This window comes from Centropristis striata, chromosome 1 (assembly GCF_030273125.1).
Source record: "Centropristis striata isolate RG_2023a ecotype Rhode Island chromosome 1, C.striata_1.0, whole genome shotgun sequence".
NCBI classification, from domain to species: domain Eukaryota; kingdom Metazoa; phylum Chordata; class Actinopteri; order Perciformes; family Serranidae; genus Centropristis; species Centropristis striata.
In genome coordinates, this window is record NC_081517.1 from 6,680,908 (window position 1) to 6,752,996 (window position 72,089).

Consider the following 72,089-nt stretch of genomic DNA (forward strand, 5'->3'; position numbering starts at 1 on the left):
CATATATAAATAAAGTTATTACTGCAAATAAAACGTGTATTTTCAATAAATAGATTGACTCCAGAGGGTTAATATTGGATGGAAGCAAGAACCAAATGGGAGAAACCAGGCTCAGGCTGGGATTTGAAGAACTTGTTTACAAGTCCTGCAATAACTTGATTAGTGTAAACCCTGGATCACTTTCTGTTGGTGGATTATCAGATTTCTTCACGATGCTCACTGCATTTTTGAAACCAAAATTAAACAATAATAAGTACTATCTGACTCTGCAGCTTGGAGACATTCTTGTTGGTGGGACTGTGACAGGTTTTGTCATTAGAGAGCACAGTTTTCCCTCACTCTAATAATCTGTTATACTCAACATATCAACATGTTTAGATATCTTCCTTGTAGGTTCAGATGACATGAGATTACTTCTGCACCCATGCAGATAAAATATTTTGCCTTTGATCCCACCGCAATGATGCAACAGAGCTATGTTCTCTGTCCTGGCTGCACATGCTCACATTTAAAATCACATACTAGAAAACTTGTCAAGGATATACACGTGGAATACATCATATTTTTCCAGCAGAAATGTAGCTGGTTTCTTTTCAGGACACAAGGTTTCTCATTGACATTATGCAAAAGAAATCACTTTCCTGTAGATATCAGACAATATCCGGGACACTTAAACACACTGAATGGGTTTATGAAGTTGGCTCAGCAACTGACAGACCTCTCAATAAACCAATGACAGCTCCAGGAAATTCAATGCTAAATTCTAGTCGTGTGAATTTACTGCTTCTAACAATTCCTGGAAGAGATAAAGTATGCTGGAAAACTATTGAATTCCAATAATTTCTGCTTGCCTCTGCCTCGAAAAAAGACATCCTCACAAGTCTCAACAGTACAAACGATCTCCAGTTTTTCAGTTGAAGAAATGTCGAGGAAAGGATTATGCAGTGACGACTTAAGAGATTCCGCCTGGAACGCCAGTGAAACCACAACAATACCTCGGTGTCTCCCTCTCCGTCTTGGGGGAGCTGAGTTGAGCTAATTAGCCATAATATCAGCAAGCAAACTCTCCCCGCTTCGTTGACACACACAACGGCTCCTAATTGACTGCCAGGAGTTTTGAGGCTTTAATACAGCAAAGAAGCAAGCTGTACCTTGGTGATTATGAGGTTTGGGGATATACTGCATTACATACTGCACATTCTTGCAGAACCAATCCAATGTCACGAACTTGGAATGCAACACTCCTTGAATAAACAAAGACGTGCTCAAACATTCAAAAAGGCCCAAAGGAAAGTGAAAACATTCAGCATAGCAGTTTGAAAGCTAAAGGCATTTGTTTTTCGGAGGATGCTCTGAATACGAAAAACACACACAAAACCCACTGCTAGCTTTAATGCCCTATCACTGCTGTAGTTTGCACATCCATTAGACCATGAATCCTTCAATTATCACAGCGGCGAGAGTATCAGGTTATATTTATTGTTCTATCTTCTTGTCTTCCAGCAAAGATGGAGTGCTTAGCAGATATTATATGGACAGCCTAGAGACATAGGCCTCATAGCCGCACACACACACTCACTGGAGATCGATCATAACTTATTATGCCAACCACATAACAAAACAATTTCAGAATTGAATGAGGCTGGGGTAGGGGGATGAAAAAAAAGCAAGGATATTGAACATAAACGTCTATTTTTTTTGTTGGGGGGGTTTGGGATGGTGCAGATGGCCTCTTGAGTCATTTAGACGAATCATCCATTTTTTAAAAGGGATTTGATAGAGACCAATCCCCTGTCTGAATCGTTCAAGAATCTCCCCTGACTCTAACAATGAGGGGGACCTCCCTGTCTCACTGTCAATCAATCCCAAGCAGCAGCAGCCACGGGTCACTTTGAGCCCGCGGTTGCAGCACGTTAACGCACAGTACCTGCACGTATATCGACCACTATATTTGTTTATGAGCCCGCAGTTTCAGCACGTTAACGCACAGTACCTGCACGTATATCGACCACTATATTTGTTTAAGTGTCTGCGCCGCCTTCACTGGATTAAATCTTTCATTTTCTCCGAGAGTGAGAAGGAGAGAGACACAGAGAGAGATAGAGAGAGAGAGAGTGGGAGGAATATGATGGGGGCCTCACCTAACCTCCGGGGAAAGGCCAGTGCATTAGACAGAGAACAGATCAGTTCCAGCTAAGATGAATATGAGCACATAGATTGGTCTACTGTCTGGGGAGACTCAGAAATGCAGTTTTGTGTACGCCGAAGCTGCGAGGCTTGGAGGCAGCGAGTGAGGAGGGCAGGGAAGGAGGCAATCACTGCATAACCAAACAGACCCCGAGCAGAGCACATCAGAGCCAAGGGCCAAGCTGAGACAGATACAGATTGCTTATTGAGCTGTTTTTAGAGTGACGGTATTAACAGCATATGGCTGGGAAGAAGTGTTTTTCTCAGAATATCTCATGCCTTTATGGCTTTGGCACTCTATGGAATGTATGGAGGATATGCCATGGGGAGATGGTGATTGTATACTCATTTGCCTGGAGTTATATAAATCCAATGCTATTCTAATTGTATTTTTCTCGTTAATTATATTCATGATGATCTCTCCTGTTCTCCTACATCTTCTGGGTTGTCGTTATTATTACCATGTGGCAAATGAGGTGACGTGTCCGTTAATCCGTGTTACCTAATGCTAATTTATTGTCATCTTCATCATCATCATCTGCAGGATAACAATCACTTGGTGTTTTATTGCTTTGTGGTTAGCCATCAGCTGCTCTGTCTATTTTCTTTTATGTGTCATAAATAAAAGGCAAAATTGCTGCACCATTTGATCCTGAAATTAACTTTTACACACATTTAATTGCTTTAAGGATTTACACAACGTGTGACCATGAAGAACAAAGGAAACAGATCAGATGCACCATGAAATGTGGACAAAAAATGCACATGAATGCTGCACAGATGCACTATCTTGCAATGTAACAAAAGTGACAAATAATGTGTGTGTCTGACCCATAATTCAAATCCGCTCCAAAATGTAAAAGAGTCCTTCCTTAGCCCATGCTATACCCTTTCATCTATAGCTTCAAGAGGATTTGAAACTGTAGTTTTTCTGATATTCTGCTGACAGAGAGAAAAACAACAGAAAGCCAGAAATGCATAAGTCATTCTTATATTGCTCAGTCCAGAGTGCTAATATCTGAATATTGGGGTTTTATGGGCTTTACCAGAGAACAATATTGAGATGTACATAATATATATATATATATATATATCGGGTCGTAGGGGCAGCAGGCTAAGCAGGGCAATCCATTTTAACTTACATAAGTTAAATGACATAATGTACTCAAGTTAACCTACATTACTCATAAGTTACATAACAAACGTATCTATTTTTACCCAACCACAATCTTTTCCAAAACCTAACCAAGTAATTTTTTTACTTAAACCTAAAAAAATGCCACTACTTCACAACACAAGTTTAAAACTGTGACTGTTATACTTTGTATGAGGAAATGTTCATTTCCTGCCACTGGCAAGGTGCTTATTTAGGAATCTTTACTGTGGGTCATATTAGATGGTAGGAACAAACAACCTTTGTGGCTTTGTGGGTGGAAAGACATCTTGGTAGTGTTTCATTCAGAAATATGCTTGTTTTTACCAACATAACCTCATTGTCCTAAAAATTGCAACTTGAACTTGTTCTATTTTGAACATCATCTGCACTAATTGGCTCTATTTTATTTTTGCTTTAGTTTAAGTTATCTGCATTGCTTTAACCCTCTGAAATCTTCGGCTTTTATGTCCTTTAAAAAATCTTTACCATGCCATGCTGGTATCAGTTTTTTCAGCATAACCTCACCTTTATGTCCTGATAATTAATTTTTAACTTTTTAACTTACTGGATCAAATTTTTGAACCCAAAATAAACAAAGGAAAACATCAAATCTGACCTTGAAAATTATGATTCACACACAGAAATGTACATGTTTCAAATATGAACACAGGTTGCAAATATAACATAACAGTTAAAATGAGGATAATAACTAGTTCTATATTTTTATGCTAAATATATTTGACATTATCTCTGCTTTTACTATGCCGGATATCATCAAAAAAAATCTGGCATGGAGTTTCAATCCAGAACTTAAGAGGGAAGCTGATGGCAAGACTCAATGTTGCTTCATTTTTATGTTTTCACGTCATGAAGAAGTAATGTGCCGGTGATTTTATGGACTCTATGGGGTTAAACGACACCGTCTTTTATAATGGACTGTCTTTTTTTTTTTTTTTTTTTTTAATATGTCATAGCATCGTGCCAAAATGCAAGAGTTGAAAATTATCTCACTGACAGTTACTGATGTATTTACAGAAATGGTGATGGATTTTCCCTCTGAAAATAAACCAATTACCTAAAGTAGCATCAGCTTCATCTTCTTCTCTTCTGCCCCTTCCTCCTCTTCCATTTCTTATCAGCGCCATTCACTGCTGTCAAGCTCAGATCCCAGATCGCCATCTCTCCTACTCTCTTTTTCTCCACCTCCTCCCCTCATCTCACTTTAACACCTCAACCTCCCGAGGCCCCTGTTCCTCCATCCATACCAGCGTTCTCTCACGCTCTCTCGCTCATCCTGCCCTAATCTACTGTCCACTCCTTCCTGTGAGCCCTGTATCTCCCTCCTTCCTTCCTACCACCCCTTGCTTTTTTCTCCCCTGCACTCCCTCCACTATCCCTCCATCCATCAGACTGAGTAATGGCCATCAGGGCAGGGAGTCACCCTGCAGCTGTCTGGGACAGACACTGATCACACACACAGTCACTTTGGGCTGAGGGCACAGCCATCCATTTTGAACATGGTCTCAACCGGCTCACAGCTCACTGTACTTTCTAAGCTCAAGCAATTACAGGAGCCCAAATGGTACGGATGAGGCTGATCACACTCATTTGGGGTTAAAGGGTGAATATACTGTGCTTTTTATGGAACCTGGTCTCACAGGAATCCGTGAAATAGCCACGGATTTGCTTAACTCAAAAATCCGTGGAATAGCCACGGAATCACTCAAATTTCTGTGAAACTGACACGGATTTCGCTACAATTTTTCACTTCCATGGATATTTTTTCCTATTGTGATGTGACTTTCAAGGTTCCGGCGGTCAGAACAAAAAACATGGCAGACAGTTCTCTCATTTTTAGTGAAAAAAAATCAATATTTTGACTTAGTTTCTGCATAAAAATGGATTTTGATTACATTTCTAGCGAGAAATATATGTTTTATTTTCTAAATATTCACTCAGTGAATGTACATAATCACTTTGTATGTTGGAATAGCCATGGGATATGACTGTCATTAACTTGCATTGTAGCGGAATCCGTGTCAGTTTCACGGAAATTTGAGTGATTCCGTGGCTATTGCATGGATTTTGAGTTCAGTGAATCCGTGGCTATTTCATGGATTTCTGTGAGATTAGGTTGTTTTTAGGGCATGACTGTATCCCCACTGTTTGTATATTCCACCTTACAACATAAATGACACACTATGAAAGCTCCTATGATGCACTTTCAACTGGCTTTCTCAGCTTGTCTACATATCATATAAATAAAGTTATTACCGTAAATAAAACAGGTGTATTTTCAATAAATACATGGACTCCAGAGGGTTAAACAGCAGATTGTATTTGCTGTGTAATGATCAGTTTTCTTCTAAACCTTGATTATTGCAACAATAAGAGGGACTGACTCTAGTGTCCGCATTTACATTGTTTGTTTATTGACCTGTTTTGTTTTCTTTTACAGTTTCCCCAGCATTTACGACCCTGGGGCTTCAGTGAGCCGATGAGCTAACATCGCAGAAATTAACAAGCTTGTTTTCTCTCTATACTGATCACCAAGAGTACATTTAAACCAGGTTTGGGCTAATTTTCCTGAGCAGTGATTGTGTGTTTAAATCCAAACAACAGACTCCAGTTGACATATTGAGAGGGCCTATACCTCCCATTTACTAGTTTGTCATTGGGCCACAACTCAGTTCTATTGCGGTCTCTGAAGTGCAGTTTCTAAGCTGCGGCTGGGTACAAGCCTATCGAAGGGCACTGTAATAGGCTTGAGGTATATCCTTTGGGTGCTAACCCTCTTAATGATATCTTAATTGCCTTTTTGTTCATATTATGAAATTTTAATGGCCTTCTGAGCTTTTACCTACAGACTGGCCTTAGTCTGTTAGCCCCTCACATCAAGGCCGGTTATGACATCATTTGTCAAAAATGATGTCCCATTTGTCATTTAGAAGCCACTAAATTATAAATGTGGTAACTAGATAAAGGAGAATGACCACTGATGTTTGTCTTGTTCGCTAGGAAACAACCAGGGATGAAGTGGAGCAAATGCAACTTACCAATCGTATATATTATTTATGCTAGAATTGATTTATATGTCACTAACATAAAGGCCAATTAAAGGAATAGCACAGCATTTTTTTAATTAGTTATGTTTTTGCTTAGATAGGAGTATCAATTCCACTCTGATATCTGTCTATTAAATGTGAAGCTAGAGCTACGAGGCAGTTAGCTTAAATTAGCATCAATATAGGCGACGGGGGGGAAACAGCTAGCCTTGCTGTCTAAAGGGAAAACACTGCCTACCAGCAGAAGCTTGCTAATAAACCTTTTCACAGCAGACATTTTGGCTTGCTGTAGCAGCAAAAGCACAGGTATAGACAGCTTGAAAAACAACTCCATATCATTTAGGTAAGCTAGTGCTAGAGTCACTGCCAAGATTTACTCAGACAGTTGATGGAACAAATGACTCATTGTTGATTAAATTGGTTTCAGGGATGCTTTTCTGCTATGACAATGTTTGCGCTCACATTTTAATGTATTAATTTATTTTTTGCCATAGCTGTTTACTAAGGTGACCAAACGTCCCCGATTTCCAGGGACAGTCCCCTTTAGTTTGACCTGTTTCTCACCTATGGTCATGAGCATAACCTGCTGCCCCCGCGACCCGGCCCCGGATAAGCGGAGGAAAATGGATGGAATAGTAGATGTTCCCAGCTAAAGCTCTCCCCGAAAATGTCCCAGATTTTAGTCTTTCGGAAATGAGAAAAAATGTTTTGTCTAGACTGAAACAACAGTTATTACCTTTGCCAGTCGCCTTCTGGACCTTGACTCAAGGCTTGAGCATTGATTTGTTTAGTGGGCTGGACTGATCCTCGCCGTGATCAAGGTTTGGTCTGCAGTAGATGACGTTACTACTGTTGAGTCACTAAATTGCAATATCAGGACCACTGCTTTAGACTCTGCTCTTCAGATAAGTGCAAGTTTACAGTTAAAGTTCCCGTGATAGATGATTGAGTGATTAAATGATGTTGTGCAGTGTAATCCTGCTGTTACACTACTTGATTATTATTTTTTAAATATGAATAAATATGCCAAATAAATGAAACCCTTTATTTGGCATATTTGGTTTCTTCATTTCATCTTGATAACATTTCATTCTTTTTTATCCCTGAGCTGGAAATGTCCCTCCGGATTTCATTTCAGAAATCTGGTTATCTTACTGTTAATGTTAATTAAGCCAGGTTATCTCTTATTCTAACATAAACTAGTAAAGTATACATTCAACAGTAGTGTTTCACTAATGTAAAGGCCCTCTAAAGGGTTTTCCTTAAACTGAAGCTACAGCTCGGGAACAGTTGTCTTTGATTAGCATAAAGACTGGAAATGGGAGGAAAGCGATAACCTTGCTCTGTCTAATGGGAAAACAATGCCTACTAGCAAAATAAGTATTTCACTAATGTAAAGGCCCTCTAAAGGAATACCTCAAAATGATGGGAAATACATATGTGCTATTTCTCGAAAATGTTAAATATTAACCTCCAGCCAGAAGACTGTTAGCTTAGATTAGCATAAGGACTGGAAACGAGGGAAACAGGTAGCCTTGCTCAGTCTAAAGGGAAACCTATGCCCAACAGCAGCTGTAAAGCTCACTAATAGACCTCTTTCACAGCAGACATTCCGGCTTGTTATAGCAGCAGAAGCACAGGTGTACTTATTGGCTTTGACAAGGACTGCATTTAGGCAAGCTAATTAGAGGGTCACTGTCAAGGCGTGTTATCGTTAATTACATTAGTTTCAGGTGTGCCTTTTCTGCTATGACAAGTCAAATGAGTGCTGTAAAAAAGGTCTGCTATAGGCAGATTCTTATTTTTTTATTCAACCCTACGACAGAGCCAGGCTAGCTGTTTCCCTGCTTCCTTTAGGCTAATTAAGCTAGGCTAACCGACACCTGGCTGTAGCTTAACTTTAACAGACAGCTATGAGATTGGGGAGCGTGTCTATGTTCTCATCTTTGTATAAGACTGGGGAACATAGGACCCTTTTCCCCCACTTTTCCCAGAAAGGGTCCTTTGTTCCCTGGACTGTTACTTTTCCACCATTACTGCCAAATTCCATGGCGAGCAGGTCTATTTAGGCCTACGTGCTGTTTGACGTGCATATGCAAATAGACAAGGAAAGATTAGGTCAGGGGTGGCAAACCTGCAGGTCTCGAGCTAACCCTAACCCATATTTCTTTGATTTCTTATTTTTATTTTATTGATTAAGTTTTATCACATGAGGGAGACTAATATAATATATTACCTAATATATACCCAATAAATAGCTTGTGCCTGTGTATGTGGCAAATCAGTTTTTCTGTTTTGCCATCCCATTCTCCAAAAACCTAACCCCGCCTGTGCCTAGCTATCTTTTATACTCCCTATCAGAAACTGAAAATTCCTTATCATAAAGAAACCCTTTCCTTTTTTAAAAAAAAAAAAAAGACACCTTCTTGCATTAAAAATAAATATATTTTTTATTTCTGTATTTTTTATTTGTTATGCCATTTTTACTTATTTTTCATTTATCTTACCCATTTTATTTACACATTTTACATTATTTACATTTCTTTGATTTCTTATTTTTATTTTATTGGTGAAGTTTAATCACATGAGGGAGACTCAAATATATACCCAAGAAATAGCTTGTGCCTGTGTATGTGGCAAATCAGTTTTTTCTGGTTTGCCATCCCTTTTTCCAAAAACCTAACCCTAACCCTAACCCTAACCCTATCCCTAACCCCGCAACAGTGGGGAACATAGGACCCTTTTTCAGAAAAAGGGTCCTATGCTCCCCGGTATGTATTGCTACAGGGGAACACAGGACCCTTTTTGGGAAAAACAGGGATCTTAGGACCTTTTTTCTGAAAAAGATAGGACCCAGAGAACATAGGGATGACCCCTGAGATTGCTATCAATTTAGCTTTTCTAACTCTCAGCTACTGGTTGAATGGGTGTATTTTCTCCTGAAGACTCATCTCTTCAGAGAGCATCTTCTCTCCTAGACCACACGATAATTCTACACCTCAAAGAATTGTCACTAGCACTTATTGATGCACTAATAGCTCTTATTGCAGTATACCTTGATTGTTTGCTTTTACTCTTCCTGTAAGTCGCTTTGGATAAAAGCGTCTGCTCAATGACTAAATGTAAATGAAAATGTAAATTTTCCAACATTGTGTGGTTAAAGTATAAATGAATAAAGTGACAACAGTTGGTTATTTGCTATCATCAACGTATGCTTCACTGACAATCATATTTTTTTATTTATTTTACATGTCAACTAATGAAGTGTACATACCGTTGTTGATTAACATGTCTTTCACTCTACTTAATGCAATATGACACCTATATTCTCATTCTCACGCCTCTTTCACAGAAGCCATTTTGCCATGTCAAAGTAGGAAAAACACAGGTGTAGGTAGTCAAATCAACAATGGCTGAATTCCATTTAGCTGCTTCGTATTTCACAGTGCTTACTCGCTGTCACGCTGTCACCGAGACATTGTTAATGTTATTAGTAACACCTGTGCTTTTCCTGCTATTCCAACTCTGCTGTCTGCTGTTAAAACTGACTGCTCGTATCAGACTGTGTTGTTGAATTCCCAGCGCAGCTCCACCAAAGATCAATCTGAGCTGAGGTCTAATCAGCCACAGTGATTGAGAACACCTGTGGGCATGTGCAGTGCTTTTAAAACCACACTGTATACTGCAAAAAAATAATAATTTTCCAAAAACAAGCATGTCTAGCCACTAAACACAACTATTTTATTCTGCACAGTGGCTCAGTTTTTGCAACCCCTGATGTCAATTATAATGGAAGTAAAGTCAATTATTAACCCTTAATAGGACGCTCATTGAAATACTTGAAAATTCCAAATTTAAACCCTAGAGAATATTGGAGGATATTACTACAGCCAGAATGTGTAAAAAAAAGTCTAAAAGAAAATAATGTACAGATTTATGAGACTTAAAGTGGTGAATCTGGGAGAAAAAAGTTGCTTTTTTCCCCACTTTTTTCGCGGAAATCTGCGACTTTTTTCACACATTTGCCACTTTAAATCTCTTAAATCTGCTACTTTTTCTTGTAGATTAGCCACTTTAATCTAGTAAATTTGCAACTTTTTTCTCGAAATATTACCTGAAGTTACCGACTATAGTTCTTTGCCCGATAAAGGCTTAAAGTAATTCATGTGTGAGTTTGTGAAGACAACAAAAATATGAAATGCTGTCATAGGTAATGCTGTTATCGAGGACATATATACGTTATATTATCTGTATTTTATCTGACAATTTGGAATATTTAATGACCTGACAAAAGATTTACCTGTACAAACAAATAAGGCTTTAAATTCAACTGTTTCTAGGCAAAACAATCTTAAAATTCAAATTGAAAGGAAATGAAGAGATTCAGTGTTTCCTCCCAAAAACTAAAATTAAAATGTATGACATTATGGTGTCTAGTCACATATTTGTGAGGCTGGTTGGATGGAAGCAGGGGGATTTGGATCATGACTTTTGCATTTCTAAAATCCTGGCTATGGAAGAAGAAAGATGGAGGGGACAAAGGGGAGTTTTAAGCAACAGTACATCGACACTTATGGAATTTAAATGCACATCTATGCATTGAATATCATTTTAATGTACTTTATTTTACTTTCATGCTATTGCACATTTCACTTCATGCATTTGGAGGTGTGTGTGGGTGGAGGGTATGCTGAAGTGTACATTTATCTGCTAATGCCTTTAAATTTAAAGTATTATTATTATTATTATTATTAATAATAATAATAATAATATTAATATTAATACATTTTATTTATGGGCACCTTTCACGTCACTCAAGGCCACCTTACAAACAGCAAAAAAACATTAGATGAAAACAAGAACATAATCAGCTACATAAAAACAAACAACTACATAAAAACAACAAACAGATTAATTGCTGTAATTGAATGCAGGTCTTTGTATTTTACATTGTTATTGCTATTTTAAGAGAATCTGAATACTACTTCTCACATAATAGAAATATTACGCTATAATATTGTCACAACAGAAATAAAATGATAAAGATTTATTTACATTAAAATGTTAATGTTTTGAATATTATGTTTTTATTTGCATATTGTTTTGAATTTTTCAAAATTATATTTTAATTTTCTATGTTTAATTAGTGTTTCTCTCTTGACTTCACGTGGATTTGTTCATGTACAGTGCAGTGGAGGAAGAAGAAGCAGTTAAATGGACCAAAACAAATTCAAAATAAAGTTTAGATATTTAATAATCTGTATTTTTAAGCCTTTTTTTACCAGTTAAATAAACTTTTGTATATATATACACAAGTACAAATCAGTGTCCAAGTTCCTGTAGGTCTTCTGCATCTACATTTAAATTACTGTAAGGTAATTAGTATTTCTACATTATATATTATATTGTTTTACATTTAATTATATTGTAATTATCTATTTTTTCAAGGTCTTTATTAACAAAGAGAGAAATACAGACATTCAGGATATAAACAAGACATACAAAGAAAAATGTCAGTTACAGTAGATTAATATATATATATATATATTTTTATTATCTATGTTTAATTACTGTTTCTCTCTTGACGTCATGTGGGTTTGCTTATGTACAGTGCTTAGAAGCATTTCAGTGTATAAATGAACCATAAGCACAAAACGAATACAAAATAAAGTTTACATATTTAATATTCTGTATTTTTTAAGCCTTTTCTACCAGTTAAATACACTTTTGCATGTATAAGTACAAATTAGTGTCCAAGTTCTTGTGCATCTCCAGGAATTTTGGAAAAAAAAAAAAAAAGACAGAAAGCGGGCAGACGCGAGGGGGCGACGTTGGTCTCTGCAACACACCCAGCCCGAGCCGGAGAGAGAGAGAGAGAGAGAGAGAGAGAGAGAGAGAGAGAGAGAGAGAGAGAGAGAGAGAGAGAGAGAGAGAGAGAGAGAGAGAGAGAGAGAGAGCTCTGTGCGCTCTGCTCTGAGATCCGACTTCAGTGTCAGCTCGATTCAGTCACACAGCTCCGGCTCAGACATGGGTGGAAATTCATCTAACGTCTCCTCTTTGTTTCTTCTGACTTGTATGGCGAGATGCAGAATCGAGAATCGCTCGCTGTTTAATCCAGCGCACAATGGCCACGTCGCTTTGCATTACGGCCGATATTGTTGCGCTCCGTCTATTACATTTGGAATTAGAGACTTATGCTAATTAGCTTCAATTACGCTCTTTTTCATCTTTTTGTCATCATCCTCCAAATGGTGTGCAAGTAGTTAGACCCCCACTATTTATGTCTCCCTCACAACTATTCCATTTGCATATTTAATTTATGCTTTATGAATTAAATTAGCGCATGATGCAACTGCACTACAGTTAAGGCCAGCATGTGAGGGGGTTAATGGTAAGAATGGGAAGATAGGGGAACTAATAGACTCCAGGCTATTAGCAACACGGTAGGACTGGAGTATGACGCTTCATTACACTGAATTAAAGGAACTCATGTGTGCTCCTGCTCTGATGGAACCTTGTATCATACTGATGCTCACTGCCAAACAACACTGGAGATATTACTTTATTTAAAATGCCTTCCTCTGCCTCCTATTGTGACTATGTGTGTTCATCAGAGAGAGAGAGATGGAATGAGAGACAGAGGGAGGATGGCCATGGCACGGTGGGGTGTTGCGTCACTAGCTGCCTTTACTTGCGCAGGCTCTTTACATGGTGGTCTTTGGCTGTGGGCACCCTTACTAAATTCTGACTCATGCATTGATATCAGAGCAGAGATTTGAATACCAAACTGTTGCAATAACTGCGTCAAGGGCAACCTTATAAGGGTCACGCTTCTTCTTTTTTGCAAATTGAGAGCCATTTGTCACACTGAGTGGAAAAAAAGAAAGAGAAAAACCATGATCGTAATGTATAAAGGCGGTTTTTCCAATAAAATATTTCAGAAATACCAGCACTCCCATAGCAGCTGCAATCTTATCTGCACAGAAGCCCGCCGATGCCAACTGTCACCCACTATTATTCGACTTTCTTAATTCACTGGATGTGTAAAACATTTAATTTCCCTGCTACAACTGAGGCTGGGGCCTGGAGGAGAGAAGGGAGAAGAAGAAGAGGAGGAGGAGGAGGAGGAGGAGGAGGAGAGAGAGGAGAGCGCAGCGGCACTTAACTGGTTTTGTTATGAGGGGCCCGATGTGTGCTCTGGCTGGCGTCGCGGAGCCCCAATCAGGTGCCATTACACCCGGTGTTTGAGAATACCATTGGCTGGTGGGGAAAGGAGCTGTGCGCAAAACCAACCCCGCTGCTCACACTCGCCTTACAGAAGCCGAGCTGAAAACATCATCCGCTTTGAGCGCTTAGGCGCAGTGATTACATCCTCTCAGAGAGAGATAGAGAGAAAGTCCTGTTATTCGCCTCTCTTTATTCACAAGTTGCATTTGTTGTAGATTCCGGCGGTGCGTAAAAAGGACTCTTTTTTTTTTTTTTTTTTTGCTTCTTTCTTTTCCTACTCGAGTGGAATTTCCTCTTGTTTTTGTGACTTTGTGCGAAGAAGGAGCTGTCTGTTCTGTGCACAGGGAGTGTTGGCTATGCGTCCTGGCTCCAGCCTGCAATGTTTGCGCTGACGCCAAAACTCACAGACCGGTGCAGAATTGATTAAAACAGAGAAGCTCGGATCAAATGGCTGTGCTTCTCACAGCTGAAACGACACAATGTTCCACTGACCCGAGGCAGAGGAGAGGAATTTCACAATCGGACAGCCCTGTTGCTGTTTATTTCACTGCCTTTTTACGGACAAAGCAAACGGGAAATGATCATTTCTTGTAAGAAGAAGGAATAACACTTTGTTTCTCGTCTTGAAGTGCACTTTTGCGACACGGAGAGGAGATGATTTGGTTAATTTTCCTGCTCTCCATCCTGGATGGAGCTGTCTCTCAGCTGCACTACTCCGTGCCAGAGGAGCAGGAGCCTGGCTCTGTGGTTGGGAATATTGCAGAGGATTTGGGGCTGGACATTACCAAACTTTCCGCTCGCCGCTTTCAGACGGTGCCTAGTTCACGGACACCTTATCTGGAGGTGAACTTGGAGAACGGAGCGCTCGTAGTGAAGGAGAAAATCGACCGAGAAGAAATCTGCAAGCAGACCATCCCGTGCCTATTGCACCTGGAGGTGTTTCTGGAGAACCCGCTGGAGCTCTTTCGCGTGGAGATCGAGGTGATGGATATCAACGACAACCCACCCAGCTTTCCCGAGACGGACATTTCCGTGGAGATATCCGAGAGCGCCATCCCCGGGACCCGGTTCCCGGTGGAGAACGCCTTCGACCCTGACGTGGGCACAAACGCGCTCAGCACATATGCCATCACGAATAATAACTATTTTTACCTTGACGTGCAGACGCAGAGCGACGGGAACAAGTTCGCGGAGCTGGTGCTGGAGAAGCCGCTGGACAGAGAGCAGCAGGCGGTGCACCGCTACGTGCTGACGGCTGTGGATGGGGGCATCCCGCAGCGGACCGGGACGGCTCTCCTGGTCGTTAAAGTTCTGGACTCTAACGATAACGCGCCCACCTTTGACCAGTCTGTGTACTCCGTTAACCTGCGGGAGAACTCTCCTGTGGGCACGCTGGTCATCCAGCTCAACGCCACGGATGTTGACGAGGGACAGAACGGGGAAATAGTTTATTCTTTCAGCAGCCACAACGCCCCGCGGATAAAGGACTTATTCAATATTGATGCCAGAACAGGTAGGATAGAGGTGGCGGGCGAGGTGGACTACGAGGAGAGCAACACGCACCAGATTTACGTCCAGGCGAAAGATCTGGGGGCTAATGCGGTCCCCGCGCACTGCAAAGTGCTGGTCAAACTCGTGGACGTGAACGACAACACACCGGAGATCGGTTTTAGCACTGTGACCGAGTCCGTGAGCGAGCAGGACGCCCCGGGCACCGTGATCGCACTTTTTAGCGTCTCAGACCGGGACTCTGGTGAGAATGGGCACATGAGCTGCGAGATATTAGGAGACGTTCCTTTCAAGCTCAAATCCTCTTTTAAAAACTACTACACCATCGTGACGGACGGACCGCTGGACAGGGAGAACACTGACTCTTACACCATCACTGTGGTGGCCAAAGATAAGGGTCAGCCTTCGCTCGCCACCAGCAAGTCCATCAAAGTGCACGTCTCCGACGAGAACGACAATGCGCCGCGTTTTACGCAGGCTGTTTATGATGTGTATGTGACTGAGAATAATGTCCCCGGTGCTTTCATTCACGCCGTGAGCGCCCTGGACCCCGATATAGGACAAAACGCTCTTATTACTTACTCCATATTGGAGTGTGACATACAGGGCATGTCTGTGGACACGTATGTGTCCATAAACCAGGACACCGGCTACCTTTACGCGCTGCGCTCTTTTGATTATGAGCAGCTGAAGGAGTTTAGCTTCATGGTCCAGGCGAAAGACTCTGGTGCTGCTGAGCTTTTCTCCAACGCCACTGTTAATGTGATAATAGTTGACCAAAATGACAACGCTCCCACTGTTATAGCCCCCATCGGCAAGAACGGCACAGCCAAAGAGCACCTGCCGCGCTCTGCGGAGCCCGGGTACCTGGTGACGCGCATTGTGGCGATGGATGCGGATGATGGCGAGAACGCACGGCTGTCGTACAGCATCCTGAGGGGCAACGAGATGGGGATGTTCCGCATGGACTGGAGGACCGGGGAGCTGAGGACAGCCCGGAGGATCTCTCCAAAGCGGGACCCGCAGGGGTACTACGACCTGCTGATCGAAGTGAGGGACCACGGGCAGCCCCCGCTCTCCTCCTCCGCCAGTGTGAATGTAATGTTAGTGGACAGCGTGGTCGAAGGCCGCAGTGGGGACCGAGGTTCGGCCTCCAAGGCGAAGGAGACCTCCCTTGACCTCACCCTCATTCTCATCATCGCCCTGGGCTCCGTGTCCTTCATCTTCCTCCTGGCGATGATCGTGCTGGCAGTGCGCTGCCAAAAGGACAAGAAGCTCAACCTGTACACGTGCCTGCTGGCCGGTGAGTGCTGCCTGTGCTGCAGCTCCTGCTGTAGCAGGCAGGCTCGCGGCCGGAAACAGAAGAAGCTGAGCAAATCCGACATCATGCTAGTTCAGAGCACCAACGTGACGTCAGGGGTCGGCCCCGTGGGGCAGGTGCCCGTGGAAGAGTCTGGTGTGGGCAGCGTGGGAGGGGGCTTCGGCTCCCACCACCACCAGAACCAGAACTCCTACTGCTACCAGGTGTGTCTGACACCGGAGTCCGCCAAAACGGATCTGATGTTCCTGAAACCTTGCAGCCCCTCGCGCAGCACTGACACGGATCACACCAACCCCTGCGGCGCCATAGTCACGGGTTACAGTGACCAACAACCGGACATCATATCCAATGGCAGTATCCTCTCTAACGAGGTAAGGTCAGCCTGAATCAGCTGTTGTCGCCAGAGGCTCCACTTCATACTTTAAGTGCACAAAAGCGTGAGTCAAAGGGTTAACCCAATTTTAAAGATCCTCAAGAAACCAACGGCTGTGTCTGCTTCGTGTCAGAGTGTGTTACCCACTCAGGTCACGCGCAACCAAAGTCCCCGAGAGGATGGAAGTGGTATCTGCTATTGACTTGGCTGTTCTGCTCAGTGGCTTTTAATCATTGTCAGGCGTAAGGCTGATTGGACATGTCAATTGTTAAATCTCACGTGGCCTTTTAGGCGCAATAGAGTGCCATCACATCTGCATTTGGATCGTGCGTAAAAGCGACAGAGTGACTTTGGGCACAGAGTGCGTATGACAGCCAAACCAAGAAGTTGGAAGATGTTATATTTTGTTTTCAGTGAGATTAAATGTCAACAAGAAGCTTTAATGTGACCCATATTAAATTAGTCATGCGCACACATGGAGACATTTGGGAAATGAAGTGACTTATCATATTAGTTCAAATAAAGGGATCACAATGAAGAGGAAACGTGAAAAATGCATGATTTTGCCCGAAACTATGCATAAAAATGAAGCCAATTGGGCATTTCTGTACGTGCAAAATAGCTTATTTACATCAGCAGCCTTCATTAAGCACAGGAAGTGTTAATTGATATGTCCAAATTAGGTTATAAAGTTTGGGTGGTGTGCAGGAGACGGCCTGTGCGTTCTGCTCGCGGAGCTGTGGAGTTTAGGCATACCCATTGCTCTTGTCTTTACATGCATATGTGAGACTTCTTTTATATGAGGCTGAGAGCGGTATTTGTTGGCTCATGTGGGTTGCACACCATGTCTATGTGCGTTACTGTCTGTAAGAGTTTAATGCTGCGTGCATGTTCTTCACGTTTGCATAATTAAGTAATCACAATGAAGAGGAAACGTGAAAAATGCATACTTTTATCTGAAACTTTGCATAAAAATGCAGCAAATCGAGCATTCCTTTACGTGCAAAACAGTTTATTTCCATCAGCAGCCTCCATTAAGCACAGGAAGTGTTAATTGGTATGTCCAAATTAGGGTATAAAGTTTGGTTGGTGTGCAGGAGACGGCCTGTGCGTTCTGCCCGCGGAGCTGTGGAGTTTTTTGGAGAGGGGGGAGGTCTTTTTTTTTCTTGGTTGCGGTGTGGCTGGAGTGGAGCCAGACAGCCAGTCACAGCCTTGCCTTTTGCTGTGCGTTAAGTATTCCGTTCACGACCCAGCACGGCAGCACCGTGAACAAAGGTTGTTCAGTTTCAGCATCGGGCGGCTCAATCATTTACGCATTCAATCGCCTCCCTAACCCACTCTCCCCTGCTCTCGTCTCCTCTCGCCCACTCACAAGTGGATGCGCGCACTGTCGGTACCCCGCCTCGTGCTGGCCCCTTAGCTTCTTCTATCAACAGTTGACAGCCAATGAATATGAATGTGTGGTCAGTTATGTTCCTCTTATCTTGCATAAACATCCTTTTGTGTTTATTAATGGGCCTGTTTTGCATTAAATGTCATCAAATGTGTGTTTCTGCTGATTTTATAGACAAAACACCAACGAGCAGAGCTCAGCTACCTGGTGGACAGACCAAGACGTGTCAACAGGTAGTTAAACACACACACACACACACACACACACACACACATTCGTGTACTTCTATCTTTGTGAAGGCCATCATTGGAACAGTGAATTGCAAGGTTATAATAGTTTGGATTTTTCATTAGTTTTAGTTTTATTTTTGTTGTGAATTTTTGTTAGTTTTAACAAGTTTTTAGAGTGAGTTTGCTAGTTTTAGTTTAGTATTATTTGTTTTAGTTTTTTGTTATGGGGTATTTGTTGGTTGGGAGATTAAAAGAGGTCACAGTAAATTTTGCCTTTATTTCCTTATTTATTTGCCTTTATACATCTTCAATATGTATGAAAAAAGTTGACAAAGGACATTTTTAGTTAGTTTTCTAACCACACAATACAGTTTCAGTTAATTATCATTATCATGTAACCTTTAAACCTTAAAACAAAGTCTGAAATCTCAAAAAAGCCTTTTAAGAAGTGAGGACCGGCTGAAATGTCCTCATTTTGCAAAAATGTCCTCACTCTGTTGGTTAAAAACGTGTCCCGGTCCTCACTATGTAGGAAGTACAAGAACACACACACACACACACACCATATTATTACCAATGTGCAGAACCTAGTGAGCCACATACCATGCAGCATCAGAGGACCTGTAACATCCAATAGGCCTCCTGGAACCAAAGCTCTTCACATATCTATAAAATTGAATATTACATCCATCAGTGTGAGTCCCGTATATTCCGCATCGTTAATTGTGGCTTTGAGAGGCTACATGGTTCCCAATGTATCCATAACGTTCATCTTCAATTTGGCATCAGTCCCATAACCGGCAGAGCAGCGCCTATTACAGCTCTAATGCTGGATTTCATTACATGCCATGTGTAACATCCAATTTAGCCTCTTGACGGCCACCGTGACTGTATTAATGTGGTGTTGATTTCTGATTCTCTCTCTCTCTCTCTTTTTTTTCTTCTGCCCCTCATTTAATCCTCTCCCCTTCATCCTCCCCTTCTCAATATTTTATCCCGACCTCTCTCTCTGACCCCTTTCCATTATTTCCATACCTCTTTTCTCCGCCTCTTACAGTTCAGCATTCCAAGAGGCGGACATCGTCAGCTCCAAAGACAGTGGCCACGGCGACAGCGAGCAGGGAGACAGCGACCACGACGCCACCAACCGTGGTCATTCGGCCGGTGAGTCCCCAACCGGCACGCCAAGCACATAATTACACTTTCAGCACACACACACACACACACACACACACACACACACTTTTACAACCAACATGGTCTCACAGGAATCCGTGAAATAGCCACAAATTCGCTTAACTCAAAATCCGTGGAATAGCCACGGAATCACTCAAATTTCCGTGAAACTGACACGGATTTCGCTACAATGCAATTTAATGACAGTCACATCCCGTGGCTATTCCAACATACAAAGTGATCATGTACATTGACTGAGTGAATATTTAGAAAATAAAACATATATTTCTCACTAGAAATGTGATCAAAATCCATTTTTATGCAGAAACTAAGTCAAAATATTGATTTTTTTTCACTAAAAATGAGAGAAGTGTCCGCCATGTGACCTTAAAAGTCACGTAACTTGGACACAAACCAATAGGAAAAAATATCCATGGAATAGCCACGGGATATGACTGTCATTAACTTGCATTGTAGCGAAATCCGTGTCAGTTTCACAGAAATTTGAGTGATTCTGTGACTTTTCCACGGATTTTGAGTTAAGCGAATCAGTGGCTATTTCACGGATTCCTGTCAGACCACGTTCTCTACAACCCTGTTTCCATAGTGTGTGTTTGCTAGTGTGAATGCTATATTGCTGAATTGTTGGTGCGGACCGGTGACTTTTAATTTCCTTAATTTGAGAGAGTGCGAAAACCCGAGCAGCTCCTGTGTTGCTGGCTGGCTGGCTGGCATGAGCAGGCCCCAGAGGTGTTGATTGTATTTCACACCCGGGTGAAAGGGAGGAATATTCGGAGGAAATCTCTTTTTCTTTTTCTCTCTCTCGCTGCTTTCTGCTTCTCTCTTTCTTTAACGCAGAGCGGTGCTGAAAGGACAGCGACTCGCAGCGAGGCAGTTTGAGGCCTATAGTGCTCCGGTGCCACAAATCAATAGGTTCACCCGAGTGAAAGGAAAAAGCTTGGGAGCTAAATTGATATAATGAGATGCATTTCAATCAGCCTGGCAGTTGGTGTATCGCACCGCCTTTGTTGGTTATAGATTCAGCCGATCAAGGGACGTTAGCAGCTTTCGCATGCTTTGTTTTTGTTGGCCAAATCTTTGCAGCTTTGGCAGAAGTTAAGGCAAACATAAAATGTTGGAATTAGGGAACATTTCCCTTCGATTCAGGTTCATTTACTCACTCTCATTTCTCTCGTTTTTTACAGTACAGTAGATGTTTTTAGACAAGGCTTTAGGTCTTATCATAAGCCTCCCCTTGTTCTCTCTAAAATTCTATTAGGTTAGTACCTGTTTATTGATCAAAGTGGAGTCAGACAAAAAGTGGAGCAATACAAAATCTCATTTCATATTGAATTGCCCTTTCCTTCTGAGGGATTGTTCCACGCGGCTCGTGTAAGACCCCTGTCTAGACCGGAGCCTGCCAAATATCATATCAGTGCTGGGAATACAAATAGAGCAGATTAGATAAGTGTTGTAGGAGAGTGAATGGTCCTCATCAGAGCTCCACGGTGTTTGACATTATTAATGAAGCAAGCCAAAATTGAGAGCCAATATGCAGCAGTGGTAGTGTCACTGGCTGCCCTCGCTGATGAAACAGGCTGCGGAGGTCAATGCGTGCGAGACTGAAATGTAGAACTGGACGAAATCCAAAGGCTGACTTCTGTATTTGTTAAGAATAAAACTGTTTTCTTAAATAAATATCATCATCATGGTGTTTAGACGTATATAGCGAGCTGTATGTGAGATGTTTTTCCTCCCAATTCTCCTCGAGGGAGCAGCAAGACAGAGAAGGGAACATAGACGCTATGAATACATGATGTGGATCTTTAGCTGTTCATGTAACAAAATGACAAAAGATGACCACAAAAAGACACAAAATGACCAAAAAAAGACACAAAATGGCCCAAAAAAGAAATAAAATGACAAAAAAAGACACAAAATGACTAAAAAAGGAAACAAAATGACCAAAAAAAGACACAAAATGACAAAAAAAGAACACAAAATGAGGAAAAAATACATTAAATGACCAAAAACACAAAAACACATTAACACATGATGTGGATCTTCAGCTGTTCATGTGACAAAATGACAAAAGATGACCACAAAAAGAAACAAAATGGCCCAAAAAAGAAATAAAATGACAAAAAAGACACAAAATGACTAAAAAAGGAAACAAAATGACCAAAAAAAGACACAATGACATAAAAAAAAATGGATTAAATGACCAAAAACACTAAAACACATTAACACATGATGTGTATCTTCAGCTGTTTGACTAGTGAAGGGATGGGCAACTGGAAGCCCGGGGGCCGCATACGGCCCACACCCTCACTTGAAGTGGCCCTCAGTACAACTACATGCATTTGAGCATGAAAGTGCAGTGTAAAAATGCACAAAGTTACTTCTTGCAATTAATGTTGGTCTGCTGTTCTTGCACTGAAAAAAAAAAGAAATCACAGTAAGTGGTTATTTTTATTTGCTTCAAACCTTTTGTATTCCTATTTATACAGTTCTACATGCATTTGAGCATGAAATATTCTAAGTTACTGCACTGCAAACATATTTAAAATTTCAGTTTCATCATATCTGGTTAAGTGAACGGTCCTATATGTGGCCCTGTGGTAGTGTCAATGAAAAATTGTGGCCCCCTCCAGCATTTAAGTTGCCCATCCCTGCTCTAGCTTCATGTTCTGGCCTCTAAATGCATTTTAAAGCCCACATTGCCTTGAATTCTCCCTTTGCTCGCACAGTTAAAGAACCACATTTATGAACCGATAACATGTTTCCTCAGCTTAATTTGGCTCCGAGCATGCTCATTTGGCACTGGCCGGGGAGTGTACCCAGTTGGTTCTGTACTCTCTACGAGGAAACCAACATTTGTTCCTCATGTTGGATTTAGAAGGGAACAGCTTACCACTCCATGGGAGGTAATATCACACGACTGGTATTTGGAAAGAAGGACACTTGAGTTTCACAGACTTGTGTAAACAACTAAACCAGATGGAGTGTGTGTTCGCGTGTAAAGGTATACTATTGTGTGATTTAATATGTAGGCGTACACATGATACCTGTACTATATGAGCCTGCATGTGTTTTGCTGGAGGAGAAAACGAGGCTAGGTGATGATGTCTGTATTGAAAAGGAGTTTTCCTTTGAGGCGGAAAGCTTAAATGAGATTCAGTTTAAGAAGAGAGAGTGGTAGCAAGTGCTTGGCTCTCTGCCAGGTGCATATTGCCTCTATATAGGCATACCCGTTGCTCTTTTCTTTACATGCATATGTGAGACTTCTTTTATACGAGGATGAGAGCGATATCTGTTAGCTCATGTGGGTTGCACACCATGCCTATGTGCACTACTGTCTGTAAGAGTTTAATACTGAGTGCATGTTCTCCACGTTTGCATAAAGAGTCAAACATGTATAGTCCATGTGTGTTGGTTGTGCATTTATGTGCAAATCCATGTGTGCACATGCATACACATATGTTCAGCGTGCACGACCCATATTAAATTAGTCACGCGCACACATGAAGACATTTAGGAAATTAAGTGACTCTTATCATATTAGTTCAAATAAAGTAATTGCAATGAAGAGGAAACGTGAAAAATGCATACTTTTATCTGAAACTTTGCATAAAAATGCAGCCAATTGAGCATTTCTAAGCACAGGAAGTGATAGTTGATATGTCCAAATAAGGTTATAAAGTTTGGATGGTGTGGAGTTTTGGAGGGGGTCTTCTTTTTTTTTGTTGGTTGTGGTGTGGCTGGAGTGCATATTGCCTCTATATAGACATGCACATTGCTCTTTTCTTTACATGCATATGTGGGACTTCTTTTGTATGAGGATGAGAGCGATATTTGTTGGCTCATGTGGGTTGCACACCATGTCTATGTGCGTTACTGTCTGTAAGAGTTTAATGCTGCGTGCATGTTCTCCACGTTTGCATAAAGAGCCAAACTGAGCAAACATGAGTCAAGACTATGTATAGTCCATGTGTGTTTGTTGTGCATTTGTGTGCAAATGCACATAAATTAGTCACGCGCACACATGGAGACATTTTGGAAATTAAGTGACTCTTATCATATTAGTTCAAATAAAGTAATTACAATGAAGAGGAAACGTGAAAAATGCATACTTTTATCTGGAAACTTTGCATAAAAATGCAGCCAACTGAGCATTTCTGTATGTGTGAGATAGTTTAGTTACATCAGCAGTCTTCATTAAGCACAGGAAGTGTCAGTTGATATGTCCAAATAAGGTATAAAGTTTGGGTGGTGTGGACTTTTGAAGGGGGTCCTTTTTTTTGTTGGTTGTGGTGTAGCTGGAGTGCATATTGCCTCTATATAGGCATGCACATTGCTCTTTTCTTTACATGCATATGTGAGACTTCTTTTATATGAGGATGAGAGCGATATTTGTTGGATCATGTGGGTTGCACACCATGTCTATGTGCGTTACTGTCTGTAAGAGTTTAATGCTGCGTGCATGTTCTCCACGTTTGCATAAAGAGCCAAACTGAGCAAACATGAGTCAAGACTATGTATAGTCCACGTGTGTTTGTTGTGCATTTGTGTGCACATACATACACATATGTTCAGCGTGCACGACCCATATTAAATTTGTCACGCGCACAAATGGAGACATTTTAGAAATTAAGTGACTCTTACCATATAAGTTCAAATAAAGTAATCACAATGAAGAGGAAACGTGAAAAATGCATACTTTTATCCGAAACTTTGCATAAACATGCAACCAATTGAGCATTTCTGTACATGTGAGATAGTTTAGTTACATCTGCAGCCTTCATTAAGCACACAGGAGCTGTGGAGTTTAGGCATACCCATTGCTCTTTTCTTTACATGCATATGTGAGACTTCTTTTATACGAGGATGAGAGCGATATTTGTTGGCTCATGTGGGTTGCACACCATGCCTATGTGCGTTACTGTCTGTAAGAGTTTAATGCTGAGTGCATGTTCTCCACGTTTGCATAAAGAGCCAAACTGAGCAAACATGAGCCAAGACTATGTATAGTCCACGTGTGTTTGTTGTGCATTTGTGTGCAAATCCATGTGTGCACATGCATACACATATGTTCAGCGTGCACCAACAGCATCCTGAATGCGTGTGCTTATTTTGAGACGCACACATTCTCTTCCAGGGTTTTGTGGCAGGGTCTCATCCTTCATTCTGTCTCCCCCACACGTTGGCTCTCCGCAACACTCGGCTGATCAGTAATTCATTTCTAGAACCTTTGCATAGCAATTATCAAAGGAGGGTTGGAGGCAAGGTTTCCTCACGGGACCGAGCGCTGCAGACTCTCCCTTTTGGTGCACCTCGGAATATTTCAAATCAAGGGAAAACCATTTCCAGTTGGCATATCATCAACTACACCTGCCGTAGCTTCCCGCTCGGCCGCTCGTCTGACACTTTAGAAAATAAGTCTCCTGACGTGGTTTTAAATCAAAGGGACACTGGCTGTGCGGCTGGGATATCACCGGATACCTTTAAAAAGTGGGCAAATGGCTTTTCTGAAAGCAGCGCGTCTGGAATGAGGCACTGCTGCGTCAGGAGCCAAAGCACTATTGATTGATTGAACACCTTTTAACCCTCTGGAGTCTCCAAAATCACCAAATCATGACTTCTTCATCACATCCAGACTAGAAAACAAAGCAGCGTGGAAATTTACCTCTAAAGAAAGAAAAAAAGATTCAAAATCACATTTTATGTTGGGACTAAAGGACTAAAAAAGACACAAAATGACCAAAAAACCCCCCCACAAAATGACAAAAAAAATTACTAAAAAAGACAGAAAATACACAAAATAACTAAAAAAGACAACAAAAGACACAAAATGACAAAAAAGACACAAAATAACTAAAAAAAGACAACAAAAGACACAAAATGACTTACAAAGACACAAAATGACCAAAATAAAGACACAAAATGACTAAAAAAGACACAAAATGACAAAAAAAAAGACAAAATGACAAAAAAAGACACAAAATGACTAAAAAAGACACAAAATGACCAAAAAAGACACAAAATGACTAAAAAAAGACACAAAATAACCAAAAATGTTATGGTAAACACACAAGACACAAATAAAATAGAGTCCCACTAGAATAAAAACCAGAGTTGGATGACAGGATCACACACAATCACAAGATCACATTTATGTTGGTTTTTCTTTGTTTCTTTTTGGTTCAAAATGTTGATCCAGTTTGTACAGGCAGGATGAAAAGGATTCAGACTCCATAGAGTTAAAAAAAATAAATTTAGGCTGTTTGATTCAAATTAGACACTGTGTTCCTCATTATTTCCCTCATCATCCTCATACGAGATGGCGGCAAGAGTGAGCAAGCAAAACAGAAAAAAAGGTGACAGATAAGAGAGGATTAAATATGCATCAGTGAAAAAATTTGGCACCTCTGAAACGTTCGATCAGCTGTGGAAGGCTGCGTGACGGGTGGGAGACTGGAAATGATCATTATCATGACGTTTGTTTTGGTGAGAACAACAGCCGTGACAAATGGGACAATTAAATCACTGTGGCAACGGTGTATTAGATGGCTGATTATGAATTAGTGGCGGGCACCGTGTTGCAGTTTCCCATGTCAGTGAGCTGTCAGAGGGATTTAGCATGCAGGGTTTTGAAACAGCCTCCTCTCAGGCCCTGGATACGGACTTACTGGAGGCTGTGATCCTGGAGTTTATGATCCAAGAAGCCGAAAAAATAAAAAAAAGAACGTCTCAGGTTTTATTTCCAAAGCTCACATAATGCAAAATAATAAACAAACCTTGTTCGCTGCGAAGGACGACAAGTTGACAAAAGGCTGAATGCAAACAGAAGACAATAACTTTGCTTATGTCGTTATAGAATGACAACAAAAAAGGTCACTGAACAAAAAACCTTTCAGTCGAGAAAACAGCTAGGTTGTAAAAAGAGTTGTATTGATTATTTTCATTATTCATTTGCTTTTTATACTTTATACATAGAATTAAGCAAAAAAAAGGACTCAAATTGACCACAAAATGACCAAAAAAAGACACAAAATGGCAAAAAAAAGACACAAAATGACCACAAAATGACCAAAAAGACACAAAATGACCAAAAAAAGAAACAAAATGACAAAAAAGACACAAAATGACTATTAAAGGAAACAAAATGACAAAAAAAGACACACAATGACCAAAAAAGGAAACAAAATGACCAAAAAAGACACAAATTGACCACAAAATGATAAAAAAAAGACACAAAATGACCAAAAAAGTCACAAAATGACCAAAAAAAGACACACAATGACCAAAAAATACATACATACACAAACAGCTAGGTTGTAAAAGACTTATATAGATTATTTTCATTATTAATTTGCTTGTAAATGATTTTCTCAATCAAATATTTTGCCCGTCGTATAAGAAAATAGGTAAAAATGCTTCCCAGAGTTCAAAATGACATCTTGAAATTGCTTGTGTAGTCTGATCATCCAAAAATAATCAGTTTTTATAATGTAACTGAAAGAGAAGCAGCAAATCTTGAACATGAACTTGAAGAATGGCACAATGATTCAATAAGAAGTAATGAGAGCAGGACACCTTAATGCACAACCTCTAAAGAGGGTGACGTAAAAAAAAAAGCAGCACATAAAGTAAAGAGAGGAACACAAAGAAGCAGAAAGTATCTCAATGTGACATGAAAAAGTAAAAATCCATTACAGCCGATAGGATAAAAACATTGCCTCATTAAAAAAATCAATTTGCATTTAGCCTGTAACAGGTGGAGATGTCACCACTTCTTCTCAGCTTGTTGAATATCGATAAAACTCATAGCAGAGAAAAGAAGACATGAATCAATTTGATTAACTAATTGATGCGTCTTTCTTATCTCGAACTAAGCAGGAGGAGAAAAAAAAGCCTTGCATGAACTTTTTATAAGGCGGTCAGGGTCGACGGAGGAGTGGATTCACCTCTGTCTGTATGAATGAATCAGTAAGAGTTTCTAATGTTGGATTATAAATACAAGAAACATCTTGCACAGTTTATTGATGCATGTTTTCTTGGTATGAATAGACAGTATTGGATAGTTGGTTGAACAGTTGGAATCTCAGTCATGGGAGGAATAAACATTATTTCGCTATGATTAATACACATATTATCCTTTATATCAGTAGTTCTCAACCTTTTTGAGTCGCGACCCCCAATTTAACCTGCATGTTGTCCTGACCCCCGCTCACTGAACAGAATCTCACAGATCAGATCATACAAACTCAGTATATACGAAGGATTTTGGACAAATAATGAAGCAGACAGCAACTAAAACATCTCTCTGTCTGTGCATTTATATATATTTTTTATATTTTATTGTTACTTTTAATCTAAGTCCTTTGCTATAAGTTTAAAGGTTCATTCTGATCTCCTGAGTGTGTAACAGTCAGCTTCAAGCCAGAGACTCCTTGGAAAGTAACAACTTGATACTTTGGGATTTGTCAGAAAAGACAAAATTACCCCAAAAAATAATCAAATTGACCACAAAATGACAAAAAATGACCACAAAAAGACAAAAATTTACCAAAAAAGACACAAAATGACCAAAAAAAGTAAACAAAATGACAAAAAAAGACACAAAATTACCAAAAAAAGGAAACAAAATTACCAAAAAAGACACAAATTGACCACAAAATGATAAAAAAAGACACAAAAAGACCAAAAAGACACAAAATGACCAGAAAAAATACACAAAATGACCCAAAAGACTAAAATTCATTAACACATGAACACTTTGACACAGTGGAGACAGACTGACTTCCAAAACTGACTTCCAAAATGTTTTGGCGTCCCCCAGAAATCATCTCGGGACCCCAAGGTTGAGAATAGCTGCTTTATATAACCTTTATTTAACCAGATAAAAACCCATTGAGAACAGGTTTCTTTGACCTGGCCAAGAGGTCAGCAGCACACATCATAACAACAATTAAAGGGAGGTGACAGTAGAATTTAAAGCATACAGTTTTCAAGGTGCAAAAGTGTCTTACGATAAAAAGTGTGGGAACTGTAACGGACAACAATTGAAATTTAAAAACACAAGCACTAGTCAATTGTCTCACGCTTTCGCTTCCTCAGGATAGATTAATTGATTTAACAAGTAACGAAACGACCAAAAAAAAGACACAATATGACTGAAAAACACTAGATTACTTAAAAAAAAGACACAAAATTATAAAAAAGACACAAAATTACCAAAAAAAGGAATTAAAGGGACCTTCAACACACAACACGGTAAAGTGCCATTCATATAAAACTCACAATAAACTTTCATATCAAGGTGGGGGCCACAAAATATCGTCACAAGGGCCACAATTGGCCCACAGAAAAAAAAGCCTTGCATGAACTTTTTATAAGGCGGTCAGGGTCGACGGAGGAGTGGATTCACCTCTTTCTGTATCAATGAAACAGTAAGAGTTTCTAATGTTGGATTATAAATACAAGAAACATCTTGCACAGTTTATTGATGAATGTTTTCTTGGTATGAATAGACAGTATTGGATAGTTGGTTGAACAGTTGGAATCTCAGTCATGGGAGGAATAAACATTATTTCGCTATGATTAATACACATATTATCCTTTATATCAGTAGTTCTCAACCTTTTTGAGTCGCGACCCCCAATTTAACCTGCATGTTGTCCCCGACCTCTGCTCACTGAACACAATCTCTACAGTTCAGATCATACAAACTCAGTTGATAAGACGAATTTTGGACAAATAATGAAGCAGACAGCAACTAAAACATCTCTCTGTCTGTGCATTTATATATATTTTTTATATTTTATTGTTACTTTTAATCTAAGTCCTTTGCTATAAGTTTAAAGGTCCATTCTGACCTCCTGAGTGTGTAACAGTCAGCTTCAAGCCAGAGACTCCTTGGAAAGTAAGAACTTGATACTTTGGGATTTGTCAGAAAAGACAAAATTACCCAAAAAAATAATCAAATTGACCACAAAAAGACAAAAATTGACCAAAAAAGACACAAAATGACAAAAAAAGACATAAAATGGCCCAAAAAAGAGACAAAATGACCAAAAAAGGAAACAAAATGACCAAAAAAGACACAAATTGACCACAAAATGATCAAAAAAGACACAAAATGACCAGAAAATGACCAGAAAAAAATACACAAAATGACCAAAAAGACTAAAACTCATGAACACATGAACACTTCAACACAGTGGAGACAGAGCTGACTTCCAAAATGACTTGGCATCCCCCAGAAATCATCTCGGGACCCCAAGGTTGAGAATAGCTGCTTTATTTAACCAGATAAAAACCCATTGAGAACAGGTTTCTTTGACCTGGCCAAGAGGTCAGCAGCACACATCATAACAACAATTAAAGGGAGGTGACAGTATAATTTAAAACATCCAGTTTTCAAGGTGCAAAAGTGTCTTACGATAAAAAGTGTGGGAACTGTAACGGACAACAATTGAAAATTAAAAACACAAGCACTAGTCAATTGTCTCACGCTTTCGCTTCCTCAGGATAGATTAATTGATTTAACAAGTAACGAAACGACCAAAAAAAAGACACAATATGACTGAAAAACACTAGATTACTTAAAGAAAAGACACAAAATGACAAAAAAAGACACAAAATGACCAAAAGAAAATACACAGAATGACCTAAAAAGACACAAAATTATAAAAAAAGACACAAAATTACCAAAAAAGACACAAAATTACAAAAAAAGACACAAAATTATAAAAAAAAGACACAAAATTATAAAAAAGACACAAAATTATAAAAAAAAACACAAAATTACCAAAAAAAGGAATTAAAGGGACCTTCAACACAATAAACTTTCATATCAAGGTGGGGGCCACAAAATATCGTCACAAGGGCCACAATTGGCCCACAGGCCATGAGTTTGAGACCCATACTCTTAACCACGTCTATGGGAAAGTAGCTAGTTTAACTGTATGTGTTGTTGTAACCACTTAACTAACATAAAGTTAAGATAATTTGGAGGAGTTAGGGATATAAAATCCCTAATATACAGTCATGGAAAAGAATATTAGACCAATTTCTTGTTCATTTTAATGCCTGGTACAACTAAAGATTGTTTGGACAAATATAATGATAACAACAAAAAAAAGCTCATAAGAGTTTAATTAAACCTCTTTTCCAAAAGTGACCTGGCCAAAACGGAAGCACAAAAGCCAAAAATAGTCAAGACACAAATAAAATACAGTCAGACTACAAGAAAACGAGTTGGCTGACAGGATCACACAGAGCAGTCACATGATCCAATTAGACTTATTTCTCTGTCTTTTAAAATTGACTTGAATTCCCCCAGAGGGACAAGATTCAAGTCCTTCTGCACATCGTTCCAAGTAGAACATTTAAAAGCCTTCTTTTTTTTGCACGGTTCAGCAAAAATCTCGCTATTAGAGTTCAACGAGGTCAACGCCTAACCCTAATCAATATGAGATCTATGATTAACCTTAACCATGTGACATCAGTGCCTAGCATTAACCATCTGAGGCTAAAGCCTGGCCTTTAAAATGTCCAAGTCAATGTCTATAACCTATAACCTCTGGAGAGTTTCACAAATCCAGAGTAATCACCTCGCTCATTCTAAGATAACAAAAAAATACAGCAATTCTTAGTTTCATGTGATTAAACACAAACAAGCACTAGTGCAGTACTGTAAGAAGACCATTACAACGTCTACAACTCCATAAAACACTTACTTTTCATAAGGTACCACACCATCCAGCACATACACATTGAACATTGATATTCGCTCGAAACTATTTGAATATTATTGGAAAATAGAACCTTGTAGCCACTTTAAAGCTCCTAAAGATAGGTAGGCTAAATAGACTTACAATTGAGGCACTTGTGACGATATTTTGTGGCCCCCACCTTGATTTGAAAGTTTAATGTGAGTATTATATGAATGGCACTTTACCGTGTTGTGTGTGGAAGGTCCCTTTAATAACTTTTTTTGGTAATTTTGTGTCTTTTTTTGGTAATGTTGTGTCTTTTTATAATAATTTTGTATCTTTTTTTTAATAATTGTGTGTCTTTTTTCATAATTTTGTCTTTTTTGGTAATTCTATGTCTTTATTTGGTCATTTTGTGTCTTTTTTTGGTAATTCTGTGTCCTTTTTTGGTCATTTTGTTTTGTTTTTTTAAGTAATTTAGTTTTTTTCTGTCATTTTGTGTCTTTTTTTAATTATTTTGTGTCTTTTTTTTTAAATAATTGTGTGTCTTTTTTCATAATTTTGTCTATTTTGGTAATTCTGTGTCTTTTTTTGGTCATTTTGTGTCTTTTTTTGGTAATTCTGTGTCTTTTTTTGGTCATTTTGTTTTTTTAAGAAATTCGTTTTTTTTCTGTCATTTTGTGTCTTTTTTTGGTCACTTTATGTCTTTTTTTTAGTAATTTTGTGTCTTTTTAAAAGTAATTTAGTGTCTTTTTTGTAATTCTGTGTCTTTTTTAGTAATTTAGTGTCTTTTTTTGGTCATTTTGTTACTGCCTCCAGCGACCCCTGGGTAATTTGAGATTGAAACCCCTGCCCTAGACACACATCCAGACACAGATACACAGACGCTTCTTGCTTTTATAGATAGATATTGTTATGACCATTAGATCCATACACATCCACACTGGTCCAGCAGTGATGAAACCAGGAAGTGTGTGAACGTCTCAGACAAACTCTGGTCAAGACTAAGTGATGAGAAGTGTACAGACCATGGATCAATAATAAGTGGTCATCCAGAACCTTTGCTCTAACAATATAAGAGGCATTATTAATCAAACAGACACTCTTAGTGCAAGCAGCCATCTTGGCTCTCTCTCCCGGCCCTGTTGCCATGTAACAAACATGGAAAATGGAAGCTGTCTCTCACTCGAGACTCGGAACAATTTCTCTGTCTGTCATTACTGGATACGGTGGGAGCCATCTTGCTCTGTTTTGGCCCTGGGAGGTCTCTGGTTTACTCATCACAGCCTCGCTGGCCAACCCAGCGTAAGGAAGCTGTGCTACTCCCCTGCCGTCCTGAGCTGCTGTCCAAATATTGACGTTTTGTGTCTGTATTCTCTCTGGAACTGTGCAGGACAAGATGAAAAACAGTGGTGTGGATAGAAGACACCCTCTACCTGGGGGACAGGAGTGGTTTTTTAAAGAGAAAAATAGATAAAGAGATAGGACGAAACAGAGAGACAGAGAGGATTAAATGTGAGAGAAAATAACAAGAGACAGAGACAGTGAGAGACAAAGAGGGAGACAGACAGACCAACCAGATATATAAAGCCACAGAGGGAAGTCAGAGACGCGGCAACCTCAGCAGGTTGCCAGAACTTCACCGTAAAAAAAATACAGTGAGAGGGTTTTTTACTGTCAATTTAAATCAGAAAAAAATGTAATTTAGACTAATTTAAATACAATATACAAACATTTTACATGAAAAAACTGTGTGTTTTCTACAGTTTAAAAGTTTTGTACTAATCCTTGATTTATGGTAATTTAAATCATCTACTACCGTGATATTACATTTTTAATTTACGCCCTTTTCGATGCAATTTGACAGTGTTTAGATAGATAGATAGATAGATAGATAGATAGATAGATAGATAGATAGATAGATAGATAGATAGATAGATAGATAGATAGATAGATAGATAGATAGATAGATAGATAGATAGATAGATAGATAGATAGATAGATAGATAGATAGATAGACTGGCTGATTTACGGTAAAATACCGGCAACCTAAGCAGGTTGCCAGAACTTCACGGTAAAAAACACAGTGAGAGGGTTTTCTACTGTCAGTTTAAATGTTAATATCAGAAAAAAATTAATTTAGACTAATTTAAATACAATCTGCAAACATTTTACACAAAAAAATTGTGTGTTATTTTTAACTTTACGCCCTATTTTTGATGCAATTTGACAGTGTTTTACCATAACTTCTACAAACCTTTTTTTTAGATATATAGATAGACAGACAGACAGACAGACAGACAGACAGACAGACAGACAGACAGAGACAGACAGACAGATAGATAGATAGATAGATAGATAGATGGATAGAGTGAAGTCAGAGACGGGGCTCGTGTTTTCACAGGATTCGTTTTCCTTCATTTCTCCGCTCCCAGTTGCTGGATGTATGTCAGGCAGCGCAATTAGTCAAATCACACGACGTGGGATTTCGGAAACACTCAGAGATGTAATGAGAAAAAAAAGCAGTGAAAAAAAAGAGAAGAACAGAAGTGCTGATTGCTTATTAGCAAGTAGATTGTGTTTGCATTGTGTAGCATCATTTACATCCTCCTGTGTGTGTGTTTCTGTGTGTGTGTGTGTGTGCGCGTGCATGTGTTCTTCCTGCCTGATGAGGTCACGATGAGAGATAGGGCTGCTGGCAGGGCCTGTCATTGCCAGTCACTGTTTTGGTTGTTGTTTTGCTTTCTGCCCGAGGAAGAAAAGGTGCTTCACGGGAATCAACAGCCACTGGGTGTCATGTGGCCTGTCTGTCTGTTTACTCTCTGTACATTTACATATCTCTGTGTTAAGAGAGTATTTTTAAGCGTGTGTGTGTGTGTGTGTTTGCAAACATATGTGTTGATGTCGCTGTTTTTTTAAGAGTGAGCCGAAAGGCAAAAATCACTGACAAGAGTTTCTCCGAGCCTGATGTACGGTAAACAGTGACTGCTGCAGACTATATTTATAAATCATCTCCAGAGTACAATGCGCCCTTGTGCCTGCTTAATAATATACTGAGATATGAAAAATACAGAACAAACTGAGCTTTCTCTTAATCCTGAGACGTTAACTGTCTCTTTATCTGCATACACTGAAAAAAATTGGAGTGACATTTAGTTCAAAGAAGCGAGGCAAGTTTTTCCACACAGAAAGTGTTTGAAATCTTTACTGTTTCTAAGTTATATTTATTTAATAGAACCACTTTTAACACACAAAATTACAAAAAAGACACAAAATGACTTAAAAAAAATACACAGAATTACCAAAAAAGAAACAAAATGACTCAAAAAAAGACACAAAATGACAGAAAAAAATGAAATAAATTACTTAAAAAAGAAACAAAATTACCAAAAAAAAGACACAGAATTACCAAAAAAGACACACAATTATTAAAAAAAGACACAAAATTACCAAAAAAGACACAAAATGACCAAAAAAAAGACACAAAATTACCAAAAAAAAGACACACAATTATTAAAAAAGACACAAAATTACCCAAAAAAACGCACAAAATTACCATAAAACTTGGCCCGCGGGCCGCGAGTTTGAGACCCCTGATATAGATTGTTGAAATAATAATTACAGGGCCAAAAAAAATCTCTTTTTTTCAGTGTAGTTGCTGCATGGGTGTTTGCTTTCTGCACCTGAGCTTCTTTAGTCCTGCAGCTGATTTGTTTGTACATTTAGAAGCGAAAGCATTCCTGCCAGCGACCGTTTTATCTGCACAACAGCACAGAGATGATTGGAGGGCCTGAGGTCAACACCCTTGTGTGTCCAAGGAGGAAATTAATTTGCCAGAAGTCCATTAAAAGGCTAAAGGCTAACTGTAAGGGGGGAATTAACAGAAATGGGATGATTTATATGCCCCCAACCTTTAAAGACAGACATAAATATACATTAGTTTCCAGGGTGAATCAGAGGGTAAACGCAAGTTAACGCCACTCAAAATCTGAATTAGCATAAACAGAGATAGCCTGGAGGAGCTTCACACAGAGGTGGAAGAAGTATTCAGAGATTTTACATCAATAATAAACCTATATGGCAAATAAATAATACTCTATTACAAGAAACATCTAGTTTTTAAATCGTAAGTAAAAGCAGAGAAGTGTCATTAGTGAAATGAACAAGTATCAAAAGTACTACTTTTTTTTTTTTTTTTAATTGTAACACTTTACAATAACCATCTAAGTAATGTTTATAGATGGTTTATAAACCAATTATTAACCATTTACAAAGTGCTATACATAGTTAATCTTTAAATGTTAACAACCAATTTCTTAAAGGTATATGAATCATTTCAAAATCATTAACATACTTAATATGGTGTTAAAAATGTTAAAATGAGTGCAACTAAAACTATTAATAAACTATTAATTATAATTTAATTGTTTGTTAATGGTAAAGTAAGTATACACTTACATTAATATACCATCTATTAGCCATTTATAAGTGATTTAGTTAGTAAAACATGAATAAATAATGTATTTAACATGTCTTTTTTTTAAATGTTGTGTCTTTTTTAGTAATTTTGTGTCTTTTTTGTCATTTTGTGTCTTTTTTAAAATAATTTTGTTTCTTTTTTTAAGTAATTTTGTGTCTTTTTTTGGTCATTTTGTGTCTTTTCTAAGTAATTTAGGCTTTTTTTCTGTCATTTTGTGTATGTTTTTGGTCATTTTTTGTCATTATGGGGTTATTTTGTCTTTTTTAATCATTTTGTGTCTTTTTTTTTTAGTATTTTTATGTCTTTTTGGTCATTTTGATATTGCCTCCAGCGGCCCGCATGTAATTTGAGTTTGAGTCCCCTGCTCTAATCTGTTGAGATGCAGCTGTACATTCATAACTTCTACTACTGGTTTACTTGCACTCTTCCCTCAAAATTTGGGGTTTTATTTTCGACCTGAACACAGTGTCTTCTACACTTGACACTCAACCTGCACGTTCTGGCTGGTGATAAAAACAAACAAACCCTTTTGGCAGCAAAACCACTGACTGGTGCTGATTCTGTGGGCCGGGCAGACGAGACCGAGCAGACACACTTAAAACTTGCTGAATCACACACAATGTGTCAAATATAATAGATAGAAAGTAGCTGTCAGCTCTTATGTGCTATTTTATCCTCAACCCTCTTTATCTGTGTTACTCAAGTAAGAAACTGTTTATAAAACCAGTTGGAGCCTGTGCAGTTAATCCTGGATATTATGGAACAGTTTAAGCATATTTTTCTTTACATTAATTCATATCATTACTAAAGCAGGATGGCCTCCAGCTCCGCATGACCCTGAATAATTATCATCACATCTCCATAAGACGGGGTTAAAGCACATAAAAAGCTGATGTGTAATTGGAGATTTTTCATTTCCACACTGTAAAAAAAACCTGTTTAATTTACGGTAAAATATCGGCAGCTGTGTTGCCAGAACATTAGCGTAAAAATATACAGTGAGTGTTTTTTTCTACTGTAAATTTAAATGTAAATATATGAAGAAAAAAAAAAGTAGATGGTAGAAAGTAGTAAATTTAGACTGAGAAGTCCCTTTACTTTTAGGGTAATTGTGTCCTTGTTACATTATGGTATTTCTCTTCAACTATTTCTAAAACTATATGTACTATTCCTTGATTTATGGTAAATTAAAATCATAGATAGATAGATAGATAGATAGATAGATAGATAGATAGATAGATAGATAGATAGATAGATAGACAGATAGATAGACAGATAGATAGATAGATATCAGTAAATATCAGAAAAAAGGTAATTTAGACTAATTTAAATACAATCTGTTCCTTGATTTATGGTAATTAAAATCGTCTACAACCATGATATTCAATTTTTAATTTTTTTACGCCCTATTTTGATGCAATTTGACAGTGTTTTACTGTTAGTTCTACAAACGTTTTTTTACAGTGGATAGATAGATAGATAGATAGATGGATGGATAGATAGATAGATAGATAGATAGATAGATAGATAGATAGATAGATAGATAGATAGATAGATAGATAGATAGATAGATAGATAGATAGATAGATAGATAGATAGATAGATAGATAGATAGATAGATAGATAGATCAAGTTTACACACATGGGTGAAAAATGACCTTGTGCATTAGAAGCGTGTAGTGATACAAAAAGTGATACACTAAATTAACATTTTGAGTATATGTGTAACTATGTTTGTCTTATTTTCAAGGTTTAACTTTAAAAGAGTTGTTAGAGCCACCAGATAACATTGGAAAATCACATATTTTAACATTTTAGACTTATTAGAGCCACCAAAAAATAATTTCCATCGGAAACAACCCCAATTTAACAAGATAGGATAGTTAATATTTGTCAGGTTTTAAATTGGTGATTGGTAAATGAATGACAACATATAATGCATCCGTAAAAAAAAATACAGTGAGAGGGTTTCCTACTGTCAATTTAAATGCAAATGTCAGAAAAATGTAATTTAGACTAGTTTAAATACAATCTGCAAACATTTTACACAAAAAAAGCTGTGTGTTATTTTTTTTATTTTACGCCCTATTTTTGATGCAGATAGAATATCAGACATTTTTTTCCAGTGCAGTACTTAAAGTCCCGTGCCCACCTCTATGTGACCCCTCTCCCGCCCCCCATCTGCGGGGCCCAGGTCTCCCCCTGTCTTTTCTGGCCATTGCTCCTTCCATCTGCGACGGCCCGGGTCTCCCCTCTCCTTCCTTATGGTTCCTGCAGTCTTGCTGCTTCTCCTGCCTGCTGTCTCTGTCTGTGAAATCTGTGACTCCCCCCCTCCCCCCCGTCTGTTTGGCCCTGGCCGTCCCCTTGTCTGTGAGCCTCGTGTCTCCTCTGGCTCTCCGACCACTGCACAGTCTTTGTTGCCTGTCTCGCTCCCCGTGAGGCCTGAATTAGCAACATGATTAGATCCACACAGTGCACACAAACACAGAAAATAGCATCAGCAGCAGCAGCGCTGGGCTCTTAGACAATGTGTTGACAGCGCGGTCGGTAATAACGTGTGATATTTACATGTGCGCCGGGTGACATTTGCCATTACAACTTGTACAAATACAGTAAATTAAGTCAAAGCTATGAAGGTGTTTTTATGTTGAGTGGATGTTCTGGTACATACTTATATGCAATGTACTTTTTCTCATCGTAGCAGTTTACTTTCGTTTGGATGAGCTGAACTATACTAGGGCTGGGCGATATATCGATATATTTTTAACCCTCGAGGCCTCTTTAAGATGACCTAACACTTTACAAGTGATTTCAATTTTCATGAAAATGGGGAAATTGGCCAAATTTGCCCTGATTGTGAATATTAGTTGTGCGGGAAAAAAATATCGGTATCGGTAATCGGCTAAATGAGTTGTAAAAAATCGGCATATTGGATATCGGCAAAAAATCCAATATTGTGCATCCTTAAATAAAACTACTTGTGACATGTCCTATTTGGCTTTGACTTTGATTGAACATTTGCTCTCACTTTGGGATAAAGAAATATCGGGATATATATCGTATATCGATATTCAGCCTAAATGTATCAGGATTTGAATTTTGATCCATATCGCCCAGCCCTAAGCTGAACACAGTTCTCTCACCTTTTCTTTTTTTCTGCCTATTTTTACTCTTTCTGTCTTCACTGCTGAGCTACAAGGGTGCAAATTTGTTTTCACAGTTTTTTTAAATGCAAAAAAATGAAACATGTTATTCAATCTACCCTGTCTTTATCTGCTGGCTCGAATTATGCTTAAAAGTGAAATCCTATCTTTAGTTAAGACATTATGAGGAGATTGTTTATTGCACTTTCTGCTATGATAAAAATTAAAAAATCAAAGTAGAAAAACTGAACATTTATCATACGTAAGGCTGACATTCTTAATTATCAGTCAACTAAGTGTTATTTGTTTGTGCTTTTTTTAAGCTGAATGACTTCAATGCTCATATGTTTAAACACAAAAGTGGTGCTTTCGCATGATTCTTTGTAGAGAAACTCACTTTTACAGATCTGTTGCTTTAATCAACAAATCACACGAGTGTTAGATGACTTGAAATTTGTTTAGTCGTAGACAGCCCCAAGTCTCTCCTGTGCTTCTTCTCTCTAATGCTGCTTATAAATCTGTTTAGCTTCCTTGATAGAGATGAAAGATCACGCTGTATCTGCGTCTTTAAAAGGAGCACCGTGCTTTACTACCTTTGATTTAAGCATCTGTTGAGGAGAATATGAACTCTGAATAAAGTATAGATATAAATATTTATTTTTTTATCTGGAAGCCAACACAGCAAGGGAAGGTCTGTGGAAAAAAAACATAAGAAAAGCTCCACACTGTGCTGTTTCTTGAACTTTTGCTGTGAGTAATAACTGATATATCAAAATGTATGTCCATCCATACAGACTTATATTACACCCTTGCTTCACTGTCTGAAGAAAACCAGTCGATAGATTTCACGAATTACACTTTCACTGCAGTGTTTCAGTGTTAGACTTGTTAAATTGGCATCATATTGTAGGAAAATGTCTGAAATGCACAGACCAGTAGAGCAGGAGCATCCAATCTGACTGAACAAACAAAACAACAGGGAAGAATCTGACAATATGCAGCAGCATTTTTATGACCAGAGATACTTATTTCACTTCATGTAAAGATAATCCATAATCCAGGACAGCCAGATATTTTGAGATGTGGTCTTAATATGCAGGAGGGAGAAGTGGACAGAGAAGTTTTTCTCTCCTGAGAAGCTGCAGGTGTAGTTATTTTTTTGTATTTCACCAGGGTTTTTGTTTTGTATTAAGTTGGCTTCATGCAGCAACATTCTTAGAAGTTGCTCTCATATTTTCTCTTAATTTTCTGTTTAGAGAAAACAATAACTCCAGATGGAGCAGATGTTCGTAACCATCCGATGCTGCTCTTATCCAGATGTGCTGAATAATGAATCCCACACTATATAAGTGAAGGTGGGCGTTAATTTGGCAAATGCCAAAAAATTTGAAGGAAGAAAAAATGACAGCAGCAGCAAAACTGACGTACTGTTAAACAAACTTAAACTGAAGTCTTATTGTTATTTCTTGGCTCCTCTAGTCATTTTTAATAACTGCGGAGGTCCTCCCTCGCAAAAATGTTACATCTGGAATAAAAGATTTCACAATATCACAATATTTCAGGGTATTTTTGTGATCATGATATTATTGACGATATTACAAAATATATTAAAAATATATTAAAAATATGATTTTTTTAGTCTTTATAAATATATAAAACTAAAAATAATGCTCTTGACTACTAAACAAGATAAAACACTAAATCTGAGGGAAATGATCTTGCTGCATGGGCAACTTAAATGAAGTTGTTAAATCTAGAAATAAGCATGTTGAACACTTAAAATAAGAAATAACTTAAAATAAGATAAATCATCTAACACTTCCAAATCTAACGTTATTTTTTTTTGTTTTTTTTATCTTAGTAAGAAACAAATGATTTGCAGTGCATTTGCAGCTTTAATTTATCTTGTTTTAAGAGTTAATTTCTTATTTTAAGAAGTAGGAATGGGTAACGCTTTATATTAAGGTCCTTGTAATAACCATTAATTAACAAGTAATACGGCCCTTGTAAGTCCTTACAAGATGCTTATTAACAATATTGTGTGTTTATAAGCTTATATAAGTGTTAATAATGGCATTACAAACACCCATGACCCACCCATTATGTCTTTGCCATGCCTTTATTAATCTTATGTTGTTTGCTTATTGATATTAAAATATACTTTATGGCTCATTTATTATAAGTTAACTATAAGTTAACTATGCTTTTTGCAACTACCGGATCTAAAGCGAGAACAATGCCTTATTACATGTTAATTAATGGTTATTAAGGACCTTAATATAAAGTGTTACCTAGGAATGTTGCCAATATCATGATATGCATTTTTTGTACCCATAAAAAAATGATACTATTGTATAATAGTGAATGATATGATATGGCACACCCCTCGTCTGGAATTTGTCTTGTAAATATTCCACAGCCATATTTACACCAAACACAGAGGTTTTACGTGATAAAATAACTGTTTTGTGAATCGGCGTCTTGGGAGGGTTGATGGAATTGTGGTGACATGTTTCTAATTACTTTCTATATTTATATTATTTTCTGGTTAAGTGACATTTTGAACCAACCTGTCATCACTGCAGCAGATGAAGGCTACTTCACCAGGCTGCTCTCAGAATGATAATACTTAACAACTTCCCACACCACATGCTCTATTAAATGATAAGATACTTAAAGCTCCCATCTGCTTCCCTGTTTTAATCTAGTGACAGCAGACACTGTGATGTGAGATTACAGCCATGTCACAAGTAATATCTGACATATTTGTGAATTTGTAGCAATATAAGATGATTGTTATAAGGCTGGTGTTATTACCTGGGACCTGTGTGCTGCCTGTTGAAGGCAACAGAAGCACAGAGCTTCAAAGAAGCCTGTGTGAGAGCAGGTTGGTGTGAAGGGCAGCTGTCAGATCTGTAAAAAAAAAAAAACACCAACACAGGCCGAATGTCTGCAAAGTCGACTAAAACACACACTTCACTTATGTCATAAGAACGGACCATATAAGACACAGACATGAGGGGATCATTTCTAAATCACATCCGTGAAATAGCCACGGATTCGCTTAACTCAAAATCCATGGAATAGCCACGGAATCACTCAAATTTCCGTGAAACTGACACGGATTTCGCTACAATGCAAGTTAATGACAGTCATATCCCGTGGCTATTGGTTTGTTCCAAGTCACGTGACTTTCAAGGTCCCAGCAGTCAGAACAAAAAACATGGCGGACAGTTCTCTCATTTTTAGTGAAAAAAATCAATATTTTGACTTAGTTTCTGCATAAAAATGGATTTTGATCACATTTCTAGTGAGAAATATATGTTTTATTTTCTAAATATTCACTCAGTGATTGTACATAATCACTTTGTATGTTGGAATAGCCACGGGATATGACTGTCATTAACTTGCATTGTAGCGAAATCCGTGTCAGTTTCACGGAAATTTGAGTGATTCTGTGGCTATTCCACGGATTTTGAGTTAAGCAAATCCGTGGCTATTCCACGGATTCCTGAGAGACCAGGTTGCCCAGGGGATACTAGGAAACTTTTCTGTTCAGGTAGGCATTTTTAGGTTGCCCCCAGATGTTTTTATCATTGTCTCTGCACCTTCATCTCTTCATTTAGCTTTTTTTTTAATGTACTTTATTACCTGTGTCTCCTTATCTACTGCTGATTTTAACGTGTCTGATTTTTCTCTTAGTCTTTTTATTTTGTTTCTGGTTTCTGTAGTACTTTGAGATTTCTTTATGAAAAGTGCTTTACAAATAAAATGTATTATTATTTTTATTATTACTAGTTCCATACCAATAGACCACAGAAACACTTTATATTAGGGATCATATATTCAACATTAATTAGTTGCTTATTAGCATGCAAATAAGTAACATATTGGCTCTTAATGAGTCATTATTAAGTAGTTATTAATGCCTTATTCTGCATGGCCTTATTATACAACCAGTAAGACATTAACTAAAGGTTTTCCCTCAATAACCTCAGAATTATTGTTTATTAGTAGTAAGTAAGGAAGTTGTTGTATATGAGTTATAATCTTAATATGCTTTACTTTGTATGGACTTTATAAGTCTCTACATAGCGGTGAACGAAACCATCCAAAGGGCAAGTAGCCACTAGTAGACTAACATTTTTTCCACCACTGCTTACATGACGTTATTTGTGTGTGTGCTGCTGCTTTTAGTAATAAAGGACCAGTGGCGTTATCAGCGGGAAGGATCAGTAGAATAGATTTGTGTAAGTGGACCCTTTGATCCGACGGCTTTCAGCCTCGGGGAATTACACATTACAGATTGTCCGCTTTCTGCGTTTCTCTCTCTTCTCTCTTTCCTGTTTTCTGCCCCTCTTTGCTGATGTATCGCTTTCTTCCTCTCCTCTTTAAATAACCACATGAAGCTATGGTCAGTCGGTAAATTATACTCAAAACAAGATAATTAAGATACTATTGCTAGATATAGGAAGAAAATACTTGGTAAGCTTCATGATTTTTGCAGTGTATTCTTGTTTTCTGATCAGCTACATGATATTCCCAAGTGAAGGGAAAAACTGCTCCCGATTTACAAACCCGAGGGGGGGTGGAAATATTTTGAGAAAAAAGTTGCAAATTTACTAGATTTAAAGTAGCAAATCTGCATGAAAAAAGTCGCAGATTTACAAGAAAAAAGTGGAAAAAAGCAACTTTTTTCTCGCAGATTCACCACTTTAAATCTCATAAATCTGCACATTTTTTTCTCGTAGATTTGACACTTTAATCTCGTAAACTTTTTTTCTCAAAATATTCCCCCCCTCCCCCGGATCCGTATGTTTTTTTTTTTTTTTTTTTACACATTCCACAGTCCACATTCTGGCCGTATGTAATATCCTCCAATATTCTCTAGAGTGCCCTACTAAGGGTTAAACTACTCCCCGATTTGATCCCGCCATCTGAATGCTTTTCCCACACGGCTTCACTTGGAAAACCGGGAAAACTAGAAATCCAATCAGCAACACGAGCAGCGAACGTGCTGCAGAGTCTCATTACAGTGATGACTCTGTTCATGTCTCTTGTTCCTTTCTCCTTCTCTTTTATAATCTCTCTCTCGTGCCCCCCCTCCTCTCTTTATTCTCTCTAAGAGAAAGTAATTAACATAACTGGTACCTCTTTCATGCTGATCGTGTGTTTGCGTGACTGTGTGTTATTCTATTATATCATTTCAGATGTTAATTTAATCTTTTTTCTATGTTGATGTTTTGTTGTTGGCAGTAGCTCTGTGTCAATTACACACATTGTCGGTTTGTATAGGGATGATTGACATTAGAATGTGATGAAGCAGCCAGTGAAGATTCGGGTGGTTTTTTTGTGGCGTATTTCTTCGGATAATTGTCGTTTTTCTGTGTGTGTGTGTGTGTGTGTGTGTGTGTGTGTGTAAGGATGATGGAATATGGATTCACATTTTGTCTCTTGGTGTTTGGGAATCAATTGTGAGTCTGAGGATGTTGATGTGGAGAGGGGGTGAAATGTTTTCACAACACCACATCACTTTGATTGCACATTTCATTCGGAATGAATGAGGTGAGGAGGAAAACAAACAATTCGCTTCATCAATGTTGGCCTTGTCTCTTTGATGAATAGCTTTTGCTGCACTTTTTCTGCTCGCGACATTGGCAAATGATTGCTAACTTGTGTTCTCTCTTCTGGTCTCTTTCTCTCATCTCCTCCTCCATCTTGACTTTCCACTCCAAATATCCTGCTCTCCTTCTTTTTCCCCTCTTACTTATCATCCCTTACATCTCTGTAATCTCCCTTTCACAATTTCCATCTTTCCATTTCTCCGCACGTCATCCCTCTTCCATTTTTCCACCCTCCCCCCCCTCTGATCCAAGGCTGATGAACAATATGGGCAACTGGGCAAAAACCTCTAAAGGGCCCAGGGCAGTGTTGGCACAAGCAAAATATCTGTATCTTATCTGTATCTTAATATCTTATTTTCATCAACATTTATTTCTTATATTTTTTAAGGAGGTTTACAAATATGGCTTTATGTTTTGTTGTATTGTTTTTATTTTGTAAATTATCATTTGTCGAATGTAAAATGTAATCTATTACCGCTAACTCTATAGGCTGAAGTTATTGAATATATTTTATATTAATTGAATTATTTATATTTGAATTTGAATTGCTTAACTTGAATCATTGCGTTGAAAAACTGAATCTGAATCACATAATTTGAATTGTTATTGTTCAGTTTGAATCATTGCATTGAAAAACTGAATCTGAATTGTAATTTCAAATTGAATTTATAAGTTTGGAACTGAACATTCAGTTCTCAAAATTCAAATTCAGTTCGCAAAATTCAAATTCAATTTTCTGCGACAAAAATCCGGCTAGTTGAGGCAGAGCAATCGAGCGCAGATACACAGAGCGCCTCTTCGGCCAATCAGCACCTCCGTTTTCTTTTGTAACATTTGTTGCCACCTGGTTGCCATGGCGCCTCTTTGGCCTCTTGGGCCCCCGACCTCTAAGGGGCCCAGGGCAGTGTGGGCACAAGCAAAATATCTTTTTATCTATCGCTTATATATTAAACTGTCCATCGGAGCCGTCGGTCACAAATTAATTTTGAGGTGATTTCTATTTAAAATGAGCTGAGGACCAAAATGCTACTTGATTCTAGATTCTTTATTCTTGTTTGTGTCTTGTCTTCCTCTGTGATGCATCTACCAATTCAATACATTTGTGCTGCTGGGAATAGGTGTTGTTAAATTAATATTGGATGCTTTTTAAGTGGTTGCTTGCTTATTTTATTGTGAAAATTGAGGACACTTCCTTCCCGATCATTTTCTATCTTTTTGTACAGTGTCCTTGAGTGCTAAGAAAGGTGCCTTCCAAATAAAATGTATTATTACCTCAGACAGCCTGGACATCTTCCGCCGCAGGCTGAAGACCTATCTCTTCCAACAATACCTCGGTTAAGCCATGGTCACCTAACACATATATATATATATTAAAAAAAAATTAAAAAAATTGCTCTTCTTCTTCTTTTCTATTCTTTTCTTCTTTAACATATAGCACTCCTGTAGCAATGACAGTTAGCTCTTAAAGTTATGTACTTACTTGATTCCTGTGGTCTATGTCTAGTACCTTCAGGTTGAATGCACTTATTGTAAGTCGCTTTGGACAAAAGCATCTGCTAAATGACATGTAATGTAATGTAATGTAATATTATTTTTATTATTAACATTTAGGGCCGGGACAACATTAATTGCAAGAAGTAATTTTGTGCATTTTTACACTGCGCTTTTAAGATTTCATGCTCAAATGCATGTAGTTGTACTGAGGGCCACTTCAAGTGAGGGTGCGGGCCGTATGCGGCCCCCGGGCCTCCAGTTGCCCATCCCTGATGTAGTGGGTCAATTTCTCCAGATTATACTGATGCTGACGTGTTTTGTTTGGACATCGTGGTGCGTTAGTAGTTCTATGAGCGTTTGCACATCTGTACATGAAAATGCACTTGATGACAGTTAGTTATTGATGTATTGAGTATATTAAATGTATGTTACTGTAATTTTTAGAGTGTTAATCTGGCCCTGCTCTGATCTGCATCCTCTCTGCAGGCGCTGACCTCTTCTCCAACTGCACAGAGGAGTGCAAAGCCCTGGGGCACTCCGACCGCTGCTGGATGCCATCCTTCGTGCCGTCTGACGGGCGCCAGGGGCCCGACTACCGCAGCAACCTGCACGTCCCCGGCATGGACGCCACGCTGCCCGACACTGAGGTACCCTCCTCCGTCAACCTGTCCGACCAACTCACCATGACCTCGTCCGCCGCCTCGTCCAACGATAGGTCATTCTCCACCTTTGGCAAGGAGGGTCAAAGGTCACAGTCACACCACAGCCTTCACCATCACCTCCATCAGCAACAGCAGCAGTACAGCTCCAGCACGCTAGAGAGGAAAGAGTATGATAGGGGGACCCTACCGTACAAACCCACCTTTCTCTGTGAGTATCAGTATGAAAGCTCCCTGGGACCCTACGACTTTGGTCTGGTCCAGTACAGATACTAGACGAGGGGACGGTGAATCTGCCTTTTGATTCCGATCTGGACTTTTTATGTTGCTCATCAACATTTATTTCTTATATTTTTTAAGGAGTTTTAAAAATATGGCTTTATGTTTTGTTGTATTGTTTTTATTTTGTAAATTATCATTTGTCGAATGTAAAATGTAATCTATTACCGCTAACTCTATGGGCTGAAATATGTGCCGCCAGAAAGTGAATTTGAATTATTTATATTTGAATTTGAATTGCGTAACTTGAATAATTGCATACATAATTTGAATTTGTATTTTTCAATTTGAATCATTGCATTGAAAAACTGAATCTGAATTGTAATTTCAAATTTATTAGTTTGGAACTGAAAATTCAGTTCGCAAAATTCAAGTTCAATTTTCTACGACAAACATCCGGGTAGTTGAGGCAGAGCAATCGAGCGCAGATACACAGAGCGCCACTTCGGGCAATCACCTTCGTTTTCCTTTGTAACATTTGTTGCCACCCGGTTGCCATAGCGCCTAATCGGCCAATCAGCACCTCCGTTTTCTTTTGTAACATTTGTTGCCACCCGGTTGCCATAGCGCCTCTTCGGCCAATCAGCTCATCTGTTTTCTGTGCTTGATTGCTCTGCCTCAACTACCCGGATGTTCGTGGCAGAAAATTGAAATTTAATTTTGCAAACTGAATTTGAATTGTGAGAACTGAATGTTCAGTTCCCAACTAATGTAATTTCAAATTACAACTCAGATTCAGTTTTTCAATGCAATGATTCAAATCATACAATACAAATTCAAATTATGTGACTCAAATTCAGTTTCTAGTGGCACATATTTCAGCCCATATAACTCCCCTTTTCCAAAACCCACTTTGAAAAACTAATTCTAACCCCATCCTAACCCTAAATACTGTCTGTAATCATGTGATTTATTATAAAATAAACATCATTTGAATTGGACTCATGTTAAACTGCTGTGGCCCATTTTTCTTTCTTTTAACCTTTCTCTAAATTTCCCCTCTAAATCCTCTCCAATTAGTCTTTTTTTTATCTGATGCTCATATAAGTAAAGGTCACCAACACAAGCACACTGCACATTTCTATTGCTGCCATCCTCACACATATAATTAAATGCCATTTATAGTTTCAAACATGATTCGAATGTATAGCGAGGAAGTGAAAGCTAGATCATCTCATATTGTAAAGGACATCTTTTTCCATTTGCTTCAACAACAGAGTTGTGCTCGAGCGCGATGACTTCCCTACTGAATAGCTCGAAAGGTGAAACACACAGCCCACGCTTCTTCTTTCTCAAAAGGATTGAAGTCCATTTTGTTCTAAAAAGGAAGTGTCGAGTATCTATACTTGCTCGCTTGTGGATCAATACCTGACATAAAGAAGGGTGGGTGAGGTGGGCTGTCAACCCCGGGGTCAAGATTCTTCAGATGGAAAAGTCACGAACACAAAATGTGTGCAGGAAAGCAGGGGAACTATTACAGTATGAGGCAGGTTTAAAGCAACATTACGTAGGGTTTGTCTTTTTTGCAATTTAGTGCTAATACAGTGTCGTAAATACAAACAGTATTTATGATTATAGTTATGTTATGTTGACAACTTTGCTCACACAGCTAAAAATCAAGTTTGTGCAGCAACTCAAGACAGCCAGCGAATATTACTCACTAGTCCAACAGCAAGAAGTCCAGCTCAACGTCTGTCTGCAGCCTTTTTTTCTCTGGAAGCTCTCCAAAAGCTAGTCCCAGAATGTTCAGCAGCCTCTTGCTTGGTCACTTCCCCATTCCCCTGACATAATGTTCTGCTCTGGTTCAGATATCGACGGTATTCCTTCTGCTACAGACCTGAATACCTGCCTCTCCCAATGGTCCAAAGCTCCTGTGCTAGCGGTGTAAACACCAACACTTGCTGGCGTTTAGAGCAGTCCTGCCAGCACAGCTAACTGACTGCAGCTAGCAGCAGTTTATCGTTACTTTAGCAACACATAAAGGTTCCTGTCCAGCAGAAACCTCCTTAATCACCAACTGTCAAGGAGGAGAAGCCGGGGGCGTCCCGGTGGCTCACACTGGTAGAGCGCTTACCATGTAGGCTGAGTCCTTGCTGCGGCGGAGCCGAGTTCGAATCCAGCCTGAGCTCCCTTTGCCGCATGTCTTCCCCTCTATCACCCCCTTTCTATCTCTCACTATCAATAAAGCTAAAAATTTAAAAATTAAAAAAAAGGAGGAGAAGCCGGAGAACATCGGAGGGAAAATCTGAAAAAAAAAAATCTTTAAAATATAATAGTTTCACAAAAAAAAAATCTTAGACAGAGCAGGTCATGTCTCAGACAGAGGCCCATTCTCCCTATTATAAAGTGTAGTATCAACATTATTCTAAAGCTGCAATTTCTAGGTAAAAAAAAAGTTGCGTAATGTTGCTTTAATTTGGCAGGTACGATATTGATCTGGGAATAAAATTGAGTTTCCAGCTTGCTAAAGGAGCAGAAGGGGATTCTTTGGAAATGATGGCAGGACACTTCTTGTAGATGTCAATTGCTTTCCAAGCTCCCACATTACATGAATATTCTATTAGCTCTAAGAGTAGAGAATGGATTCGATATACACATTCAGTAGAGAAGTCATTTCCAGTCAAGTCACCACCATGTTAACCACCATCCTCCATGATACTGCATGCTGACTGTCTGTGGGCTGTCTCTCAGGTAAACGCCGAGCACTATAACCTTTTTTTTCCCCCCCTCTTGTTTGCGACTTAGCAAACACAGCCAAGCAATCTTCCTCTTGCACATCAGGTCTGTGTGAAAAATAATTTGTATTTAGCCTTTAGGTGCTGGAGCCTGCTTTGCTCCAAATATAGCAGCCTGCGCGTCTGCTCATCTCGTCTGCCTCGCAGGGCTTGAATAAATGCACTCCATATTCGCTCTGTCCAAAACTCACACAACTTATTATATTTCTTTTTTACTTTTTTGATTTACGATTTCACCTATTTTTCCTCGGCTTTTGAAATAAATTGACTGCGGGTTGCAAAGGTTCTGTTGTTCATCAGTCTGTAAAAAAGATGAGAACAGTCCCAGAGGCTGAGGCTCTATTAACCAATTGGCATCATGTTCTACTTTTAAAAATAGCACCGCATGCTACTACTGGCTACGGCGATGCTCTGATCACCAGGGTTGCCTTGATAAAGGGTTTATAAATGTTTAATGATCCATTTATAGATAATTAATGAAGCAATTAGTGCTCTGTGTATTTTCTATGCATGCATTATGTAGCCACCAAAATTTGAACATTTATCTTCACTGATGGACATGTTTTTGCCCAATTCCCAAATTAGTTTTACCATTATACTGCGGGAACCAGTCTTTAGGGTATATAAATAACTTCACACAGAGTCCTTTGTGGCACGTATCCTTCAATAGATGGTATTTCGAGCTCATTGTGTCACTAAAGAGTCTCAAGGGACATGGTGCCATTTATCTTAACAAGTGTGTTCTCTGTCTTTTCAGCCCGCAAAAGGATTTGCTAGCTCGTTCCACGTGGACCTGTCGGAGACAGCGTGAATTTCTGTACTAGACCACCAACACTGATGCTGGAGACAGCGATATCAAACTACACAAAACAGCAACCTGGACAACAGCAACCTTGGTTAAGCTTCATTATCTTGGGTGGCGAACTGTAACAAAGCCTTGGCAGTGGTCGCCGAGGGAGGAGAGGAGAACTAAATACTGAGTAGCTGTAAACCTCTAGATATCTGAAGAGCAATCCAAGGCCTTATTCCTCTCAGCAGGACTGAGACCGAGGCCGAAACACTCGATATGTGAAATTATAAAAGTCATCAGCAGCAGACGGATGAGAGGAAGCGAACGGAGGAATACAAAACAAGAAGAAGAACGGGAGATTTACTCTCGGAGATGTGTGTTTTTTGACTGAGGAGTTAGCCTCTAGAGAATCTGTGTGTGCCTGTTTACATGAAGAAAAAACTGAAAATGTTTCTGTACAAACAACCAATGTCACACGGAACCCTTTAGCTATTTCTATGGTCACCACTAAGCCAACTGTACAGAGACTGAGTGGAGGAAAATTGGAGATGGAAAGTCGGAGAGACATAATGAGACAGAGGTGTTGTACAGGTATAAAATGACACGGGGGGAAAAAAAAGAAAGAAAGAAAGAAAGGGGACGAGCAGAGATGATGTGCAGTACTATAAATTCTGTATCTCCGGTTTTTTGACTTGACTGTCTTTATATAACTTCTCTTTTTTGTTTCTGTTGTTCTTTCTGTGTGGTTAAAGTGTGCAGACTAAAGTATTCCAACTTACCGTTACAGACAGGAACATGCTAACCGGAGCCGGGTTCAGTCCTCTTTCAAAGTTTAGCCACTTCAGGAAGGAGATTAAATACACTGCGTAGAAAAAGGAGATAAACCAATCCTCGTTTAGTTTATCAGTAAAATATCACAAATGAATGTTCTCATTTTTAAACTAGTTCCTTCCTGAGCTGACTGCAGAGAAAGTGAAATGACCCTTTACCGGGACATGGTTCCCTTGACGCCATTGGCCTATACATAAACAATCAGACACACTCAGTGGTTTTTATCATGTGTGCAAAGTGTTTACTGTGCTATTTTAAAAAGCTTATAAATGAATATAAATCTATATATAACTATATATATACACGATATACTTTTTTCTGAAAACTGTGTAACCATTGGTTAGTTTCTACACCTCATAACGTCATTCAATCTAATAATACCAAGTGCTACAAAATCAAGACTTGTATCGATTCAAATCATGAGGAGTGTTTCAGCCTAGAAAAGCAAAACTCTTCACACCAACCAAGGATTAAGTTGATGTTCTTATTTGATTGTTACTTTTCACCGTTAACAGACGCTGGGCCTTGTTGTGTGTAGCGAAGACAGCAGTTGTTTTGGCCTGTTGTGTATTTTTACTAGCAGAATATGTGTTCATGTACAGGAAGGGGGACTATCACAATCGAGCTAGATATCAAAGGTTTTACAATCATACAAGAGAGGCATACACAGATAAATACCCACACACACACACACACACACACACACACACACACACACACAGGTCAAGTGGTGATAAATAAACAGTGTCATTGAAGTTCTCTTATGTGTGGTTTGTCGTGTTCACTTGGGAATATCCTGTAAATGATCAGAAAACAAGACTACACTGCAAAAACATGAAGCTTACCAAGTATTATCTTCTTATATCTAGCAAGAGTATCTTACTTATCTTGTTTTGAGTATAATTTGCCTACTGATCATAGCTTCATGTGCTTATTTAAACCCTTAATAGGACACTCTTCACTATTGAAATACTTGCAAATTCCAAATTTCAACCCCAGAGAATATTGGAGGATTTTACATACAGCCAGAATGTGTAAAAAAAAACATACGGACCCAGGGGAGGGGGGGAATATTTTGAGAAAAAAGTTTAGGAGAATAAAGTGGTGAATCTGCAAGAAAAAAAGTTGCTTTTTTCATACTTTTTTCTTGTAAATCTGCTACTTTTTTCGTGCAGATTTGCCACTTTAAATCTCTTAAATCTGCAACTTTTTTTCTTGTAGATTTGCCACTTTAATCTAGTAAATTTGCAACTTTTTTCTTGAAAATAATATAGTCACTGAGGAATAACTCTGTTTGTACGAGTGTTTCCTGCCGATTTTTTATCTAAATTTTTCATTTTTACATTGAGGTCAACGTCAATAAAGTTATTATTATTATATTATTATTATACTGATTGGTCAGATGTCATGGTGTCACCAAAGTTACCAAATATAGTTCTTCGCCTGATAAAGGGTTAATTATCTTATTGTGTAAAGACTTGTTTTTAGGATTGACATTGTGAGCTTTTTTATGCTTTTCAATCTATTCAACTGTTGAATATGGTGAGTTTTAACCTAAAATATTGGCTCCAGTTGAGAGTTTCAGTTGCATGTAGTTTGAATGCTATTTCAAAAGCATTTTCTACCACCAAAACGTGCTTGTTTCAAGTATTACTGGCTTATTTTTAATGTAATGTAATGTAATGTAATGGGCTATTCAAGCCCCAATTGCTCAAAATAAGAATATTTGGATTTATTTCAAGACATCATTGTTTTTCCAGTGTAAGTCTGCTCTGCGAGGCTGTGCTGAGGCACAGGTGTGGTTTGAGCCAAATGCAAATGTTAGCATGCTAACGTGCACACAAGGACAATGGTAGTGTTGTATAGCCAGACCTATAACAATAGCACTGTGTAAAGAAAGTTCTGGCTGCACCTGTAACCACCTACTTAGAAAAACAAATTTAAATTTGCATCCCTACATTATACCAGGTTAGTAATATCGTGTTAGCATTGTTATGCTCTCATTCAATGGATTTAGATTGTTAGCATAGGCCGGCTATTTCAGACAGAGTTCCCTTTGCTCCCTTTTTGCTATCAACTCTATCTATTTTTGCATGGGCACCGTTGCCTCATCCGGGGGTTTAGCACCATCCAAGTGATACTCTGCAAAAAAGATGTGTCTAAAAACAGGATAAAAAGCATGGACAGATAATTTCACTTGACAAGATTTCTTAAATTAAGATTATTAAATCTAGAAATAAGCATGTTGAACGCTTAAAATAAGAAACAAATTGTGATATTTTTTGTCAAAATCACTTTCTTTTCTATGTCTCATTTAAAACATCGCAAAAAATAAACATAATTTATTTTGGAATAAGTTTGGAATAACTAGATCCTGTTAAAAAACATTAAATTCTGCTCCTCAGCGACATTGTGAAGCCATGATTGTTGATTCTTAAATTCAGATTGTTACATCTAGAAATGAGCATGTTGTACACTTAAAATAAGAAATTTACTCTTAAAACAAGATAAATTAAAGCTGCAAGTAGCGATGAACTGGCCCGAGCAGAGTGACCTGCAAATTATTTGCTTCCTACCAAGATAAAAAAAAAAAAACCTTTAGATTTAGAAGTGTTGGATAATTTATCTTGTTTTAATGGTTCATTTCTTATTTTAAGTGTTCAACATGCTTATTTCTAGATTTAACAATCTTAACTTAAGAAATCTTGTCAAGTGAAATTATCTGTCCATGCAGCAAGATCATTTCCCTCAGATTTAGTGTTTTTATCTGGTTTTTAGACACTTTTTTACAGTGTAGGTTTAAAGAAATATGAACAAGCAGGCTAACAGTCTAATCTGGTGAGTGAGATGAGGACAATGCAAACATGGTATTACCAATTAAGATTTTTTTCTCTGACCTTTTTTTTTCTCTGACCTTATTAACTGATCATAAATCATATACAGATAAGCAGGAAACTATTGATGTGTCAGTAGCAAACGAGCCGGCTCTTTTAAGTGAACGATGGGAGCTCAAGTCTGTTAGCGAGCCGTTCTTTTTCTTTTCTTTTTTTTTTTTTTACTTTTCTCATTGGGAACCAATCCAATCATGTGAGGGTTTGACAAGGATCATACCACCAAGCAGGGGGGGCCGGGGGTGGCAGCACTGAGACGGTGACAATAACAGAAATAATATAATACAATATATAATAACAGAGAGAAGAAACCAGATCATCCCCTCTAAACTGAGGCTCTTGGTCTTCCTCAATGCCAATCTGCCTTGAAAAATCTAATAAAAACTTCCAGTTAGACAGATGATGGTGGTTAGTTCATAGAGACACCTAAACCTGTTAGATGCTGCTGTTTGCACATTATATTATATTTCTTTTTATTATGTTGTTTATTATTATTATTTTTCTCACTCTTAAAAACTTTTTGAAGCAAATTAGAGAGTTACAAGGGATTTTTAAACTGTAAATGCAATTGGCTACATCAATTTATTGAAATGTAAGTGATATATGTGTTCAAATACAAATCACAAGTCAAAACAGAGCTAAATTTGGCTGAAAAAAAGGTATAAATGGTAAAATGAAGAGCCATTTAGGAGCCGAAAGAGCCGACTCTTCCTGGTGAGCTGAGACAAATGATCCGGATCACTGAAAAGACCCAAAAGACTCCCAGTTCACCTGTCTGGAGAGTTCGTACAAGTGCGGACTTGTAGCAGTAGCGCACCCATGATGTAGCTTGCATTGTAATGGCCACATGCAGCTACTTCCCCAATTCTCCACAGCTACTTTAACTGTGAGGTTGTCAGCTGTGTGTCCGTCTGGCTTACTATGTGTTGGTAGAATGGTCGAAAATAGTCATTCATGAAAGAAAAGTATGTCAAAAAAAAAAGTTGACAAAATAGCATTGATTGGTCAACATTATTTTTGTTGGTTAATGGTTAAACAGTTTCATAGTGAACATCCCTTTATTGTTTATCATGTTCACTAACTTAGTCCCGAATGGGGGTCATCCCTATGTTCTCCGGGTCCTATGTTCCCCGTTTTTCCCAAAAAGGGTCCTATGTTCCACTGTAGCAATACACAATCTATCAATCTTTACAGTAGACTCTCAGCATGGTCAATTTGCACAGCAGCTATTTTCTTGTTACTTTGCAGTTCATTTTTTGTTTTTTTAAATAGGGTTGGGGTTAGGGTTATGCCTATTTGCCATGGAATTTGGCAAAAATGGTGGAAAAAGTAACAGGCCGGGGAACAAAGACCCTTTTTGGGAAAAGGGGGGGAAAAGGGTCTGTGTTCCCCAGTCTCATACAAAGAGGAGAACATAGACACACTCCCTTAGAGTGTTAGCATGCTAACATTTGGTGATTAGCATTGAACACAAAGTACAGCTGAGGATAATGGTAATGGCGTTAGTTTTGTAAGTTTCTGGTCATAATCCAAAGTATTGAATCATTTATTTAATAATTTTACCTGATAGTAGTGCTTGATAAAAGTTAAGGATAAACAAAGTGATTAAAATTCATCCTGAGGTGGAAAAGAATGTTTTTTTTAACTAAAGTTCATGGTAATCCATCCAGTGGTTGTTGAGACAGTTTTAAAAAAAAACAAATGTTTGTGGCAAATCATGGTGGCATAAAATGAAAAGTCAGAGGATCACTAAAGTACTTTAGCATTCATCATCCAGGAACCATGAATGTCTATATATATTCTTGTGCCAATTCGTCAAGTAGCTGTTGAAATATTTCCCAGGATGAGCTTTGGTCTGTTGGTGCTGGAGGAAGAGTCCGGGGCTTACAAAACTCACTGTGAGTCATCCTCTGCAAACCAAAAATGTATCCAAAAAAGTTGTTGAAACATTTCAGTTAAAGCCAACAAATGTCAACCTGCTCATGAAACTAAAAGAAAAGTCAGTATCCATCCAACAAACGGGCATTGCAATCCCTAGAGCAGGTGTCTCAAACTGAAATTACCTGGGGGCCGCTGGAGGCAGTATCAAAATGAGAAAAAAAGATACAAAATGAGAAAAAAAAGACACAAAATGAGAAAAAAAGACACAAAATGACCAAAAGAGACACAAAATGAGAAAAAAAGACACAAAATGACTGAAAAACACTAAATTACTTTAAAAAGACACAAAACGACCAAAAAAGACACAGACTTACCAAAAAAGACACACAATTATTAAAAAAGACACAAAATGACACAAAATAACTAAATTACTTAAAAAAGAAACAAAATGACCAAAAAAGACACAGAATTACAAAAAAAGACACAGAATTATTAAAAAAAGACACAAAATGAGCACAAAATGACCAAAAATGACGGAAAAAAACTAAATTGCTTAAAAAAGAAACAAAATGACCCCAAAAAGACACAAAATAATACAAAAAAACCCCACAAAACGACCAAAAAAGACACAAAATTACCAAAAAAAAGACAGAATCACCAAAAAAGACAACATTATTAAAAAAAGACACAGAATTATTAGAAAAAGACACAACATTACCAAAACAAGACACAAAATTACCAAAAAAAGTAAATAAAGGGACCTTCCAAATACATCACGGTAAAGTGCCATTCATATAAAACTCACATTTAACTTTCATATCGAGGTGGGGGCCACAAAATATCGTCACGAGGGCTGCAATTGGACCACGGGCCGCAAGTCTGAGACCCATGCCCTAGAGCCATGCCACAAGCATGGCTAAAAATAACTTAAAATAACTTGGATTAGAGAGACTCCTTTGTTACAGTCAGAGGAGACACGTCTACAAACATTCACAGACAAAAGATGTGAACTATTTGTCCAATCAAAGCAGAAACCTGCTTATTGCTTAAAATCCTCACGGACCCACTTCCTTTGCTTTTACTGTTGTTTTTAGCACATGAATTTTCATGAAAAGACATTCAGCGATCCCAAAAGAATCTCATGGACTTTCAAGATGTAATCACCATGGTTTTGCTCTACTTTCCTTATTCCCTGACCTCAATAGCTTACCAAAAAACTTTTCTTGTGCCTGTCACTCTAGCCTTCTGTCCGCTTCCTTAAAAAATCACTGATCAGCCTCCCCCTGCATCCCAACCCGACCCCACAGTCCACTCTGAACTTCACATGGCCTGGCACGAGTTCATAGACACAAGAAGAAGAAGAAGAAGAAGAAGAAGAAAGCCGGAGTTTTCTGGAGCAGCCTAGAAACAGAGACGATCTGTTCGTGCCTATCACAAGACGGCCTTTTTTTTTTTTTTTTACGTGTGACCAGTGCATGTGACTGATCTGGTGGTTGCCTTCAGGAAGGATTGGCCTTTAGGGTTTTGATTAAAATCTCACCCAAAAACAACCCAACATATGTTTACGGGTGGGGTTTGACTGGAAAATGGGGCAATAAAGTAAAATGAATTAAAAACAAGAGGTCACGGCTGGTTAAAGCTTGTTAATAAGAAAGTAAACAGGTAATTTATTGTAAAAAATAATAATAATAAAAAAGGTAACCCTGTGCTATTCCTTGATAACCCCATTTTCATCAAAATATTTCATCATGCAAAATATTTCCTGTTATTACTACAACAGTGATATGAACCAGTTCATACAGACAATAAACAATAAAAAACTGTTTGCTAGACTGCTATTCACATGTTGTTACTGGTGTGGTGGTAAGTACAGTCATGGAAAAAAATATTACACCACCCTTTTTCTTCAATTTCTTATTCATTTTAATGCCTGGTAACTCAAGGTACATATGTTTGGACAGATATAATGATAACAACAAAAATAGCTGATAAGAGTTTAATTAAAGAGCTGACATCTGCTATTTTCCATGGTTTTTTTTCATAATGATTTTGGTTATTATTAAGAAGACCATGGAACATGTCTAGATATCAGCTCTTAAATTAAACTCTTATGACCTATTTTTGTTGTTATCATTATATTTGTCCAAACAAATGTACCTTGAGTTGTACCAGGCATTAAAATGAACCTGAGCTCCTGTACCAAACAGATACTTCAGCATGAGGAAAATAGTATAAACATTTTTATCCAATTTTTTATTTGAACAAAATATGCCAAAGGGCACAATGCAATTCTTATGATAACTTTGTTTATTGATGATGTACCACTTTGCCAAAATAACATACTGTTTGAAACTAGAAATGCATTCAGAGAGTGCAGACCTCCAAGGCCAATATTCCTCTATTGCACTCTTAGCAAAGTAAAAATAATTTGTTGCATCCGGCCTGTGATTCAGAGCCACTCCAAAGTTGAATGGCTTCTTCCTTGGCCCATGCTACCTCCTTCCACCAAATTTGAAGAAAATTGAGCCAGTAGTTTGTTTCCATAATCCTGCTGCCAAACAGACAAACTAACCAACCAACAAACAAACCAAAAAAGTAAAAACATAACCTCCTTGGCGACAGTGATTAGAAACGTCTCCATATTTAGCTGAGGAAATATCTGCTCAAATAATTAGCAAAGTCAAAGAATCCACCCAAGCATTCAATGTCTGATATTTCAGTTTAAAATGCTAAAATATTCTCAACTCAAGGTTCATTTAGCAGCTTTATTTGGAATGAGATGCTGTTATGAACCATTGGATATAGTTGAATGATCAAGAATGAATCCCTGCTTGTGTAGTTGTAAATCCATTGAAAAAAAATATATGTATAATATACATACATATATATATATGTATGTATGTGTGTGTGTGTGTGTGTGTGTGTGTGTGTGTGTGTATTCAACCTGTGGTTCCATACATTTTTACATGTTGCATATTTCTGTTACATTTTGGGGCCTTTGTTTTTAATCCTTGTGGTATCGAAAATGGTATCGAGTAACAAATATTTTCCTGAGTATCGGTATCGAGTTGAACATTTTAGTATCGTGACAACCCTATTTGTTACATTGTAGCGGTTTGACAGTGCCGGGGTGCCAGTCGGAGCTAATCTGACAGTTTTCTTTTGTATTTTTGATTTGTCAAACTTACACAGGACCCATGCCTACCCATGCATGGACCCTACTAACAACCAGAAATTAAGCATAACCTTTTCCAAAGGCGACCCATTAAACACAAAACACACACACACACACACACACACAAGAATTTGCAATTCAACACAGTGTAGGCCTATTATACAGTTCAGTGCCCCCAAATTCAACCCATAATTCACACAGCCAAAACACCAAAAATAGTCTCTTTCTTTCAACCAAAAATAGTCATCTTCAGGTACCCAATAAATAAACAAAATAGTCAGTTTTTTGAAAATAAAAGTTGGTCAACCAAAACCCAAACTAAGTGGCGCCTCCGGCGTCTAATAAACCAGCTTTGACCGCGGCTTTACCTCCCGGTTGCCGGCAGACGTCGGAGAAGAACCGTCGGGTTGAAGCCAGGAGTTTTGGAGCAAGTGGATTCATCCAGTGGTGAGAAGAGAACACTACAAAATACAACACGGACTGAAAACCCGCTGCCAGGGATTGGCAGGCTAACGGAGCAGACACTGGACGGACTAGACCTCTTCCTCCTCAGTATCCGCGGGCCGCCATCTTGAATTCCCCATTCCGGCATTTTTTTGATTTGCTGAACAGAGAGCGTGCTCGAGTCCGGGGCTTTCCCGGAAGTATCGCATTTGACAGCATCGCTACAAAATGCGTGTCACCATGGGTTATTATGGGTTATAGATTTTCTACGACACTTGAAGTATTAAAGATATATTTGAGGTTTGATTCCGCGCCCTAGTGATACTAAGAAGGAAAGAAGGTGTAAGCAAACATGTTGACTTCTCAGAGCGAGCCAGACGACCTACAGGTGGAGACTGACATTCTATCAATGGCTGCGAGTTGACCCGGTGTGTTTGTCCTTCAAGGCGCCTCCATGGCAGACAGAGAGAATAAGAGTCATTACAACTGAATCATCTTGTCCATCTCCCCTCTTCTCTCCATACAAGGTTGAGCGAGGTGACCTAGCTGTCTGTCTGAGCCTCGGAGCCTGTCCCTCATATTCTTCCCCTGGCAGACGCACTTCATTACTCTGGCTAAATAGACTTTCAAGAGAGCCCATCAGCCATCATTTACACAGCCCGGCCCTATCACCTTTCACCACGGCCACCTCATCAGACATACGCACCCCGCCATTCACACATGCACGACATGGCACGCCCATGCAGACACATGTGTACGCACCGGACACACATACCGCTCTCCTTCCTCCTTCGCCTTCTTATCCCTCGCCACCCCATCAGTCAATGTGCACGCACACACACTTTCCTGCACACACACTCAGGCATCCTTGGGCTCTATTCCCCAGCCACCTCATCAGGCCAGAGCAGACAGCTATTACAGCCTGCGCTCCAATGCCCATTTCTCCTCCCATCTCTTTTCTTATCTGCTGGCCGGCGAGGTCTGCAACAACCTATTGACCTGAGACGTAGCCTCGCCGCCCCGTTGACCTGGACGTACTCTGTGTGAATTTAACGGATTGCCTGCTATCTTTCCACCCGCCAAACTCCGTCCGACAATTGTTCATTTTATTCATTTCACCTGAGGTACGGCACGTCTGACATTGTGTTTGCCACTTGGGTCAATGATGTCACAATGTCAAGACATTATAGACGATCAACGACTTTTGAATCGGTTTCATGAAATCGGGGTGGCTGTGGCTCAGTTGGTAGAGCGGGTAGTCTTCTGATCGGAATGTTGGTGGTTCGATCCCCGGCCATGGCAGCCTACATGTCAAGTATCCTTGAGCAAGATACGGACCCCCAAATTGCTCCCGATGCTGCGTTCATCAGTGTGTGAATTAATTCCCAATGGTGGCGACCCAGCCCCGGATAAGCAGACGAAAGTGGATGCATGGATGGATGTACAGTACTAAAAGCATATAGAATCACTCCTTTTAAACATAAAACATTCAAAATAAGTATTTGTTGTTCAGCAGTAATTTGGATGCACACTGTGGCATCATACAGTCCAAGTCCAAAGATTATTTTTTAATTAAATCAATTCCGGAAATGACTCCTCTGAATGTGAATGTTTTCAAAGTCAGAACAAAACATTTTTAATTATGTTTTTGATTAAACATAACGTGGTTAATTAATCTGTGGTTTGACTTGATAGAAAGTGAAGAGTGTCAAAGAGAGACACACTCCACTTTGATTCCTGTTGTCTAGAGTTTTTCTCAGGCCTTATTAAAGATGCTGTCGACAGCAGCTTTTACAGTCTGATAACTCCACAACAGCGTGGACAGACTGTAGCAAAGAGCCATCCAGGCCAAAATTACTCTCATCTGCGCTTTTCTTATCAGTTCCCAGGATTGAATAGGAGTCAGGTACTTTTATTCAGTTCCTAAGATGACCTTCTCCAAACCACTGAGGCCACACTTACTTCTGTCTTCACATATTTGTTCCAAACTTCTCTAATAGTCCAGAGACATAGTGTTTGTCTCTCTGGCTAACATTCAATGCTTTTATATTATTGTTATATGTATGAATATATTTCAGTTGCTTTGTATAATGTCAAAGATGTTCCTCGTAGTGATGAACCGACAGATAATTATCACTCTATTCTGCAGTTCCAACAAGTTCTCCAACATAAACAGCAGATGAGTCGTGTGTCAGTACCACAAATTACAGCACGTATGTAAGTACCTTGGCTCGCGTTTCAGGGCACATATGTACCTAACGGGGCGCGGGCTAGCTCGCAGCTCTAAAAACAGCACACAGGTACAGTCCCGTTTGTAAAAAAGGCTGCCGTTTCTGTGGATTTATGTTGTAAAACCACCATAAACCACCTTAGGTTTATGGCAAAAAACATCTGGTGAAGTGTTATAAAAGACAGTTTAAACTGTAAATAAATGTACGTAAATGTTGGAAATTTGGTAGTTACAAGGGTCACGTGCCTGCCGCAAGTTTCGTAAAAAACACAACTTAAGTTAAAAATGGTTTACTTTTGATTTCACACGGGACATGAACCCTGCTCTCCTGGGTGAAAGTCCGCTGCCTGTTTGACCCAACCTCCTACTAGGAATCCGCACTTTTAAACTTCCCTTGGCTGTCAATCACTACTACGTCAGCAAGATGGTGGCGGATGGTGAAATACGGAAACATAGCTCGTTTTGGCTGCCTGTACACGGGACCTATATTAACGTTTTTAGCAGGAAAACAGGCTGGCAGTTCTCTTTAGTTCCATGCAGTGTTTTGGCATCTTTTAGCCAATTGACCCTAAACCAAGCCACTGTCGTGATGGTGTGCATATGGACAGCAGATATCCTCAAAGTTTAGAGGGGGGTGCATTTTTGAAACGCAATAGGACAGAGGCTGAATATGACTTGAACAGTGTGGAAGACCTCAATCACAGATTCATTCATTAAAGATCAAGAACAAAGTATTTGTTTGCTAAGATGTTGACTTACATTAGCTATTTTGTCTACTTGAGTTTATTTCTATTTCTGTCCTGTTCTTTCACAATAAAAGCTTAACTTTTAGTAAGGTAATCAGGGGGATTGTTATAACAATATTTTAACTGGCAAGAACATTGTTGTTCCTGTATATTGTCCTTCACATGAAAGGTTAAGTTGCGCAGTGCCATCTTTATTCAAAATACTGATTTTATTGTGAATGTAAATAATAAATGCATATTGTTTTTTAATCTGTATACTTCTCTCCAATATTTTAGAACTATTATTCCAGAAACTTGTTATTATTTCCTAGTTGAAAACACCATATTGACATACCAGGGGCAAAAGTATTAGTAGTACTTTCTTTCTTTTCTGCACATTTTGCATCTAATTTACACTAAGTTGTATATAGTATATTGTATATTGTTAAATGTTTTTTTCTATTAGATTGTTTATTTTTTATCTTTATCTAAAAGGGAAATACTTTTGCGTGCAATTTTTGGGGTCGGCTGTAACAAAGAAATTTTCCCCGCTGTGGGATTAATAAAATCGAATCTAATCTAATATAATCTAAGTATGACAGGCCTAGCAACATTTTTACAGTCTGTGCTTGCAACAGCAACCAGGAGAGGCAGGACTTAGAGAAGGGTCAACTGTTTTAATTTTGGGTTCACTCTCACTGCTCTCATCAACCTTGTTTCCTGCAGCAGCAGTCAGCTTTTTACAGCAAGAAAAGCTCAGATAAACCCATTTGAACCTCCCTACTCAGTACAGAACAGCAGACAACCAAAGTAAGCAATTAGCTTGTTATCCCTCTGGGGTCTGAGTCTATTTTGGCTGTTTTTGAATACTTTTAATTTTGCCCTTCATGTACCACATAAAAAATGTTTACAATACCCATATTTGGTATACATTTTTTCTTCGCCGATATGATCTGACCATTATTTTCTCACTTTAACCTTCTTTATCAACATATTGAGCCCAAAAATCATGAAATCCGAGTTGAAAATGTATACTATTTACTACAATAAAAACCACAAATATGCTAAATGAACTGCTTTGGAACTTGAAAATGTTAACATAGGATGCAAATATGAACAAATAAAAAGGTAAAATTTAAATATAATAAAACAAAAAAAAAGTCCCATAAAAACATGTACATTTATAGGTGTTTTTTTCCTTGTTAGCTGCAACTCTACAAAACAAACTGTGCAAAATTACACAGAGACCTACGACAACGCTCAAATATTTCTGTACTATCACATTAAAACTATCATATCTTTGGTTTTACATGACCTAGGAATGTCAAACAAAAATCGGGAAAAAGTTTCAAGTCTGTACTTTGGAGTGAAGTTAATAGCAGCGCTCCATGTGATCTAGTTTTTTTGTTAAACGTCACATGATCTGATCAGGACGGCACGATCATAGACCCCAGAGGGTTAACACAGTGGAGCATTTAGCAGCGATGGAGCTTTTCTCTCATGAGTTGGTGGAGAATGAACCGGAGCTAAAGGGAGAGTGAAGGACTTACATTTATCATGTGGAAACAAAGGCAAAATAATGTTGCTCCATGTCTTCTGGATGTATACATATGAAACTGTTTGCGAGCATAACTTAGTGTCCAAAAATATCAAATACTGCTGTAGGATTAGTTTCCCTACGGCTCATACAAGTTTTTCTTTGTAACAGAAGATTACATGCTGCCACAACAAAAAGTATGCTTTGTTTTGATTTGAAGACAAATGCCAGTGGCCAGTACGATCATGTACTGTATGTAAAATGACAATTCTGAATATAAAGACTGGATATGTCAGTCCTCTGGGCTCTGTCAAACCAGGGCAAAAAAACAAAGGATATTTTGTCCTAGATCACAATTACTCTGCTTTTCCAATAACACACACACACAGTCATGCACACACACTCACAGGGCCTGAAACGCCTCGCCCTCAGCCACCATCTCCTCTCATTCTATATTCTGGACAGGAAGTAGTGAGTTGGTAACCTGGGGTGACGGAATCAGGCCTCTGACTCACACCCTGACCTCAAGGGGGGAACAACCCAGTGGAGGACAGACCTCAGCCTCCAGCAGTAGGCGAACGCAACATGGCTGACAGAGACAAACAAGCTAACTGCAGAGCCAGGATGACTACTTTAAAAGAACAAACATCACTGAGAGCAATAGCTGCCTGCACGCACAGCAGCAGAAGAAGAGGGCCGGGTTAGTGCTGGTGTACTAAGGCAGCTTTTTTGGTAATTTTTGTTTCCTTTTTTTGGTCATTTTGTGTCTTTCTTTGGTCATTTTGTGTCTTTTTTTGGTAATTTTGTGTCTTTTCTGGTCATTTTGTGTCTTTTTTGGTCATTTTGTGTCTTTTTGGTAATTTTTGTTTCCTTTTTTTGGTCATTTTATGTATTCTTTTATTCATTTTGTTTCTTTTTTGGGCCATTTTTTGTCATCTTGTGGTCAACCAATTGGGGTCATGAGATGATTTCTGGGGGTCGACAAATCATTTTGGAAGTCAGCTGTGTTAATGTGCTTTAGTCTTTTTGGTTATTTTATGTCTTTTTTGGTCATTTTGTGTGTTTTTTGGTCATTTTGTGTCTTTTCTGGTCATTTTGTGTCTTTTTTTATCATTTTGTGGTCAATTTGTGTCTTTTTTGGTCATTTTTGTTTCTTTTTTTTTTTTGCTTAATTTTATATAATTTTTTGGTCATATTGTGTCTTTTTTGATCATTTTGTGTCAAAAAGTAGCAAGTTATTACTTTCCAAGGAGTCTCTGGCTTGAAGCTGACTCTTACACACTCAGGAGGTCAGAATGAACCTTTAAACTCACAGCAAAGGACTTAGATTAAAAGTAACAAGGGTCGCGACTCAAAAAGGTTGAGAATTACTGTACTAAGGAACAAGAAAACAGCCTTCATGGATGCATGGGGAAACAAATTTTAACGTGAATACAAAATCAACAACACGAAAAAACAGTGGAGTTTGCAACTTGGCAGCTCAACACACTGCAGCTTAATAAGACAAAACCAATAGAAAGTGTGCAAGCGTAGGTAAACACAGGCCACAAAAACCAACAAAGAATGGCTGCCTCCTTCCCGGCTGTCACAAAAACAAGCTAAAAACAGTAACAGAAAATACCTGACCAGCTGGAAAAAAAAAGAGAAGAGAAGAGTTTGGTCTGAGGAAGGAGAAACGCTTGAGTTGCTGACTCAAAGGCTGGCATTCATTTCAAGGAGATGTGTCAGGCTGGGGGGGAAGGGCGGGGGGGGGGATGTTGGTGGGGGCATAGAGGTCTGCTGTAGGGTGGTGTAACAACAAAGCTGGTAGCCTCTAGAGACCAGCCTTATCTGACGCCTTGTCTCTGGCCCCTCCTCACCTCCCAACCCTGCAGATGCAGGTGCAGAGATGCCAAGAGAAACATGAGGGTAGGCTTTTTTTTTTTCCTTCTCTTTCCAGTCATGCCCCCTCAGAAGGAGAACACCTGGTCCCCAAAGAGAGGAAGAGAGGAAGACGAGGAGGGGAGGGGCCGAGCTACCAACTTCGCCACTCCCTCTCTTTGCCCTCTCTCTCATTTCCTTTTCCACCCTCCTCAAATTCAAACCTCCTCTTCCTCCTCTCTCCATCTCCCCGCACTCCCTCCTTCCCTCTTTCGTTCCGCTGTCTAGCTCTCAGCTGTCAGACTGAGAAATGGCAGGCGAGACAGGGGTCTTCTGCCTGGGGAGATGGGCAAGAGAGGACAGAGGCCTCCAGACACACATGTGCAGATACACACACACACACATACATAAATGTAGTTTGTGTGCCGGCCCACACCTGCCAAGCGGTGCACATGTTGTGCAACACCTCCACTTTTTTCTCCCTGTGCACATGTTGTGCAACACCTCCATATTTTTCACCCTAACAGGCCAGAAAGCATTGGAATAAACTGTGAGTGACATTTGTGGATTTTGCAGCCAATCAGTACTCTTGATTTTGATGTATGCCTGCTCCTGACAGTGGCCCCACATTTACATGTATATGAAAACATGAGAAAAACAAACTTCCGACAGAGATATTTTATGTTGATTGCAATCAAAATTGGATGATGAGGTTCAAACATCAGAGGAAGGTTTGCGACCAGAGTTTTTTAATTGTGCTGCAGTGACAAACACCTTCTCAGGATGGTAAAAAGAGAAGAAATCACATTTCATTTCAGTTAGAAATATGCAGTTAACAAAACATGTTGGTAAAATGGGTGATTCTCATGAACATGGTGCAGCTCATAGCAAAAATCCAAGAGCATTGAATACTTATTTCATTTGATTCTTTATAACATATACAATCTAAAGCCACTGTTTAATATGAATTTATATTCTATTTTTAAAATTTTAAGGTATTTTTTGACATTTTTACACACTGTGAGCAAAATCTCATTGCCGTAACACATTTTAAAATAAAAAAACAAGTTATTTTTTTTCTTTGGCAAGCACTTAAATATGCTTTAAGGTAGCTGGTATCACCAAAATGTATTTTATTAAAATGTATACACATTTCAATGCAAACAATTCTATCATTACCGTAACATTTAACCATTTTTTCTCATCAATTTTCATTCAGATTTTGTTCTTTATACATTGTTAAAAACCATTATGTTTGATTATATTCTGTTAAATTATACATTTTAAAACAGATGTATATTTATTTTTATAAAGTTTTTTAAATTTTTATTGTATATAAGTGTGGGGGAAACCATGACATTTTTATCTGGACGCATTACAGTAATGAATTTGTGAATCAAAAATATGTTTAAAAAAATAGAAAACATTACTTTAACACAAAACAATGAATTGTGCCTCATTATGGCTATATTGTTAATTCATTTAAAAGTGAAATATATTTAGTTAAATAAAGTATGTCCTTATAATCTTCACAGACATAACTAAGACTGGCTTCATGAGAGTCACACAAATAGTATTATATATATATATATAAATGCAGCTTTATTATGGGATATATTTTTTCATGTGCCACAACCTTAAACCCCCAACACAGAACAATCTGAAAAGCTGTCATTGGAAACTGTTTGGAAAAGGGCTTTCAAAGCATACCTGATATGTGATTAGATGAACAATCTGTCTATCACTGTCTGTACTAAAACCTGTCAAGAGAGCAGCAAAAGCCTGCTGTACTTAGCACTTCTGCACATTATAAATACTCTCTTCTTCTGAGATATCCGATGCTACTTCAGCATGCAAGCTAAGCTCTTAAGGATCCAACATTGTTTTGTTGTTGTAGTTCTGAATGAACAGTCTCCTCTCTGTGTTGTCAGAAACCCACTTAGCTGCTAGAAGCTCCTCGCAGGACACAAAACGCATTACTCCAAGCCTGAAAAGACGGACTGGAGTGCTCTTTATCTTGTAATTCTCACATGATCTTGTAATATTGTTAGAATCCAAGTGCCATGCAAGGTACTTACTTAAAGCCTGAAAAGAAACTGAAAAGAATGGTTTGACATTTAAGGAATTGTACTTATTAGGAGAAAATTAGCTTAGCTTAGCATAAACTGGCAGCAGGGTGATAGTCTGGCTCTGTCTAAAGGTAAACAATCTGCCTCAAGCACCTATGTATTGGAGTTTTGTAAGGAGTTACATTCTGGTACTCTGGGTGCAGAGATGTGGACGCATGTCTGTGATTTGGACTCAAGTCCAATTTGATTTGATGACTTGCAACTTTACAGAAAATAGAGACTTGTGACTTGACTTGCTTCATGATGACACAAATGACTTGTCTGGGTTAGTTTTATGTTTTCAGTTCATATAATACATATAAAATATAATGTTTAACTGGTAGGAGGCCCCAGGGAAGACCCACAACACGGTGGAGGGATTATATCTCTCTCCTGGCCTGGGAACACCTCGGGTCCCATAGCTTTCACCATTTATATAAGCCAAGGAGTGATGGATCCAGCAACCAGGTCCTTGGATTTATGGATTTAGATTATTTCTGTTACTTTGTTCTGTTACTATGTTAAGAAAGCTTTGTCCACATTTCCAATTAATATTGAGAAGATGTGGGGAGGGCAACAATGGAGTCCTATTGCCCTTTATATACCACATAATAATAACTATACCCAGGAGCTGGACGTTGTGGCTGGGGAGAGGGACGTCTGGAATGCCCTGCTTAGCCTGCTGCCCCCACGACCCGGCCCCGGATAAGCGGACGAGAATGGATTGATGGATGGATGGATGGATGGATGGATGGATGGATGTTTAACTGTGTCAAAGTTGACATTGCAAGTGTCTGTGTAGCATTAGCATGCTGGGATTAGCATTGTCATTAATGCAGGGCTGCCCTGTCAATCAAGCTCCTCTTTATGTTACCTGATAGTCTGTAGATCAGATCAGATCATAATCATGATGCCTGTGCCATGTCATTCCTTTTAGATTCAGGAGTTTGAAATGTAAAGAAAAGACAAACTGCTGAGTGCAAGAGCTGCTTAGCGAGCATATTAGCGAGACTACAACATCAACTTATTCATTTGGAGACTGATTCGGATCGGTAAGTGACTGAGAAGCCAGATACAGTCTGTTCCCTTGCAACTCTGTAGCTAGCTAACTTTAGCCAGATACAATTTTTCTCCCACATTTCGTAGCAAATGTAGCCTGATAACAATGGTTCTCACTAATCAACCCAATCGCCAGAATAAAACATTGGCATGAAACAATGTTTCTGCAAATCATGGAAGCATTGAACCTCGATAAAGTTATATTCAATGTTGATCACATTTTTTTTAATGATTTTTGTGCATAATTTAACTCATTGCATGGACTTGCGGTTAGAATGACTTGAGTCACATTTCGTGGCTTGGTGCAGTCACTTCCTGGATGGTGTTAGAAATAATCTGTTATTCTGTCTCTGTTGTCTGTCCTTGTGGATGGGGGTCACTATCTATGCGTGCATAATTCACTAACTGTGTATGTAACCTCTCTCTTTGAATTTATAGATTAATCATGTAAGATGCTTTGCTACAATGATCATGTGCTAAGATTGTTTTTAAACTATGATTAAACTAAATACATTTACTCCATCTACTTAATCTTTCTCTGCCCTACTTAGAGTAAGATTCTATTATCACAAAAATATATATTTTATGTTTTATGTGGATATTGTTTGTTGCAAAATCTGTGTCTCAAGTAATATCTCTGCAGGTTATATCAAGGCAAGAGTTAATAGTTTATAGGCAAGAAGTTTCAAACAGAGCCAGGTTAGCTGTTTTCCCCTGTATCCAGTCTTTAAGCTAAGCTAAGCTAAGCTAAAATAAGCTAAGCTAAGCTAAGCACCTGCCGACTCTAGCTTCGTATTTATGTGCATTATGGAAGTTGGGTGGATTTTACCAGCCAACTCTAGGCAAGAAAGTGAAAAGACATATTTTATAACAATGTTGAACTATCCCTTCAATTATCTACAGAAATGCACATTAATGCAACAATATATAAACAGTGTTTATAAACCGTACATGAACTACTCGTGACACCTCTGTTTTTCCTATAAGTGATAGACTGGGATTCATTAGATCAAATGGAAATATCTAACCAGCGGGCACACAGCCCCTTCATTATCAGCGTGATATGCTGACAAGATCAAAGAAAACGCACGCACTGACTCTGAACTTTGTTCTGCAACTTTTTTTCACACTCAGTGTAGAAAGTTCAGTCAGTGTGCGTTAGCCAGTCTTACTTGTTACTCACTCATCAAAAACAGACCTGTGCTATTGATGATATGGCCCTGTCAAAACTGATGTAACCCAAAACCAAAATATATGCCTCAGAGCTGATCAAAGTCTTTAGATGCAGACCCCACACAATATAGTGTATTATTGGAGTTGCTTAACTGGGCTTTACAATAGAAATGAGTTATTTAAATGCACACTTTAACTGGCTGTTTATCTGACTGTCATGATTCAGTTTGCCTGCATGTTGCTGTCCACTTACTTACTTAATTTACATGTATTTTAACCCTCTGGAGTCCATCTATTTATTGAAAATACATGTTTTATTTACAGTAATAACTTTATTTATATATGATATGTAGACAAAGTGAGAAAGCCAGTTGAAAGTGCAATCATAGTGTGTCATTTATGTTTCTAGACCATTTTTAAAATGTGAATTTTCTTTCTAAAATGAAAACTACTATTATTTTTAATTTACATGCAAATAGACTGTTTTGTAGTTCATTTATTATTTTTTCTGCTGTTTTTGTGTGAATAAATGGTAAAAAAAAAAAAAAAAAAAAGGTTCATTTCCATGGACACCTGCGTCTTTTGTTCGTATTTTCGGTATTTTCAATTAAAATAAAATGAAAAATCTGACTGATAGCCAAGTTTGTGTGGAGAAAAAGGAGCCATGCATGTGATGTAAGGACAGACTGAAAGATGCTAAACAGAGACAGAAATGAATGCATAGGAAGTTGACAAATTTGAACCAAAATCTCCTGGACTTCAGAGGTTTAAATGCACAGAGCAGAGAGATTTCGCCGTACAAATGCTGCTTTTTTAGTCTTGTTGAAGCGTCTTTTTCTGTCATGTTTTTCAGACTCAGCGTGTTAAAAAATTTAGAGTCAGTGTGTTAGCCAGACTACTTCTTGTCAATTTAGATCCAGAGATCTATACAATGGTTCTCATGCCTGTGCATCAGCTTTGGAGCTGTACGCGGGAGACAATTAGCATAGCTTAGCATAAAGACCTGAAGCAGGGGCACCAGCTATCCTGGCTCTGTCCTGAGTTCAAAAATACACCAAACAACACCTCTAAAGCTCATTAATAGACTTTTTTTTTTATCTCAATACGTACACAAAGAATAAACAAGCAGCGGTGTTAAGGCCTTTACACACCAGAGGCGTTTTTTTGTGTGATTTATTCGTACATGAATATATTTTTTTAACTGTTTTTGAGTATGTTCACCAGAACACAAATATTAGACGGGGAAAAGCATTGGAATGTTTCTTCTGTTTTTTTTTCAGAACAAGGTCGATTTTTCTGACCTTCTGCATCATGTATAAAGGCATCAACTGATCATGTTGTGTTGAATACTGATGGGGATTATAAAAGAACAACATCGAGGCTCTGTAGTCTGAACCAAGATGGCTTTATTACTTCTTTCAACCTTGACAGAGGCAACACATACCAGATCCACTACTTTGGTTCTTACCTTTCATAATAAAAGCCCTTGACTTATACACCACGTAACTACTTCCCACAGGGAACTCAACTTTGCTCAGAGCATTTTGCTTGAAGGAAACTTAATAATATAGCTTACACTTAATAATATAGCTTTGGAAATACAGCAACTGTTCT

The 72,089-nt window shown here is 38.6% G+C and overlaps 1 protein-coding gene across 3 annotated transcripts; it reads left to right on the forward strand.

Annotated features, from left to right (window-relative positions):
- Window positions 1-13,704: 13,704 nt before the first annotated feature.
- On the forward strand, window positions 13,705-52,163 carry pcdh10a (protocadherin 10a). Of its 3 annotated transcripts, none has more exons than XM_059327018.1 (5): window positions 13,705-16,836; window positions 18,406-18,464; window positions 19,519-19,625; window positions 46,585-46,968; window positions 50,529-52,163. In XM_059327018.1, exons 1-5 carry the CDS (start codon window positions 14,290-14,292, stop codon window positions 50,546-50,548), a joined length of 3,117 nt encoding a protein of 1,038 aa, XP_059183001.1. In that variant the 5' UTR covers window positions 13,705-14,289; the 3' UTR covers window positions 50,549-52,163. The 3 variants fall into 3 exon arrangements, with proteins under 3 accessions (XP_059183001.1, XP_059182935.1, XP_059183073.1); XM_059327090.1 differs by having other exon boundaries at window positions 13,706-16,836; window positions 46,585-46,745; window positions 50,529-52,154; XM_059326952.1 differs by lacking the exon at window positions 50,529-52,163 and having other exon boundaries at window positions 46,585-47,116.
- Window positions 52,164-72,089: the final 19,926 nt, after the last annotated feature.

Coding starts and splice junctions, on each gene's coding strand:
- pcdh10a (XM_059326952.1), top strand. CDS start 14,290: ATGATTTGGTTAATTTTCCTGCTCTCCATCCTGGATGGAGCTGTCTCT. Junction 16,837..18,405: donor GCAGTATCCTCTCTAACGAG/GTAAGGTCAGCC, acceptor CTGATTTTATAG/ACAAAACACCAACGAGCAGA. Junction 18,465..19,518: donor AGACCAAGACGTGTCAACAG/GTAGTTAAACAC, acceptor CGCCTCTTACAG/TTCAGCATTCCAAGAGGCGG.